At 43.4% G+C, this 60,948-nt stretch overlaps 1 protein-coding gene across 2 annotated transcripts; it reads left to right on the forward strand.

The window, feature by feature from the left end:
* Window positions 1-18,853: 18,853 nt before the first annotated feature.
* On the forward strand, window positions 18,854-60,630 carry GPRIN1 (G protein regulated inducer of neurite outgrowth 1). Of its 2 annotated transcripts, none has more exons than XM_083182143.1 (2): window positions 18,854-19,011; window positions 52,900-60,630. In XM_083182143.1, exons 1-2 carry the CDS (start codon window positions 18,901-18,903, stop codon window positions 55,627-55,629), a joined length of 2,841 nt encoding a protein of 946 aa, XP_083038269.1. In that variant the 5' UTR covers window positions 18,854-18,900; the 3' UTR covers window positions 55,630-60,630. The 2 variants fall into 2 exon arrangements, with proteins under 2 accessions (XP_083038269.1, XP_083038270.1); XM_083182144.1 differs by lacking the exon at window positions 18,854-19,011 and adding an exon at window positions 19,044-19,142.
* Window positions 60,631-60,948: the final 318 nt, after the last annotated feature.

A 60,948-nucleotide genomic window follows, 5' to 3' on the forward strand; every position in this document is an offset into this window, starting at 1 on the left:
AGGGGTGTCACAAGAACAATTGCAAATGGTTGAATAGAGGTGTAAGCGACAACAGATACCTATATACTAGAAGGAGTACTTTTTATAATAAAAAAAGAATTCATTTTACGTATATAAAAAATTGCAAAATAGCACTAATTTGGAGAACAAACAGTAAAATACAGTTTACATAGAAAAAACACAATAGTAAAAAATGCGAGATTTTTTCTAAAATGCCTACAGGTGGTATCGCTAAAAATGGGGAGGGAATTAAAAAACAATCTAAAAAGTGAAGGACTTAACTTAGTGGAGGAGTCAGCAGGCAGTACCCAACGCGTTTCGTCTAGGAGACTTTTTGAAGAAGTCTCCTAGACGAAACGCATTGGGTACTGCCTGCTGACTCCTCCACTAAGTTAAGTCCTTCACTTTTTAGATTGTTTTTTAATTCCCTCCCCATTTTTAGCGATACCACCTGTAGGCATTTTAGAAAAAATCTCGCATTTTTTACTATTGTGTTTTTTCTATGTAAACTGTATTTTACTGTTTGTTCTCCAAATTAGTGCTATTTTGCAATTTTTTATATACGTAAAATAAATTCTTTTTTTATTATAAAAAGTACTCCTTCTAGTATATAGGTATCTGTTGTCGCTTACACCTCTATTCAACCATTTGCAATATATATATATATATATATATATATATATATATATATGTGAGCAACGGACTGGCACTTGGTACAGCAAGGGTTAACTCAGGTGAGGTGCCTTCCAGATATGAATATAGCAGCGTATCTCCAGATACAAGGAAACAGAGTTCCAAACAAAGGAAGACAGGAGGCGGCACTCTCAAACAACGTGATGAACTGTATTCAAATCATAACAAACGTGAAAAACAGAGTCAGCATGTAGGTGTCGACAAGTTTCGAGGCATTGCGCCCCTTCCTCAGGACAACTGACCAGACAAAAAATCAAACGTGCAGTGCAGAACCAGTTCACCTGAGTTAACCCTTGCTGTACCAAGTGCCAGTCCGTTGCTCACATATATATATATATATATATATATATATATATATACAGTCCAGGTGGCCAGGCACTCCCCAATAATCATAGACAACTATGGCCGGTGCCCGCTGAATCCCCATGCAAGGGGATATATATATATATATATATATATATATACAAAACACAATCTCCAAAAATGTGCTATAAAAATTGTGGTTGCTGTCGACACTACTTAGGGGGTTGTTCTGGTTGGTGTGGTTCTGTCCGCTTTCGGACGGAACGCTGTTTTTGTTCTTCTGCGCATATATATATATATATATATATATATATAAAGTAGTTTGGCGGCCTGGCACTCACCCAACGGGGTACAACTGCCTGGGTGCCTTCCGGGTTCAGTGAATAGTCAAAATAACTCACAACAGCGGCACTCAGCAGGAACTTTTCAACAAGTGTATTCAAAACCAAAAAACCAACGTTTCGGGGCCCGTGGTGCCCCTTTGTCAAGGTGTGGGTAACAATAACAAGCATAACAGGTCTTACCTATATAGCAGGTGAAACATAGAGAAACGAGGATCAGCTGCACGATGGCGCCGCGTCCTACGCCGGCGGAAATGGTCATGGACGGAAGTGTAGAAGGCAGGAAGCCGGGGTGGAACGCAACCTTCCGGGTTGCTTGATACGCAAGCTGCCGGGGTTGTCAGGGTGATGCAGTGGCTATGGAGACGCGGCGCGCTCGTGTCGCTGAAACAAACAAAGCAAAAGATGTGGAGACATGTCTGTTAACACAAAAATAAGGAAAAAGCTCTATACATGATCGTGATCAAAATTATAAAGTGATTGTTCTGGTGTGTCGGATGACTGAAATAATCAGAGCAATATGTGAATGGGTGCAAACGTAAAAGTGTCCACATGTGATGTAATGAAAGTGTTTAAAAGATTTTTTAAAAAATTTGAATTTGAGGAGACTATGCTTCACATCAACCAAGAAGATGGACCCATACAGTTCACCTTCCAGTCATCAACTCAGAGTATCAGTTACTTGGATGTCCTGGTGAAGCTGGATGATGGAAAGATCAGCACCCAATTATATACCAAGCCGACTGATAAAAACAACATTCTGAAAGCCAACAGCTTTCATCCCATTTCCCTTAAAAAAGCTCTCCCAAAATCCCAGATGACCCGAGCGGCAAGAATTGTAAGTGAACCCTCAGCCCTCCCTGTGGTCTTGGATGGCATGATGGAAAAATTTCTTCAAAGGGGCTACAAGAGCAACCTACTACTAAAGCAAAAAGAAGAAGTTCTCAAGATCCCTAGAGAAACACTGCTGAAGCCCAAGGACATTCAGGGTGACCCCAAGAAAGCCAACTCACTACCGTTTGTCACCAAATTTAATATTTCCAGTAATGTATTACCCAGGGCATCAAGGGCACTGTGGCCGATTGTGAAATCAGACACGAGCTTACCATGCTTCACAAATAAGACACCGATGATTTGCCACACAAGAGGTCGGAACATAAGAGACCACATCGTCCACAACGACATCACGGGATTCTCTTCTACAGCACGTGAACCTAAGGGGTTCCTAGGGAGACCGAATGGATGCTATAAGTGCATTAAATGCACCACGTGTCAGCATATGATTACTGGTACAACATTCCGACATCCAGGCAACAATGTGGAATTCCCCATTAAGCACGTACTGTCCTGTACAGTGACACACGTCATCTATGTGATACAGTGCCCCTGTAAGCTTTTATATGTAGGCAAAACCATTCGCACATTGAGAGTCAGAATGGCCCTTCATAGATCTGCCATCTCTAAAGCCCTTCAGGGTAAGAACAAGGACAATGACCAACCGGTAGCAAGACACTTCGCCGAGAAAGGTCACACGTTGGCAGGCTTAAAACACATGATCATTGATCACATCCCTGAGAATTTAAGAGGAGGCGACAGAGATGGCCAACTATTGAAACGCGAGGTCGTTTGGATACATCGATTGAACTCCATAAGCCCACATGGACTGAACGAAAAACTTTCTTTGAATTTATTCCTCTAGATTCCACTACGGCTAACAGTGGAATTATACCTGAGACCGCACATTGGTGTATATGCCCTGAAAAGGGACTTGACACCAGTTCCGTCTACAGGTCACCCGATATCCAGATACTTGTGTGCTTTTTCTTCCCTCTGCTTATACTCTCGCTATCCCTTTAAAACTTTTCTAAGAGATAAGATACTTGTGTGCTTTTTCTTCCCTCCGCTGATACTCTCGCTATCCCTTTAAAATTTTCCTAATAGATAAGAACATATATTTAAATATACAGCCTCTAATGTGGCCATATTGTATATTTTCCAGTGTAAAGATCATGCAGCATCACTGAGGCATTGAATGGTGTATATGCCCCTATTATAGGGACTTGACACTTCGCCCAGCGATACTGGGGACTACAGTCCTCTGAATGTGTGCTTTTTCTTCCCTCTGCTTAAACTCTCGCTATCCCTTTATATTTTTCTCGTGCTTTAACTGTTGATATTATATATGACGGTTATACAGGTGCCTGCATCCAGGCAGTTGCCAGTGACACGCACATTGTATACCAGTGCATACCAGCTGTTAGTGCCATATAAATTTTATACCTAACCTTGTGGTTATCCCCCTCCCCGACATAACCTTGCACGATGTGCACCATTAATAGAGTTATTTTACCGATAACAAGGTGCCTTCCATGCCCCCTATTATGTCTGCTGCAGGTTTCCAATCGGGACTATTGCGGTGATACATCCAATACTTCTCTGATGGATGCAGATCTATCAGGCACCCATCCGATGTACCCTTCATCACTGGACCATACACGGAGGGTCTAGGCCAATTTTTTTAAAAAATCTTTTAAACACTTTCATTACATCACATGTGGACACTTTTACGTTTGCACCCATTCACATATTGCTCTGATTATTTCAGTCATCCGACACACCAGAACAATCACTTTATAATTTTGATCACGATCATGTATAGAGCTTTTTCCTTATTTTTGTGTTAACAGACATGTCTCCACATCTTTTGCTTTGTTTGTTTCAGCGACACGAGCGCGCCGCGTCTCCATAGCCACTGCATCACCCTGACAACCCCGGCAGCTTGCGTATCAAGCAACCCGGAAGGTTGCGTTCCACCCCGGCTTCCTGCCTTCTACACTTCCGTCCATGACCATTTCCGCCGGCGTAGGACGTGGCGCCATCGTGCAGCTGATCCTCGTTTCTCTATGTTTCACCTGCTATATAGGTAAGACCTGTTATGCTTGTTATTGTTACCCACACCTTGACAAAGGGGCACCACGGGCCCCGAAACGTTGGTTTTTTGGTTTTGAATACACTTGTTGAAAAGTTCCTGCTGAGTGCCGCTGTTGTGAGTTATTTTGACTATATATATATATATATATATATATATATATATAGACCAGTCCAGATCAGCGGCACCCAGCGGACTTTTCTCAGATCAACGACACAGGACACCAGAAGTGCAAGCTTTCGGGTTTATTCACCCTTCGTCAGGCGGCATACAAATACAGGTACAAATAATCAATACAAAGTGCTCACCTTAAATACGCTACCAGTGCAGTGTAGAACAGCGGGGCTGGACCGGCGTCCACGCGCCGCACGTCGGAGGACTTCCGGGGTAAGCCGTCAGTCACATCCGGGTTACGGCGCGGACGGCGGTTGCCATAGCAACCCGATACATTCAATCTAATCACAGTGTTACTACGAAAATACATCACCACACCATCAAAAATGATTAAAAACAATTACATACGAGTCATCAGATAACAAACATGGAAATGGTACAAATGCAGCATATTCTTATGCCTATCCTTAATGTTACACCTGTTCTACAAATATACTTTTTTTATAAGAAACAGTACTAAGTAACATAGATAAGTAGAACTAATTTAAAGCATCATAATCAGGATCAGAGAAATACATTCAGATTAAGCTGGTCGTTTAAACCCCTGGGCTTCACTGTATCTAGCATGAATATCCATTTTGACTCCAGACGAAGAAGCTGTTTATGTCTATCTCCTCGTCTCTTACTTAAAGGGACATGGTCAATAATTATGTGCCTAAAATTGGCCATGTTATGTTTGGCTTCAAAAAAATGCCTCGCTAATGGCTGATCAGAAGGTTTACCTTTGAGTGCATAACGAATTGACGTGCGGTGCAAGGCCATCCGTTCTTTAAAGGCCGTCACCGTCTTGCCAATGTAGCACAAGCCACATGGGCATTTAACCATATAGATCACAAAGGAGCTATCACACCCAAGGGGATACCGAATAGAGAATTTCTTCCCTGTATGTGGGTGAAAAAACCACCTTGAAGCAATCATGTGTCCACATGTGGTGCAGCCCGTGCACTTATGACAACCAGGGCTTCGAAGCTGTACCAAGGGATCAAATTGAATCATAGGGGTAACATCCGTGCGTACTAACCAGTCACGCAGGTTTTTGCCCCTTCTATAACTAGACATGATTTTGGTATTTTTTAATTTGGGCAGATCTTTATCACTAGTAACTATAGGCCAAAGTTGTTTAGTTTGTTTGCGTACAGTACCACTAGCCACATTAAATTCCTGTACCCAATGGATGGTATTTTCAGGGGTTTTACTTGCTGATCTTACAAGTGTCTGTTTACGGTCAATTAGAGCCAATTTACTTTTTGCAGCTTCTAGTGTAGTGGTTGAATACCCTCTTGCCAGAAATTTATTAGACATGTCAGACAGAACTACGTCTAGAGTTACCGGATTACTAACAATTCTTTTTGCTCGAAGGAACTGTGAAAAAGGCAAACTATTAAGTGTACTGACTGGGTGAAAGCTTTCTGCTCGCAGCAAGGTATTGCGGTCAGTTGGCTTCACATATAAGGTGGTTTCAATTTTGTTATCAGTAATTATAATCAGTACATCAAGAAAAGCAATCTCTTCCAAACTTTTGCTAAAAGTGAATTTGATGGGGCAGTCCCGTAAATTAACCTCAGCTATGCGAGTAGACAGATCTAGGGGGTCCCCCTTCCATATAATCAATATGTCATCTATGTACTGTTTATAACATAAAATCCTGTCTCTTAATTCTCTGCAGAAAAATATATCACTCTCCAGCTGGAACATGTAAGTGTTGGCATAGGCCGGTGCCACGGGAGATCCCATGGCACAGCCACTCACTTGCCTGTAATAGGCATTGTTGTAGTAAAAGTAATTTTGTTTGAGGATAATACTTAGCAAGGCAGAGAATAATGAGACAGATGGGCCCTTATATAAAGGGTTATCACGTATCAAATTTTCCACTGCACGTATCCCACCAGCATGGGGGATGCTCGTGTACAAGCTTACAATATCAAGCGTGAATAACCAGGTATTATTAGGGACATAGCCAAATTCATCAAGCAAAATCAACAATTCAGTGGTGTCTTTCAAATAAGTAGGCCGATCCTGTACACACGGTTGAAGATAATAATCCAAAAATTCTGCAATGTTGGTAAAAAGAGAGCCACGGGCTGAGATTATTGGTCGCCCAGGGGGCGTCAACAAGTTCTTATGAATCTTCGGAAGTGTGTACAGGATCGGCACCACAGGATAATCAGTGATCAAAAAGTCACAAAGGTCCTTTGTAATATTACCCTTAGTCACAGCATCAATGAGCAAAGAATCCAAAAAATTTTTATATTCATCAGTGGGATCACCCAATAATTTATGGTAAACTGAATGGTCAGACAATTGCCTATCAATTTCAGAACAGTACTGTTTCACACCTTGAACCACCACACCACCCCCCTTATCCGCTGGTCGGATAATTATATCCTTATAAGTGCTCAGGTCTTTTAACGCCTCATTTTTAGGTAAGTTGTTACGCTAAGAAGGATGTATATTTTGTGCATTGGCTACCTGTACATCCAATGCCCTAATAAAACCAAGGATAGAGGGGTTATGGGTGACTGGTTCAAACTGTGATTTTTTATGGAAGCGTCTCTGTTCAATTGAGCGCTCCATGTTAGTAGAATCTTGTACAGAAAAAAAATCTTTCAATTTAAGCTGTCGGTTTAAATATTTTATTTTATATGTTTATCACATTTCCACTTCAGATGGTTGAAGGAATTAGTAGGGACATAACTAAGCCCTTTACTAAGGACAGTAATTTCATCCCCCGTTAATATACGATCTGACAAATTATAGACCAGATTTAGGGCCTCCGCCCCTTCCCCCCTCTGGCAGTCTTTGGCTTTGTGGCGGGATCGCCCGCCCCTTCTAATGCGTTTTTGGCGCGGCCTGTACCCCTCCTGGTAGTAACCCCTAAAGGGGGTTTCCTTGACTTGGATTGATCTGAAAATTCTTCAGAAGAGGATTGTGCATCACTAAATGTAGAATGTGGTTTTTGCGATCTTTTATTAAACGGCCTGTACTGTTGTCCTCTAGCTGATCTGTCATTGCTACCTGACAGCCATCTATACACCTGGAGTTCTTGGTAATCACGATTGACAGTCTCAAATTTCTTTTTCTTGAAAGCTATAAGTTCTTTTTTATAGTTAGAAATCTGTCCATTGAGTTTATCAATCCAATTGGACGATACATCCTTTACCAGGGTGTCAAGGTGGCTAGTCTCAAATGCCTTAATTTTTTGTCGCGTCACCTCAAGTTCCCGACCCACTTCTTCAATCACTAAAGTGATAAGATCAAACGAGCACTTATTACAGACTGCGATCCATCTGCGACAAAAGTCTTTATTAAATCTGCCAATAGTCGGGGAATTTTTGACTCTAAATCCCCTCGGTATTTTTTTTATTGCGCACATACTCAGAAAGAGTAACACCATGAAGGAGGTAATCTGTCTCTTTTTTTCTCATTCGCAATAAGCTATTAAATAATTCATCAGCAGAAGAGGTTCCCGCAGCATCCAAAAATCTCTCTTTAAACAGGACTGCCTCTGTCTCACTTTCTGAGAGGCTCAGTATTTCACCGGTGGGTATATCCACCCAATTAAAGCCTGTAGCTTCTTCCATACTTTGATAAACGTTCACCACACTGACGAGGTCACAATATACTGAAGGATCTCCAGCACACAATAAAGCCTTTCACGGGTAGCTTAACCCACAGCCAATCCAAATGCTTGCACTCTGAGCGTTCATTGCATGTTCATTCCATGTCAATTAGGCACCAAACCGCACTGGTAGCGTATTTAAGGTGAGCACTTTGTATTGATTATTTGTACCTGTATTTGTATGCCGCCTGACGAAGGGTGAATAAACCCGAAAGCTTGCACTTCTGGTGTCCTGTGTCGTTGATCTGAGAAAAGTCCGCTGGGTGCCGCTGATCTGGACTGGTCTGTACATTTATTTATTCAGCTGTGCACCACGGCATTTGTTTCAATTCTGGAGGGTGCCGGCTTAATGGACTGTGCTATATATATATATATATATATATATATATATATATATATATATATATATATATATATATATATATATACCTCTGATTGTGATATTTCGGTAAATTGTTATGATGATGTACTAAATTTATTATATCATTAATGTAGATCAATGATAAGCTAATTATTATCATGGTATAAGTATTTCTAAATGAATGTGGCTTTGTGGTTTCAATTTTATTGAAAAAAAACTTTTTTAAATGTATGTATGTTTTTAACAAAGCAGACTGGTGTCAGCCAAGACTCCCTGAGAGCAGTTATTGCGAACAGGTGAGGGGGGTGGACCTCCAGACTGCTTGGACACTGATTGGTGGAGGTGGAGCTAGTGGTGTAATAAAACACGTTTGTTTGTCCACTTGTGTTATCCCTGATGACGGGAGGTTATATATATATATATTAGTTCAAATTAAAAAAAAAAAACATAAGTACTGTACATTACAGTCTTTCTGTAAGGAAGGAACTTACTTTGTTGCTGGTAGAAAGGCTGTCTGTCGCACTCACCCAGACACAGGTACATGGTACAGGAGCCGGAGGAGACACCACCAGTCAGAGAGCACACACAGCCGTTACAATTACAGGGATATTCTGATAATGTTAGAATTCAAATAGATTTGATTTTGTTTTAATTTCAAAGTATTTTAAAAATGTTAATCATAAATGCCAGCATTGTAAAACAATGTATTAACCCTTACATATTGAATTAGTCAATATTTTTACCTTTAATGTCACCAAGGTTCTACATGAACTTTTCAAAAAGGTGCAATTAACACAACAAAAGTAAGACATTTTAATAGAAAATATGGTACTTGTTTCCTAGAACGGCCACAATCGCGGGCATCGTGTACCTTAAAGTTAAGGTACACGATGCCCGCGATGGACCCGATTTCCTTTGAAATCAGGTCCATTTTGCCGGCAAAGGCAAAATCGGGGGCATCGCATCGGTCGCGGCCATTAACATGGCCCCCGACGTGACCCGACGTGACCGATGCCCGCGATTTTGCCATAGGCTTCAATGTTAAAATATTTTTTAACATTGAAATCGGGAGCATCGCGTCGGTCTTGTGTCATTATAATGGCACAAGATGAGATGGACTTGATTAAGTCCATCTCACATAGGAAACAATGTGAAATGGGCCAATATGACCCATTTCACATTGTATATGGCCCCGGTGTGCGTCCTCCAACCTTTTCATACCCCTACTATCCACGTCGGCGTGGAGTTGAGAATATATCGAGCCCGAAAGCGTGGCGAGGGGACGCGTATACCTGTGAAGTTATACGCGGCTCCTTGTGGGGCTCGCTGCGCTCGCCACGCTTCGGGCTCGGTGGCTCGCTGCGCTCGCCACACTTTATATTCTCAACTCCACGCCGACGTGGATAGTAGGGGTATGAAAAGGTCGGAGGATGCGCACCGCCGCCCCTCGCGGGCTCGCTGCGCTCGCCACGCTTTGGTTTGGCGTCAATCGTGGGGTGGCGGCGTTGAGGGGGTAAAATTGGGGGTCTGGGGAATATTTTACATTGAATCCAATGTAAAATAGGGTCCCAGGGACCCTATTCACATTTGATTCAATGTAAAAATAGGGTCGATCGCGTCGGTCGCATCTCATGCGATTTGGTCGCATGCGATGCGACCGACGCGATTTTTCCGACACGACCACCCAGTTGCAAATCGGGGTGGCCGTGCTAGGAAACAAGTACCGAAAATATTTATTGATACCCAGTGATAAAAAGACTGAAAAACTCAAAAGACACCAGGGTCTACCATAAAAAGATCCTCTTATAGGAAAAGAGATTCCAGATTCACCTAATTAAATTTTTAGAAGGACTCCCAAGTTAAAGAATAAAGTACAAAGGGGTTATTCTGGTTTACTCGCAAAGGCACAATCACTCTCTAATGGACAAAACCATGTGCACTGCAGGTGGTACTGATGTAACTTGTGCAGAGAGAGTTAGATTTGGGTGGGGTTTTTACTTCAAACTGATATCTATATTGCAGTGTAAAAAAGCAGCCAGTATTTACCCGGCAGTGAACATGGTTTTGCCCATTAGGGAGTGATTGTGCCTTTGTGAGTGAATGAGAATAACCACCAAAGTCTGTGCCTTATTTCCCCCAAAACATCCACCTCTTATTCAGTGGATTTTTATAGATGTGGCATCTGTGTAGGATGTAAAAACATCCCAAATAATTTTGGCATGAAAATCACAGAACAATTAAGGGCAAAATATATAAAAGAAAAGATTTTGTGACTTGAGTGATTCATCCAGTGTCATATATGCAATGAAGTGCACTTTTTTTATTGGCAGAACGAACAGGCCATTTAAAATAAGAGTAGGAGAGCACATGAGGAATATCCAAAAGGGTTTGGAGACCCATCCACTCTCGCTACATTTTAAAACTTTTCATCAGTGTAATTCTCATGCATAAAAACTTTAACATTTTACAAAAAGTGGTTCCACGCCAGGGGTTAAAGTGGGCCGGAATGTTCAAATCTGAGGCGGAATGGTTCCGCGTCCATCCGCCCACTGCCAACCCACCAACAACAACACAGCTCCTCCATGTCCGGAGCCGTAGCAGCCGCAACCCCCTCCAATAACAAATGATGAGCTGTCATCAGGAGTCGAATTTCTCGGCTCCTGATTGGCCACTAGGCGGCCAATAGAATCATTCTGAGGAGAGGTGCTGAACATGAACCTTCAGCGTCTCTCCTATAAGTTTGTGAGAGGGCACCAGGACACTTGCGCTTTTTTGTTTTCTGAAGACCCGAACTACTTCATTAAAGAAGTGGACCAGATCTTCGCCAGAGGAGACTTGTAAGTATAATTTGCTTCCACATGCCCCCTATGGATTTCTTCGGTCACCGGACCCGGACCAGGACGCCGACACCGGACCAGGATGCCGACAATGGACCAGGACCAGGACACAGGACCTGTACCGAGGGCTACCTACGGGCTCAAGATAGGTAAGTATCAGTATGTATGGGCTATGTATGTATTAAAGTTTCTTTTTCTTATGTGTCAGTGTGATTTTATTTAACTATTGGTTTTGCTGTGGAACTAAAAGTCCCAGCAAGCCCATTAATGGGCCGCATGCTGGGACTTGAGGTTCTCCAAGTCCCAATATGCGATCCAGGCTTGCTGGGACTCATAATTCCTCATCAAAACACAACGGTTTATTCTATTTTTTTACACGGTAATCAGCCCGGTACCCACAGCCCAGGGGTACCGGGGTCAACACCAGGCTTCAGCCACTCCCCCTAGAACCCTGCCCAGGCTGACTGGTCAGTAGGGTTAATGTTTTGGCCGCGGGACCTTATAGAATAAGTGTCCCCCGGCTGTGTTACCCTGCTGGCTGGTTGGGCCTTTTGGTCATTTTGTCCCCGTATTTTGGGAACCAGCCCCGGCCCTGGAGCCTGGGGATGGTTTAAAAAATTCAGCGAAGCCCCTATTTGGCCGGTTTCCTGATTTTTTATTACCAGCCCCGGCTCTATCAGCCTGGTGCTGGTTACGGCCGTGGGGGGGACCTCACGTAGTTTTTTAAAACTGTTTATTTTCTTTTCTATTTTTTTAACACTGAAGCCTGCACGGATCTGACTGATCCATGCAGGCTAAAGCCAAATACGACAGGAAAATGAAGTGTATTTTTAAATTAGTAATCACCATTCTTTTGAATGGTGATTCGTATTCGTATTTTCCGATGGTGTATACATTCGTATTTGTAAATACAAATTCGAATGTGCCATAAATATGAATACGAATATTTGTATTTTTAGCATAGTAAATGCCAAAAAGACGAATACGACCCCCCCCCCCCCCCCCCCGTATGGAAAGAAAAACTTTTTGAGAAGAAAAACAGTCTATTAGATGAAGGGCCCAGGGGACCTTCTGATATCTGTTGTGGTATTGTATGTTTATATGTTTTGGATGTGTCCCCCCAGGCAGCTATAAGTGCACGTTCCTTTGGTCTGCAATCTGATTTTTTTTAATTAACACAACAGTCTACTAACATAATTTTAATAAGCCTCACTCAAATCAGTGCAATGGGGCTAATTAAAGCCTGATCGCACGGCACAAACTTGCACGGCTGCCTATTATAGAGAGACTGCACATGTGTATGGCCTGTAGTATGCATGAGCGAGGCCGTCCTGTGATGAAAGGCTGCAACATTTTTTGATGGGACAGGAAGTAGGTGTCTGGGGATGGTGCCAGATGGTAAGCGTCTTATTTTTCTCAACACATACTGTAGGCGTCAAGAAAAACTTTAGGCTTGCCGGAGAAAGCGATGGGAGTGTCAGGGAAAATGCAGACATGCCCAAGCATTTTAGGGGAGGGTGTGTGCAACAGACCTGATATACAGTACCTCTTTTCGTCTCAGCCGTTGAGTAAGTCTCTGGCTACTCCGAGCTGGCGATGACTGGTTTTGAACATATTCGCACTGCTGCGATTAGATTTGCAGCCGTACACATCTTTTCAGACAGCAATCACATTAATTTGCAAGGTTGGATTTCACTCTAGCGGGGCGACATCTACCTGAACGCTGGCAGCTGCAAATTCTCGGCCATGCAATCAGGTCTGAATTCGCCCAAATGTGCTGTTGTTAAAATACTAATGATACCAGATGTCAAAAGTAGACAAAATGTTAAGTATGGGGAAGAAACTGTTTTTCATGTCTCTACCCCAACATTTCCTTTACATAGACAGCTGATCTCACCTCACTGGTATCTCTAGATCCCTAATAACTACAGTATGTGATCTTAAGACCCATACACACTAGACAAGAATGGTATATATGTTGCTTAGCAGGGCTCTTCTTAGCAATCTTTTAAAAAAGTGTAGTGTGTATCCTCAGTATCGTTAAAGATGTATGCCCTGCGCATCATTAAAGACCCCCCCCCCCCCATCTGCTGAACATGTAGGTCGACTTTGGCTATATAGCCAACAACAACAACATGTTCAGTGGGTCCCGGTCACATCACTGAATGATACTGCTTACCAAAATCGTTCACTGAATATTGTTTGCCTGGGAATTCAGAGGGAAACACTGACGATATTGCTCATAGAGCATATCGGTTAGTGCAGTCATGGCCAAACAGTGGTCCTCCAACTGTTGTGAAACTACACATCCCAAGCATGCCTAGCCATGGTTTTAACATTCCCCAATAGCAAAATTGTGGCAAGGCATGATGGGACTTGTAGTTTCACAACAGCTGGAGGGCCATAGTTCGGACATGCCTGGGTTAGTGTGTGTTGGGTATTGCATCTCTCTTCTTTTCACTTAATAACAGAGGGAGAAGAAAATAAATGAATATACATGTACGAAGGACATACATTTGTATATTAGTGGTGTCATACTCCATATTTTTTTATTACATAGAGAAAACAATAAAGAGGGTCAATTAAAATGGGGCGTCAGCTTGACATGCTACCCGCATCTCATTAACCTGGGAGCATTCTCCTCCATTCCATCCCAAATACACCTTACCTATATGGAGGTTTCTGTGTAAGGAAGAAATTGATCCACCCTTCACAATTTATGTAGGATCTCACATGGTTCTGGAGATGCCAGTTTGCGCTAATTGATCCTGACCGCTAATTGATCCTGACTGCAAAGTCATGTAGGGTCAACCACAAACTTGCGGTCAGGATCAATTAGCATCTCCCTCCATAGGCTGCAATGTTAAAAATTAAACATTGGCACCTACGGTGGGAACTACTCAGAAACCCATATTATTCTTATAACATGGATGTCTATGGAGCTATGCACAGCCAATCATTGGCTGATTGGCTGAGGGGGCAGGATCCCCTGATTTTTGGGGAGGAGCATCAAGTATAAACACCCTTGGTGCTCCTTGGTCCAATTGGTGTTTTTTTCTCATGTGGACCATACTTGGAACAAAGAGGACCAATCCACACCCAAGGAGTTGGTAAATATAATTTCCTTCCACAGGTACCCCATGGATTTTGTACTGGACAAGGGGACTGTACCTTCAGGTCAAAGTAAGTGGGTATCAGTATGATTGGGCTATATATGTAATAAAGTTTTATTTTGCAGGTGTTTGTGTGTACAGAACTCACAGATGATATGTTTGAAGAAATCGGGGCCCATATGAGGAAATATATTTACCAGATAAAAAGACTTTTATTCACATTAAAAACAGTTTTTAAAAATACTGCACATAAAGTGCCAGTGCAGAGCAGCAAAAACAGTTCAAGAGGTACAAAGGAATGCACAATATAAAGTGCACATGCAGACAGTAAACAATTCAAGCATAACATGCACAGGAACATGTATTTAAAAAACGGGGTTGTTCTCATATTGAGCGCATTAGGGGTTATAGTATCTAATGTAAAAATCCATCTCATTTCACTTCGGGATAATCGTTTTTCTATATTCCGATCCTTCCAATTACCCTTTATTAGTTGTATTCCAAGAAATCTTTTTATATATTTTATTTGCTCTCGTGTTTAGTTTTGAAGTGTTCTGATACCGAATGGCTGGTTAATTCCTAATATTTTATATATATGCTCGGAGAGCCTAACCATTAGACTCCTTGATGTTTTTCCTACATATATGTAACTGCAAGAACATTCCAAAAAAATACAGTAAATCACGTTTCTGGAGTTGCAGGTAATGAAATCTTTTACTTTGTAGGTTTTTCCTTTAATCATAAATTTAGTAATTTTTCTTTCAATATTAGGTTTAGTGGTGGTTTTGCACATTAAACATTCTCTGCATCTATGGAATCCTAAATTTCTGGTGCTTGATGTTTTTTCAGTAAGTGCACTTTTCACTATTCTGTTTTTTAAAGAGTTGGCTCTTCTATAGATGAAGATAGTTTTTTCTGGAAGTGTTTCACCTATTATCGGATCATCCCTTAAGATTTTCCAATTTTTATGTATAATGTGCTCCAGTTTTTTATGGTGATTTCCATATTGGCTTATGAAGGACCATTCTTTTTTTTGTTCTTTGTATTATTCAGGGTCTTATCTTTTTCAATTAGAAGGGAACTTCTCTCTACTTTTTCCAATTCTTTTATACTATCAATCTCACTTTCTAAAATAACTGGGTCAGCACAATTTCTTTATAACCTTTTAAATTGCCCCAGAGGTATATTTTCCAAACATCTTCTATGATGTTCGCTCTGCATATCAATCTAAGAGTTGGTATTGGTGGGCTTTTTATAGGTTTTAGTGCAAATTGCATTTTATTTTATATAGATACTGTAGTGAGATCCAATAAATTGATTTCTACTTGGCTAATGGTAAAAGTGGGATTTATATTAAAATCATTGCTGTTAAGACCCCCACAAAAAAGTTTCCAAATTTGTGTTGTCACCTCCCCAGATAAAAAAGATATCCTCTATAAAACGCCACCAGCACACCCTGTTTGCCCCACATGACCTAAGTCCATCAATGTTGCCTATCTCCCAATAAACCATAAAAAAGGTGGCATACCTTGTGGCGAACCTGGTGCCCATGGTGGTTCCCCTTACTTGAGGATAAAATGCCCCATTAAATTAGAAGTAGTTGTTGGTTATGATAAAAATTCTTTAAGTTCCTCAGAGTACCCACTTTTATCTAAAAACCTTGAGACTGCCTCAAGGCCTTTTTCACTTTCAATTATGGTTTAAAGTGTACTTACATCAGCTGTAGCTAAACAAAGTGAAGATTCCCATGTACAGGTCTCAAGTTTTCTAAGACTGTCACCCGTATCTTTCAAATGGGACAGGGTATTATTAACCAATGGCTGGAGATGATGGTCTATCATGCTGATACATTGGAAGTTAAACTATTACTTCCAGTTATTATGGGCCTTCCAGGGGGATTAGTAAGGTGCTTGTGCATTTTTGGGAGTATATAAATGGTGGGTGTAGACAGATTTTCTGCATGTATATATTCCATTTCTGTTTTGGTAATACTTTCCTTCTCCATTGCTTTTTTTTAAAGTTCATATAAAGCTTTGGTCATATTAGAGGTAGGGTCACTCCCTAATTTTTTTATATGTGTTTTGGTCTTCCAGTTGTCTATTAACCTCTGAAAGATATTTGTCTTTACTTTGCCCGTTAGGCTTCTCCTGCGATGATTACACCTTCTGATACCGCAAGATGTCACTTCCACCCATCGGCGAATGCGGAAGTGTCCCCACATGCAGGGGATTTCACCCAAATTGAAAGGGTTTAAAAACCCCAAACCTTCAGTGTTGGCATCCACATCTGAAGAAGGATTCACTTCCGAAACATGTTATGTGGAAGCCATCACACTGACGGGAAGACTATTTCACCATCTTATTCCACGTTTATTTCAGCCTGTGCGGTGGTGCATTTCTACTGCTACCCGGGACTTTCCATCTACAACCACCTAGCTCACCGCACCTCGCATAAATGGTGAGATAAACGTGAGAACACCCCCGTTTTTTTAAATACATGTTCCTGTGCATGTTATGCTTGAATTGTTTACTGTCTGCATGTGCACTTTATATTGTGCATTCCTTTGTACCTCTTGAACTGTTTTTACTGCTCTGCACTGGAACCTTATGTGCAGTGTTTTTAAAAACTGTTTTTAAAGTGAATAAAATTCATTTTATCTGGTAAATATATTCCCTCATATGGGTTCAGATTTCTTCAAACATATCATCTGCGAGTTCTGTGCGCCACTCTGCTGTCCACCCTTGTGCCTTTAGAGAATCTAAGGAGAGGGTGTTGCTCTTCCTTCTGGCCAGCAGAGAGCTGCTTGTGAACTCACAGTCTATAGTGTGCACCTATACCACCTAACCCCTACTATAAGAATAGGTGTTTGTGTGTGTTTATGGGCTATTCTGCTAAGAGTCCCAGCATGCCCATTAATTCCCTGCATGCTGGGACTTGTGGTTCTCCATATTCCAGTATCCTGGGGAGGTATGCTGAGACTCCACAGCAGTTCCCAACACTTAATAATTATTATTTTTACACTGGAATCAGAGCTGGGCACCAGGGACAGCCCCAGGCTTCAGGCTGGGCAGGGTTAATTCATTGGTGGATCACCACTCCCCCAGGGTCCCTGCCTGGCCTCAGTGACAGGGTGAATACTTTGGCCTGGGGACCCCCCCCCCCCCCCCCCTGTGCTCCATAAAGGTATTAATTTTGTGCACACTCTGAGCAGTGTCCTGCATAGCCTGTACCAATGCAGCAGCGGCGTAGCTACGTTTTGGGTGCCCCCCCCAATCCCCCGCAGCCTTACCTTTCGCGCTGGTCCCGGAGGCTCCGTTCTTCTGATGAGTACCACCACAAAATGGCCGCCCCCATACAGCAGACAGTTTCAGAGAACTGTGTGCTATATGGGGGTGGCCATTTTGTGGTGGTCCTCAGCAGAAGAACTGAGCCGCCGGGACCAGCAAAATAGGTAAGCCTGCGGGGGATTGGGGGGAGGTGTAACTATAGCACCGCAGCCCCCGGCGCCCCCATATGCACAGCGCCCCCCCCCCCCCGCTCGGTGGCGGGGGCTGCGGTGCTATAGTTACGCCACTGCAATGCAGGGTCCCCCTGAGAAAGGGGGATAGAGCCAACAAAAGGTTGTGGGGATGAAAATGGCCTAGGGGATCTAACCAATTCATCCCTCTGTCTATATAGTGCTTCAGCATAGCACCCACTCCGTTGCGCACCTAAAACTAACTGAGGAATTCTGGGATGCAGAAGGGAGGAGCCTGCCTATCTCAAAGCTTTAGCATAGGTGTATGGCTGCTGCGGACCCTCCTACATCCCATGGTTGAGCTGTGTCACCAGGATGGATGAAAGAGAAATCACAATTTGTCGATTTCCGCACTTTTGAACATGCGCTCGCGCCAAAGTGCAGATACTCATGCCCTGAAACTACGATCACATTGATCTCAGTTTCAGAACCGGTGAGGGCCATGAGGGGGTAGGGATAAAGCATTTGAGGGGTGGCGATGCAGCATTTCTTGGCAGCACCCATGACATTGTAGGGGAGGGCCGAGGCAGCTGCGTGATGGCCAGCCAAAATTTTGTATATGGGTGAAATGTAATAGGATGAGAGAATCAGAAAGTGAGAGATGTGGTAAGAGATCTCCAGGTTTTTTAAAGCGGCAATTAGTACACTGCAGAAGAAAACTGGTTGTAAAAGATTGCTGCTTTAAAAAAAGCTGGAGATTTCTTACCAAATCTCTCACTTTCGAAATCTCTCATTCTATTAAATTTCACCCATTGGGATTAAATCAGGTCCCTGGCCATTAGTTGACACTGACCACTGTCTCCCTCAGACCATGTTTGAATGTTATTTGTACTTAAAGCACATCCTGTTCTTCCTTCTACACGTTCTCTCGCCTCTCTGTGACTGTACTCCCCGGCTGCTGCTGTTGATGATGATGATGGTGGTGGTGATGATGATGAGCGGTAATTTGATGGGAGAAAAACATTCACTTATGTTTCTCTCTCTCTCTCTCTCTCTCTCCTCCTCCCACACGCATGCTCCCACTGGCAGAGCCTGACTGCAACAAGCAGCAGCTACGGGTAGCACCAGTGCGAGCAGGAGAAAGCTTCTCAGGCAGAAGAGGGCGATCTGTGGGACTCAGCCAGGTAATTGCATTATTATTGCCATCACTCCGGAGCTTTGTGTTACCTGTTTCCCCAGCTCCTCCTGTCTCATGTCCCTCTTCGCTCCACACAGTGACTCTGAGCACCCAGTCGGCGCTGGCAGCCCTTTAAAGGTATTCTCCCTGTATTGGCTTTGTGTGTGCAGTCACTGTGACTGTTCTTCAACGTGGTGGACTTGTCTCCAACGCAGGTTGTTGCAGGTGGTGAGAGGGTGAGTCCTGCCACCTGTGAGGGCAATTGCTGGTGGTGAGAGGGTCACCCCTGTCATCTGTGAGGGGCAATTGGTCGTGGTGGTGAGAGAGTGACTCCTGTCACCTGTGAGGGCAGCACGTGTTTGATAGTAAGCTTTGAATGTGGCAGGTTTATAATATGACGCAATGTTACCATAGTCTCTGGTCTCTGTATGTTCGCAAATGTTTTTTTTTCCATCTTTACTTAAAGCAGTCCGCCCTAACTTTTACACCAAAAAACAGTAAAAACCAAAACAAAACCCTCATACATGAACCCCTTAAAGCCCAGTACCATGTTGCATGCTACTATAAACGCGCACATGTACACTGATGGTCACAACACCAGGATCAATCCCCTCTGCATAGTGACCGTTCTTTGTTATATGAATACAATGCATAGCAATTGTATTACAGCATTTAAGTTGTTAATCAGATGTTTCATGATAAGTGGATAAATCAGGTCCTCAATCTGTGCTGAAGGGAACAGCTAAACTCAGGCTCTGATCTGGCACCTGAACATTATTGTAGTAAGCTCTGGACTAGGAGTGACAGCTCCTTTTCATTTGTCACTTACAGTACATCGTCTACTCATGTCAGTTGTCATTTTTAGGTAAGTCATTGTATGAGGTCAGGTAATTAAGGCAAGCTATTTCATTCATATTCTCTTTCATGTGGAAGAGTGTTGTAGTCAATGCAACCCAGTATGGCTACATCTGTGGTTTCAGCATTTGTGTGCTGCTGTAGCATTATAACAGAGGGGATTCCATTTCTAAGTATTGCATGCAGCTAGATGTGTGCGTTTCCTAGGATACGACTGGCCTGCCACCCTGCTTCCTCTCTCTCTCTCTCTCTCTCTCTCTCTCTCTCTCTCTCTCTCTCTCTCACTCACTCTCGCTCTCTCTCTCTCTATCCTGTATTTAGTCTTTGTGTTTTTATACCATGTGTTACTTTCATCTCTTTAAAAAAGAAAAATCAGAATTCACAATCTATTTTCTATTTTCCCAGAGTTTCTAATCTCAGAACAAATCATGGTTCCATAATAAATGCATTTATTTATTTCATATACAGTAAATGCGACAGTCACTGAGGGCTGTTTATTTGTTAAGGTATATTTGTTAAGGTATAGGCACTCGTGGGATTCTGTCTGCCATACATCTTCAGGTTGTAAAACAGGTGAAAGGATGCACAATATTTAAAAGACAAGTGTGATCCTGAGAAAAAGATTACAGTTAAAAACTATTACAGTTTAAAATGGTTTCCTCTTGAAATAAAAAATAATTTGTTGAAATATGGATTTAAAGGGATATTCGTCAAAGCAGAGGCAGTAATAAAATTGTGAGAGATAAAGTACTAGCCAAGCATCCTCTATCTTACATTTCACAGGCTGTGGGTGAGAGGCACTAAGCCTTGAAAAGTGATAAAATGGAGAGTGATAAACCACCAACCAATCAGCTCCTACCTGTCATTTTTCAAACACGGCCCATGACATGGCAGTTGGGAGCATAGTGGTTAGTTGTTTATCACTCTCCATTTTATCACTTTTCAAGCTTAGTACATCTAGCCCTCCATTTGAAAAATGACAGGAGCTGATGGTTGGTACTTTACCTCTCACAGGTTCTTCTCTCTTTAAGCTTGATAAATAAATAACCCCCTCAATCTTGTAAATGAGATAATGTGAAATGAAAAGGCATTTTATAAATAATTTTAGCCACAAGCCAGCACCGATCTTATCTCCTGTGCACTGGAAACTAAAATAAGAAGATTGGTACAGAGACATTTAGATATTGTAATACCATGGTGATGTTAGAATTACATTGCAGTCATATATATGTCTTTATTATATGGCAATCTTTTAAATTTACCCTTTACAAATGTTCTAGAAATCTTCCATCTGCAAACAGTAAATTCTTGGTTGCTGTGTTGTCACACCTCTCCCTATCACCAATATAGCGTATTTTTCCTTTGACATTGACATTTCCTTTGACATTTGGTATTTTCTATACCGAGCCTGAATGTTTTATGTGATGCTAGTGTTTATAGCACTTTATTGGCAAGCTCATTATGTCATTCTATTTGTAGTGTTTTTAATGTTAAACACAGGTGCAATGTGACATCGTATTAGGAGGATATGCAGTGTGACATTATAAGAGGGCATCGCACTTTGCATACTCAGGTGGTAGATGTAATTGCAGACATTGGGGGTTATTCAGATGTGTTAGTAAAGTTGCTTTTTTAGCAAATGGACAAAACCATGTGCACTGCAGGTGGGGCAAATGTATCATGTGCAGAGAGAGTAAAGCCCCGTACACAAGGGTTGATTTCAGCCAAAATCGCCAGAGATATGGTTGCTGAGCGACCATATCTCCGAGTGTATAGGGTGACGGTCACCGGGAGCACACTCCCGCTACCAGTCCTGCAGTGCATGCTCCTGCGACCAGCGGCTTCTCCCGGCAGAGTGTCTCATTTTCATCAGCTGAGTGATTTATCGCTGAGCGACCAATCACTGTGTTTGTACGGAGCTTTCAATTTAGGCGAGTTATTTTGATTGTGTGCGGGGTAAATACTGTCCGCTTTATTTTTATGGGGCCTACACATGTAGTGATTTTGTGTCATTTTCTAAATGATCTGACTTAAATTGACTAGATGGCACATGTCGCTATTTGTGTAGGCCCCCTGTAATTTAGATTTCAGTTGCACACACCCCACTCAAATCTTATGGTGTGTACACACGGTATATAGTCAAAAAAACATCGGGATCGCGTGCAGATTGCACAGGTTTTTTACCTTGCGATCCCGATGCGCGCTCCCGTGGCAGCACATATCGAAACCCAGATAGACAGGGCTGCAATGACTATATAGTGCAGATCTGCACTACAGTATATCGTCCAAATCGCATGGATGTAGGGTGGCTTGCTGTGCGATTCGATCCCGATGCGATCTGATCGTGATCGAATAGCAAGACTGATCGACTCTCTCTGCAATGTTACATTTGTTGTCCATTTGATAAAGATTTAGCTTTTGCAATCAATTCCTAATATGCCACAAAAGATACTTTGCGATCAGGTCTGAATAACCCCCAATGTGTAGCCGGAAGTATGCAACATGAAATCTATCTTTCAGCACAAGAGGTAAATGAGTTGCTTTCGCAAAGTGCCAATTCAGAGCCTAATCATGTAATACGTTGTGTGGTGCAAAGGATCCTTTGCAATATTTTAATAACAGCCATCTTACTAACACAAAGCAGATAAAATGTCAGCACCTCTGCTATTCAGAGCTAACCCCCCTCAGTATATTTTTCACCAGACTATTGTGGTTGATGCTAATTCTTTCATGTTTCATGTGGATGCCTGCATGATGTGTCAGTGAGATTCCCTGCTGAAAGTGAGATATCTCACCATAGGATATGTACAGTAGCTACACATTTATACCTCCTTTCAAACCAAAATCCTGGCTTTGTCTGGGGATTAGGAACAATGCCTATCACTAAAGTGCACAAATGGGCCAATTCAAGGAAAAAAAAAATTCACTGCCTTCTGTGGTGGCAAGTAGAAATATGCAAAAAGACTGTGGTTTAGGCACCGAAACTAATCAGGACTTTTGATGGGAATAACAACTATTTAATGCTTAAATTCATGTATTTTGGGTGCCCACAAAGTAATAGGCACCTATTTAAAGCAACTATTGGATTGCTCTGATGGGTGCCTATTACTTTGAATGCTCAAAATTTTGTAACATTTTTCCCTATAAGTCCTTGTTTCTATATGGATGTTATTTAGAACATTCATAGGCCCTTATTCAGATCTGACCGCAGTACAAATTTGTTTGAAAATGGGCAAAACCATGTGCACTGCAGGTGGGGCAGATGTAACGTGAAGAGAGAGTAAAATTTGGGTGGGGTGTGTTGAAACTGAAATCTTAATTGCAGTGTAAAAATAATGCAGCCAGTATTTACCCTGCACAAAAACAAAGTAAGTCACACAAATCTAAAGGCCCATACACACTGGGCGACTTTGAGCTGAAAGCCGCTGAAAACAGCAGGTTTGAGCGGTGAGCAACATCGCCGGGAAAGCCGCTCATCTGCTGGTTATACCTTTCAGGACGGCTTTGCATAGCGCTCCGCTATGCAACGCCGTCCTCCCCCCCTTCATCGGCGCCGGGCAGGGGGAAAGCCTCTCAGTGTGTATGCACTGAGCGGCTTTCCCCGCAGCGATGACAGTGGTCATTGCTGTCCATACACGCTGGGCATAGTCGCCCAGTGTGTATGGACCTTAACTCTCTCTATAGATGTTACATCTGCCCCACCTGCAGTGCACATGGATTTGCCCATTTTCCAAACAAATTTGTACTGCGATCAGATCTGAATAAGGGCCATAGTGCACAAGTCCTTATTGTTGTTGTATAGCAAAGATATATTAGGTCTGATTGATATACAAGCATGCAATACCATTAGCCATTGGGATAGGGGTTGTATGCCTATATAAGCTTTCAGTGGTCCTATTGTGACATTTACTGTACACTTAGGGGGTAGACATACTAATACCCTTTTCCATCACAATGCTGGACCAGACACGTGATTTTGACTCTGAGTCCGACCCTGGTCGCCCATTATACAGAGGATGACCCGGTTTAACCCTTATAACCCGGGCCAAATTGCTGAGTTGGTCGACCTGGGTTATAAGCCTTGGTGCTTTCATACCTCACCTCAACCCCACAATTACCCGAGACTGAGGTCTATCATCTTCTATAATTGTCTATCATTTTCTATAATGCAATAGAAAAATTATACTGTAGCAAGAGTCTAGCTGGTTATTGGTTTAGGTGGCGCACAATAAGTGTATCTCTCATGTTCATTGCAGGCAGTTCTGAGAGCAGACTGTCCAGTTCAGCATATGGGTCTTGCATCTCTGACTAATTACCTGAAGTTACAGAACAAAAAGTTAATTAGTACTCTAGAACCATGAGATGTCCATGAAGGAGTGCAAGTCACCACAGTGTTCCACCAGATGCTCCCAAATACATGAACAAGCCCCAAACCCAGCATCATGAAGAATGTATCCTGAAATCATTAGCAACATTTGATTCCGTAAAGGACCTTTCTGAAGATGAAGGCTCGATAAATGGTCTTTTATGGATGGAAATGTCACTGACATATGTATTATAGTGAATAAAATTGATCTACTGTTTGTTTATCATCTGAAAGAAACAAAGCAAAGGTTTGGAGAATGAACATGTTGAGTGATTTGTATATATCGGTCCTAAATATATCCGTCTTTGTTTACTCATGCGGCAACAATGATCCATGTCGTCTTGTGTTAAGTTTAATTTTCATGGCATGATAAGTGGGTCTTAATGCGATTATCATTCCTATACCTCTCTAATTAAGTTTATCCAGCCTGGGTTTGAGGCTACAACCTTGACGATTTCTGACACGTCTATAATCAACAGCCTTACATGTTACCCATAGAAACCAGTGAGATATTTGGGTATGTATTTACCAATTTAGTCTGGCAGTTCCTCTCGTTTGGTTTATTGATACCTTTTATTACTCATGTAATCTGCCTTCTGTACGGAGCTCCTCCTCTGCTCCTCCTCTGTGCGGCTGACGTTCACACATGCACATAGTTATTTAATCTGACGGGAATCCTGCATATGTTATATAAATAACTGGTTACTGGTATATAACATGTGTCTCATGTTAACCCTTTGTTACATTGAATGTAGCAGTAAATAAGCCATCTTGATAAATAGAGCCCTTGCTTTCATAATGCAGCTTACACATGCTGTAATATCTGCCACCATATCGAGCAGTTGGCTCCTCATTATCACAGTGAGGGGGAGATGTTCTAAGTCTTGTAGAGAGAGAGAGAGAGAGAGAGTGGAGAATTTGAACATAGAAACCAATCAGCTTGTAACTGCCATTTATCTAGCACAGAAGCTGATTGGTTGCAACTTCTCCACTTTATCGCTCTCCAAGCACAAAGGGGGTTTAAAATATAATATACTGTACTCCAGTGGTTTAAATTAAATATACATAATTGATGCCCCACAACATGACCCATCCAGGCGGGACAAGATGCCCTCTACCTGTACTTACGTCTTTATTTATGATTACAAAATCACCTATTTTGACATTCCCAGTTGAAAGTCCAAGTGGAGAGCATTTGTTCCTCCAGGAATGCGCCATGTTTTGAGGTATGTGTATGCACAATCTAATATACACCCTCTTCCCTCCAGTATCCGGATGACGGATCAATGTGGTCTTGCTCAGGCAATACCATGGTGGATCACTAGAGGTCGATGACGTCATAGATAGACGCCTATACTTGGATGTCCATGTTTAGATAGACAGTGATGGGAGATCGACAGAAAGAACCTGGTTGACAGCAAGGTCGACATGGTTTTTTTTTCTTGGTTCCTACTCTACTATCCAAGTGGACATAGAGCAAGAATGCAATAGTGTGCCCGAAGCATGACGAGCGTAGAGAGCCATGCAAGGGGACACTGTGCACATATACAGTGTCCACGGGCACCCCTCTGACATTTGGCACCAAAAAAATAGATACATTTTTTTTTTGACCTTGCTACTGTTGACCAGATTCCCATCGATACTTACCTTCTGTCAATTTCTATATGAATGCAGAGGAACAAGTACAGGCATATAGTACTAGACGCCTTCGACCGATAAGTGGTCGACCTTGGTGTTGTCGACCTAAACAACGATTCTTAAGTAAACCTCCCCCTTTCCCCTCAGCTTTTTCAGTCATCCCTTTTGATAGATCTCTCCTGAATGTGGTTCCAAAGTATGAAGATCTGATGGTTGGAGACTTGCTTAAGGTGCCCATACACTGCTGCGACGTCTCGCAGCAGTGTTCGGACACCCGATACCCTGCAACCCGCCGGGACCTTCCCGGCGGCAGGGACACATGCTATCCATTGTGATGGATCGCATATGTCCTTGCTTCCCGCCGCCTTGCCGCCTGTAGGGAGGTCCCAGAATGGGTGGTCGGACGGCCAGCCGGTCCGACCACCTGGTCGGGTCCAATGCGCATAGGACCGCGCATTGGACTCGACTGCATGCCGGAGAGAGGTGATTTGGTCCGATTTAGCGGGCCAATTGGTTGCAATCGGCCGAAATCAGACCAAATCGCCTCAGTGTATGGCACCTTTAGACTCTCTCTGACACCAGAAGAAATCTGTCTGCTTGACCAAACTGACAAACAGATGAATCTTATCCAGTTTGGCCAGGGATTCTTTGGCAGAACTTTACTGTCTGTGTACACAAGTGGATAAGTCAGTCAATTGCTGATTTGAGTAACTGCGCTGTAAGTTTGTAAGAACCCGCCCCAATTATGAATAAATAGGATTTGGTATAGGGTGTAAAAATAAAGGGCGTATTGTATTAAAAATTGAATCTCTGTAATAAGCATGACTTTATTTTTCTTACGGTTAACGGTCATTTACTTGACATCTGATTGATGTCCTGGATACATTAAGTGAACCACACAGACTTGGCGAATTGTATTGCTGGCATTATGCCGCATTGAGTTACATGGCCTTCTGAAATAGATACACATTAAAATCCTATAAGCATTGACTTCAGGAGCTCTTAATAGGTAATTAATTAATGTATAGTATTTACAAAGCATGCACATCCACTGTGTGCATTTTCCATTTTATGAATGCAGTAAACAACTGTGTTTCGTCTTTATAATGTATAATATGGGTGGACGATCTATCAATATAATCAGGGGGATTTAGGTGAAAGCCCCTGTTCTTTTTTTTTTTATTATAAATTCTTTATTTTGAAAAGGTGGCAGCCTCCACGTGTAGCGATAGTTAACAATCATCGATTCCATTGTGCATTCAAGGCATTTCAAAGGTAGACATGCAAAACGGACATACAAATGCAATCAGGATGAAAATCATATCTGGAATCTTATGGTGTGTACACACGGTGAGATTCCCTTGCCATTCGACTTAAGATTCGACTGCTATACAATCTTTGTTAATGCTGTGTACACAAGGTACAATCCAGCATGAGATTTTAACTATATAGTCAAAATTGCCTGCAGATCATATGCAGATCGCACAAGTTTTTTTACCTTGCAATCCTGATGCGCGCTCCCGTGACAGCACAAATCGAAACCCAGAAAGACAGGGAAGCAATGACTATATAGTGCAAATCTAATGTAGATAGCATGAACTGTATGTAAAAAGTACAGAGGTGTGCACACACTTGTACAATTTAGACTATATAGTGCAGATCTGCACTATATAGTCTATGCAGCCAAGACTTTCTGGCTGCTATACGGGAACGCGCATTGGGATCGCATCAGGATCTCAAGGGTTTAAAACCTGTGCGATCTACATGCAATCGAGATGAGATTTTGACTATATAGTCAAAATCTCATGAACATTGCACATCTCCCAACACGACCCTCTCCAGGAGGGACACATTGCTCTGTTTCTGGGCTTTTCCTTAATTTATGATTGCCATTACCTGTGTTGAAGCACCTTTCTTATCAATTAACCTGTGTGAACAGGTGATGGCAATCATACATTAAGAGGAAAGTGCAGGAGCAGAGCATTGTGTCCCTCCTGGAGAGGGTCATGTTGGGAGGCATGCATTGTACAAGTGTGTACACACCATTAAGTCGAATAGCAAGGGAATCTCACCGTGTGTATACACCATACCTCTACTTTTTACATACAATTCTTGCTATCTACATTCGATTTGAACTATATAGTCATTGCTGCACTGTCTATCTGGGTTTCGATTTGTGCTGTCTCGGGAGCGCGCATCGAGATCGCAAGGTAAAAAACCTGTGCGATCTGCATACGATCTGCTTGCGATCTGCATGCGATTTTATCTATATAGTCAAAGTTTCATGCTGGATTGTACCGTGTGTACACAGCACTACTGTTGTGTGAGAAAAGAGCTATTGGTAGTGAAGCCCCTGTTCTTTTGACCTGACATCTATTGTTCCTTTAGAGGGATAATCCTAAACATTTGTGATCTGCCTCACGCCAGAGCTGTGTCTAGTCTCTTCTGCTAAGCTTGTCACTGACCACCAAGATCTGAAAGCTTTTTTTAGTTTAATCCCATAACTTTCAAATCCAATTTTAGCTGTAGACATGCTCCGCCCATGCAGTCACTGATAATATTGTCAGGTTGAGCTGCATGTACAGGTGTCAGGGGGGAGTCGTTAACGATGTGTGCTCCCGCTCTTCATTAGCGATATTGAACGTACACACTGGCAGATGTTTGCGATGTATCATTAACGGTATCAGTATTATGCATATTGTTAATGATATATCACCCAGTGTGTACTCAGCTTTCTTCTGGCATGGGAAATTCAGCCCACGGATAGTGGAGGTCATGGCTCCATGCCGATTCCCATCCAGCCCTAGCACAGGAAAGCAGTTGGTTCAAAGGATTGACATTGTATATGTCGACAGTCGATATGTTTGATGTGCACAAGGTTGACATTCACAGTCAGTGAATGTCCTGTTACTACTTTTTATGATGCAGGCCCCTAACAAATATAAGAAATATAAAATACAATATGTAGAAGTTAAAAGGGCATGTCCGCTATCTATCTTCATTTGGGGCTGACGCAACAAGATTTTTTTTTTTTCATGTGCAGAACCCAACTCAAAATGTGTGGTCGTTCAGGGGGAGAGAGGAGCACTCATGCCATGCCATGCACTAAAGGAAATACTGGGCTGCATGCAACCTCTCCCTGTGCTATGGAAAGATACCATGGACAAACGCATGTCATTTATTCACCTGGCAGTGAGAGTTATTAGCAGTAGCAATGTGGGAGGCAGGGTAGCCACAGGATTGCAGAGGTTAGCATGCCATAGATGTGTCCATATACATCTATCCTTCATGTGATACAAGACATAAATAGCGAGTGAGCACCATATGACTCTGTAACACTGTCTTTGCATACTACATTTTCAGTTGAAATGTGTCTTATTTGCAAAACAGAAGCTTCTGTTGATTTAAATGATATGCAGCATGTCTATGTGACTGCGGCTGTATCTGCTTAGGAAATGGAACTTTGCATTTCGTGCAAAGTCGCAAAAAGATTAAAGGTACGACTAGAAGAGGAATGCAAAGTTCCAAACAGTTCTATCTCCATATATAACCAATGTCTCAGGGTTCAAGATTCTGACATGTAATCTCTAGCTCTACCAGATATAAATTCATTTATAAAAATGGATATTTAATGGAAATCAAGGTAGATATATAACATGGACGTCTACGGTAAGAACCACCCATAGACGCCAATGTCAAACTCATAACATGGGCGTCTATGGAGCCACGCAAAGCCAATCAGGTGCGGAGCTCTCCCAGAGCCCACTCCTGATTGGCTGAGGGAGGAGCCAGTGAATGGCATTACCGGTGATTCCCTCATTCTCGGGGAGGAGCTGAAAGTGTCAACACACTTGCAGCTCCTAAGGTTCGCTTGGAATCAGGTCAGCGGTTTGATATTTTTTACAGACGTGGATGCCTACTATGGAACGAAGAGGATGCGATCTGCGCCAGAGGAGTATATATTTTTTCACATGTACCCTATGGAATCAACTGGAGAAGAGGACCAGCCTATGGTGGACCCTATAGGTAAGTATGGATGTGTGGGGTGTGTATTAAAGTTTTATTTTTCTTGGTGTCAGTGTTATTTCTTGGCCTATTGGTTCTGTTGTAGAACTACAAGACCCAATAATGCCCTGCTTGATGGGACTTGTAGTTCTACAGCAGAAAACAATAGTTTATTCTATTTTTTACACTTTTACTGGCATCAGCCCACCGCCCAGAGGCTGCCTCCCCTTTTTTTGCAGGGTCCCCACTCCCCCAGGCTGACCAGCCACAATGATCATGCCTTGGCCGGGGAGCTTGAGTCAAAAGTGTCCCCCAGCTGTGGCAAGACACCGCTGGCTGTTTGAGCCTGGTGTTGGTTGCTGAAATATGGGGGACCCCTGCTCCTTTTGTCCTCCATTTTATGGGAACCAGGACTGGGCCAAGAGCCTGATGCTGGTTATAGAAATACAGGAGGACTCCACTTGATTTTTCCTCTGTATTTCTGCAACCAGGGTCCGAGGCTGGTTATAGCCGGACGGGGGGACCACACGCTGTTTTTTTAAATGATTTAATGTTCATATTTTTACACTGAGAAGCATCGCATGAATCTGACTGATCTGTGCAGGCTTCAGCCAAGTCCGCCAGGAAAATTATTTTTATATTCCATTCACATTTACGGCTGAATTCATAGCCGAATCCAGCAGTACGAATGATTGTAAATTTGTCGAACACATACAACTTTATGGCCATATACGGCCAAGTTCTATCATTGTGTAATCATTCATAAACGCAGAACCAATCTACTCCCAACTGTCATTTTTTAAATACACCCTGTAACATGGCAGTTGGCAGTTGATTAGCTGGTACTTTATTTCTCTCCACTTTCTCACTCTTCAATGCTAAGTGCATCTCCCTATTTTACAGTACCCCATATGGTTAAATACATCAGTTCTCTGTTACACTAAGGGTCAGATTTAGACCCATTCGTCTCCATCCACGATTTTCGTGGATTGTGCATACGCTCCTATGCACATGTGAAAACTATGGGAGCAAGCGGCTTTGGCGAGTTTGTAAAAGTGAAAATGTAAAAAGAAAATGGTGTGGGGTCCCCCCTCCTGAGCCAAACCAACCCAGGACTCATTGAGCCTATCCTGGTTCTAAATATGGGGGATAAAAAGCATAGGAATCTCCGTATTTCTGAAACCAGCCCCATGCTCTTGGACCGGTCCTGGTCCTATTAGGGACAATAAAACTGGGGGTCCTCCGTATTTTGGAACTAGCACCGGGCTCCAACAGCCAGCGATGTCATGCCACAGCCGAGGAACACTTTTATAGAAGTCCCCCAGCAGTACCATGAGCACCATAGATGGTCAGCCCTGGACGGTGTCTGGGAGGGAGTGAACCCTCTATTAAAGGGGGGTCCCCCATCCAGGGCAGAAGGCCGGTGCTGTCCCAGGGCGGTGGACGCTGGGCTGATGTCTGTAAAAAAGAAAACATTAATATGACCGCTGGTAGTTCACCCTCAAAATAATTTGTAAATAACGACACACAGAAATGTAACTTTAATAGACACCCCCTTTTACACTTAAAATTCAATCACACATACTCACCTGGTACAGCGTTGTCATCTCTGCCACTGCTCACTCGACACTGATAGGCGGTGGCTGCTGTAGCGGAGAACAACTTTGACTTGGCTGTCACAGAACATACACCTATTTGTGGTCCGACAACAAAACTACCAATAGCATTGCTGTGGTCTTGTGTTTGGGATCATGGGGGGGTAATTCAGACCTGATCACATGGACGCAAAATTTGCACGGTGGTGGATTATCCATAGACTGTGCATGCGTACACCCCTTAGTACACATGAGCGAGGCTGTCTTGCGGTGAAAGCCTGCTACTTTTTTGATTGGTGGCCGTACGCAAGGTGATTGGCAGGAAAGGTATCTGAAAGTGTAACCGGCCATTTCATGGGAGTGCTACGAAATCTGTTAGGCGTGACAGAAAAACCTCCAGGAGTGACAGGGAAAACACAGACGTGCCCAAGTGTTTTAGGTGAGGGTGTGTGACGTCAGCTATCTGCTTTTTTTAATCACAGCTGCCCAGTAAGTCTCTACTCTGAGCATGTGATGACAGGTACCCAATGGAAAAATCATTTGATGGGGAGCAGCTTACTGGCGAAGCCAGGCGCATGCTGGCCATTTTCTGAGTCGCAACCATTTTGGCCCTCCCCCTGAGCGGACGGCTGTCCGGACCACTTCTCCAATCACCAGTCTGCCCTCGCTTCACCACCCCTCTCCAGCACTGAAACGGCAATCTTCTGTGATCATAGTTTCAGGACTCATGCATGTGCGGAAATCACAGAAAAGGGAATTCCGCACTTCTGTGGCCCACTCTAAAAGGTTGCCACTTGTCCATCACTAGCAAAGGAATTCTAAATGTGTCCGCAAAATGCATTTTAAATCAGAACACCTGGAACGCATACACAGACCACAATAATCTGTCAAATGTGTGAACATGGAAATACCATTCAAGTATGAATTGGGCCCTATGTGCTGTGATTTAGGCACTTCTGGTGGAGCTCAACTTTACTGTAACATGCCAATGCACCCCAGATTCTGAATCTCCCCCATTTTCTGGTACTTTTCTGCAGTAGCTTTTAGCCTTTTGGACAGCTTCTGTTGCTTTTTTTGTTTGTATTTTTGTATTTAAGTTCTCCATAAGCTTCTATTTGCTGTATTATTCAAGTCCGTACTGTGGTTCCATGGTGTGCACAGCACATAGCCCATATGACAATGTACCCTCTCCCCATCCTGTATTGCTGTAAAATAACCTTGCACAAACAATTAAAGCACTTTGTTTAGGAGGGGACTGTTAACGTTAGGCACTTGGTGGAGGATTGGCCTGTGGAAGGGAATGATTAGGGTAAGGCACTTTGAGGAGGGTTAAGTTTAGGCTGCCGGAGGGGAGAGTTAGAAGGTTAGAGTTATGGCGGAGGTTAGGGCTAGGTACATGGGGTGGTTTGGATTTGGCTGCAGGAAGGGATCGTCAGTGTTTGGCACTTAGTGGAGGGTTGGACTGCGGAATGGGATGGTTAGGATAAGGCACCATTTTTAGGGAATTGCTTCATTAGAACCATTTTTAAGAAAGAGAAGCAGGACCCAGGAAGGTGGTCTTCTTTCCCTGGAGTTTTGGAATATTTCCCAAAGTTTATGAGACTCCTAGCAAATATGCAAGGGGAGCATGACCATGTGCAGGGCTGAACTAGAGTTGCATTCATTCATTGCAGAGGAAAATAGGACCAACTATGGATGATGGATGAGTTACTGTATACACATCTCAGGCTAGAGGCTGAATAGATGGAACTGAGAAGTGATAGGCACATGTACTGTAGCTAGGCTGTGATCTGAAGGCATGACGTGTGGATATAGGCGGACTTGTAGGCTATGTGGAGATCTGACTAATTTTGGAAGGCACACTGATAGTGATGTCAGCTACTTTCACAAGTAGATGGATGTGGGTACTGCAGCCACATAGATTATTGAGTTTAATATATAGTTTTAGGTTCTCTAAGATATATTTGAATGTGGTTACTGTTATTTATATCTGAATATGTTTAAAATACAAATGCTAGATGGGTGCGTCACAATTAGTTCACATGCATGTTGCATGCCTGGGGCTCTTAAATGTCCCAGTTTTCCCAAGAGTCTAGTTTTTCTCATCTGATATCTGTGCATATCTGTGCATTAGTGCGCTAAGGTGCTTAGACACATGTCAAGTAGACAGATCCAATAACAGCACACATGATTGGATTCAGTCAACATCTACATGGATACACGGTCTGCATTTATTGATTATCTCAAATAAGTTTATGGCCCGTATTCAATGCGGCCGGCGAGGGGGTTAAATGGCGGGGATTGAAGAAAACCAGTGATCCTCGCTGTTTAACCCCTTCGCCAGCCGCTCACCCTATTCTATGTTCCGGGGAAATCCTCGCTGTCACAGGACAGTGAGGATTCCCCCAAATAGCAAGGTCCACGGCTAATGCAGGGAGCCTGCTGCATTTAGCCACGAGTCTCGCTGCTTCTGTGGCCGAATATACTGATTCCCCCTCGCTCCAAAAATGGAGCGAGGGGGAATCAACGTATGCGTGCGGGGGGGGGGGGGGGGGGTGTCAGTTGAATACTGACAGGGCAAGCTGTGATAGCGAACAGGCAGCCTGCTCACGGTCACAGCTCGCCCCGGCATTGAATATACCCTGATGTATATAAAAATCATGGTGCTTTTGTTGGCGACATTATTTTTCTAGAGTTCACACCTCTGATTCACACAGAATAAGTACTGTATACAAAGTTTACAATGCTTTCATTGGTTTACAGCATTAGGAACTCAAAAGGAAGCATATGTGTAGCCTCTGACAGACAGAATTATTTAACCCTTTAAGATCCAATGGGATTTTGTCAAAATAGGTGTGAGAATTGCTAAGTAAAGGTTTTTTAGTAACCCTTTGCGTGCCAATGTTGCCATTAAAAATGCTAGTGCTGCTCACAGCGATGGGGATTTACCGGATTTACCGGATTTACCACATTTTGTTTGACACATCCTGGCCTGTAAATTAACCCTGTTCGGTCTCATTTAAGGCTAGGGGCATGTCAGTATTTGTGGTATATTATATGCATTCCCATGCTTTTCATGCACACAGCAGTGCCTCCCTAGAGTTGTATCTGACTTGGGACTCATCATTATGCCTGGATACGCAGAATTAGTTATCTCAATATACTGTGTATATAAAAAGTCCTAATTGGCCTTTTTGAGGTGAAGTACCGCCAGTGACCACTCAACATACCAAATTACTCCTTAACAGAAAGTGAAACCAAAATGATCTGTTTTGTTTAAAACCTGCTGGATATGGACAGAGGGAGGTGTGAAGACAGAGAATGGAGGTAGGAGCAGAAAGGAACTAAGGGCCAGATGCACTAAGCTTCAAAAGTGATAAAATGGAGAGTGATAAACAGCCAGTCAATCAGCTCCTGCATGACATTTTTCAAACACAGTCTGTGACGAGGCAGGTCGGAGCTGATTGGCTGGCTGTTTATCACTCTCCATTTTATCACTTTTTGAAGCTTAGTGCATCTGGCTCTAAGCCATCATTTTGACGGGCTTCTAACCCCTTGAGTGGTGGGATTTGCTGGGGCAAGACAAACCTACCAGGCCAGGTTTGTCCTGCCCCAGCAATCCTCACCACTCAATCGCAGCAGCCAGTCCTGACCGCCCTCTTGTCGCTCCCCCCCCCCCCCCCCGCCCCCTGTTCCTGACCTCCACCATTCTGTAATCTTACTCCGGAGCTCCCCGACGCCATTTGCACTGCATCAGTGACTAGGTAGCAGGCCACGCTCGGGATGTTCAGGGCACCTCGGGGGGACCCCGGTACCAAAACTACTGAGCACTCCCGAGTTCCCCAGAGCCGCCCCCGAACTTCCCCAGGAGGGGCCGCTCACCTGGTCACTGATGCAGCGCTAGTGGTGGCGGCAGCAGCAGGGGAGCTCTGGCATCTGATTGCCAGAGCACGGAGGTCAGGGAGAGATCGACATGAGGGGGGATCAACGGGAGGGTACCGCTAGAGGTGGTGTTCCAGTGGTGCACAGCTGGAGGCACTGGTGCACACACACCTGCTGGTGGTATGCCCGGAAATTTTCCGGGACAGCCCGCTGAAGTGGTTAAATTCTGTAGTACAGTATAAGTATGTCCCCGTAATTGTAGCATGCCCCTTGGAGATACACCATAATGACCAGATATGGTCTTCTTGGAATATATATTTTGCAGCTACAGCAGGCCAGTGTACATACATATACAGGGGTGGGGTCCTGGGGTGCACACCAATTGAGAGGTGCGACCCTGTGGAGACCTTTCAGTAGAACTGCATACAAAGTCAAAGGTGCAGGTGCACAAATTAAACTCCCAATTTAAAAATTTTTGCAATAAAATTTTGCATTTTTAGCGAGGTTCTTCGCTTAGTTATGGCCATAAGTAACGGCTTGCCCACCGTGACCAGGTGACCTCATTAGTCGGGCAAGTCCCTAACATTTTGGGGGGTACAAATCTAGGGCACAGGGCACCCCAAAATGGTGCAGCTGAGTGACCCCAGGGCAACACAAGACTGAAAGAAATATATAGTGAAACAAAGTGAGGATAGGTTAGTGAGAGAGGCTGCTAAAAGATAGCAGGGGTAAGTAAGTGAGAGGTAAAAAAAATGAGAGATAAAGTAGTGAGAGGTGAAGTAGTGAGAGGTAAAGGTTAGAAATGAATTACATTGAAATAAAACACACAATAGGGATGAAAGTGAAAATAAAAATAAGTGTTAATTTGTGTTGCTCCTGAGGCCAAACAGTCACACCAGTCCAGGGGGGCCCACAACCCAGAAATGCACCCCCCCATCTGATAATCCATTAAACATTTGTGCAGGTCTCACCTTGCTCTGCATGCAGTCTAAGAAATGTCAGGAACCTAATTAAAACCAATATATAGGACAGGTGGGCGTGGGTGCTACCACCAGGCGCAGAAGGGGTCTCTGGCCTTCTAATGTGTATGGAAATACACGGCATTAGATATACAGGGGTGGGGTCCTGGGGTGCACACCAATTGAGAGGTGCGACCCTGCGGAGACCTTTCAGTAGAACTGCATACAAAGTCAAAGGTGCAGGTGCACAAATTAAACTCCCAATTTAAAAAATTTTGCAATAAAATTTTGCATTTTTAGCGAGGTTCTTCGCTTAGTTATGGCCATAAGTAACGGCTTGCCCACCGCGACCAGGTGACCTCATTAGTCGGGCAAGTCCCTAACATTTTGGGGGGTACAAATCTAGGGCACAGGGCACCCCAAAATGGTGCAGCTGAGTGACCCCAGGGCAACACAAGACTGAAAGAAGTATATAGTGAAACAAAGTGAGGATAGGTTAGTGAGAGAGGCTGCTAAAAGATAGCAGGGGTAAGTAAGTGAGAGGTAAAAAAATGAGAGATAAAGTAGTGAGAGGTGAAGTAGTGAGAGGTAAAGGTTAGAAATGAATTACATTGAAATTAAACACACAATAGGGTTGAAAGTGAAAATGAAAATAAGTGTTAATTTGTGTTGCTCCTGAGGCCAAACAGTCACACCAGTCCAGGGGGGCCCACAACCCAGAAATGCACCCCCCCATCTGATAATCCATTAAACATTTGTGCAGGTCTCACCTTGCTCTGCATGCAGTCTAAAGGTGCGTACACACGGGGGGAGATATATTGCTAGCAATATATTGCTTGCAATATATTGCTGAGCAATATATTGCTCAGTGTCTCCTTTTCAACAAGCGACCAGAGATGGTCGCTGTTGAAAAGGAACCTCTGCTGGGGGTGCCGCATAGGTAATTAGCTGGTCGCAGGAGCAAGCTCCTGCGACCAGCGATTACAATGGGGCAGAAAACGGGAGCGCGCACCCGGCGATTTATCGCCGGGGCACACTCCCAATCACTGGCAATATGGTCGCCTGCGACCATATTCCCAGCGATTACAGCCCCCATCGCCCCCGTGTGTACACAGCATTAGAAATGTCAGGAACCTAATTATCTCTGGCCTTCTAATGTGTATGGAAATACACGGCATTAGATATACAGGGGTGGGGTCCTGGGGTGCACACCAATTGAGAGGTGCGACCCTGCGGAGACCTTTCAGTAGAACTGCATACAAAGTCAAAGGTGCAGGTGCACAAATTAAACTCCCAATTTAAAAAATTTTGCAATAAAATTTTGCATTTTTAGCGAGGTTCTTCGCTTAGTTATGGCCATAAGTAACGGCTTGCCCACCGCGACCAGGTGACCTCATTAGTCGGGCAAGTCCCAAAATGGTAGGGACTTGCCCGACTAATGAGGTCACCTGGTCGCGGTGGGCAAGCCGTTACTTATGGCCATAACTAAGCGAAGAACCTCGCTAAAAATGCAAAATTTTATTGCAAAAATTTTTAAATTGGGAGTTTAATCAGTGTACATACATGATGATGTTGATGTGAGCAACAATATTTAACTAATTTTGGTTTAATGACCCTTCTTTAGTATTGTAGGTAAATTATAACGTCAGATAAGTAACCTGCTCAGGCCTGTAACAACCATTTGAAAGAATGTAGTATACGCCGATTGCTGATATATTTCTTTCGCACGTGCACATTATGCTGAGTACCGCAGTATCCACCTGCTTTCCCACTAGCATCTGACTCCAAGTCAGGCAATGTAGGCCTGAAATGGGAATATTGTCAGCTTTGTATAGTACATTCTAGCAGTGGATGCATAATAACTACGGGCCTTATTTTGGTTCATTCTTTCTGACAAAATCCTTCTTAGATGGACAAAACCATGTGCACTGCAGGTGGGGCAGGTGTTACTTGTGCTGAGAGAATTAGATTTGGGTGGGGTTTTACTTCAAAGTGAGATCTATATTGCAGTGTAAAAATAAAGCAGTCAGTATTTTCCCTGCACAGAAACAAAATTACTCACCTAAATCTAATTCTCTCTGCACATGTTACATCTGCCCCCCCTGCAGTGCACATGGTTTTGTCCATCTAAGAAGGATTTTGTCAGAAAGAATGAACCAAAATAAGGCCCTACGAGACAGGCTATTCCTTTTCATGCTTGCCACCAGGAAAGGATCTCCTTTGTGTGGGAACCACCTGAGATGAATCTGTTTTATATTCTAGTTTATGCTTTGTTGTTAATCCTGGCTTCCAGAAGAAGCTGGATACGGTCACTAGGTCTACAAAAATTAGGTAGACTTGCATGAAGGTCGACATGGGTTAGATGGACAGGGTCATTAGGCCGACATGGGGAAGGTCGACGGTCAAAAGGTTGACGTGTTTTTTTCCCCCTTTTCTTTTGTGCCGACAGGCGGTGTTCCATGCCCTACCATCCACTAGGGCATGGCTGGACAATAAAACAGTGTGCCCGAGGCATGGCAAGCCATGCGATGAGAAGCGGTGCACTTTTTTAGTGTCCATGTCGACTGTGTCGACATTCGTGACAAAAAAGTTAAAAACCCCATGTCGACATTCCCCGTGTCAGCCTAATCGCCCTGTCGACCCAACCCTATGTCGACCTTCAGTCATGTCAACCTTCATGCATGTCGACCTAGTGGTGTCAACCTAGTTGCTGTCTATCCAATGATCCATACTCAAAGAAGCAAGGAATTGATCATCTGAATTGGCTTTATTCCTATTTATTGACATAGCACCATCATATATTTCATAATTCTGCACCAATGGAGCTTACAGTCTAAACTCTCTTCCACACATATACACCCACAGCAGCTAATTATCCTACAAGCATTCATTTTAGCTTTATATTGTATAATGGTCATCATTTTGTAATTAGTGAGTAATTAAGTTTAATTTGCTAAACACCGTTGAGTGAAACATAATCGCCAAGTCCTGAGGCCTTAAAGGCCTTAATGACCTGATTTGTGCTGAAATCACTTACTGTGGTCCCAGCCCTTGCCTTACATTGCTGGTTATGGCTGAGGTGTATACCAAGTGCCGGGTCACAGTGACCCAGGACCGCTTTCACAGTTTATGCATTAGCTATAAGTGTTCCTTCATGACAGTGGCGTAGCTATAGCTCCGCAGCCCCCGCGGTGGCAGGGAGGCGCAGACAACCTGTGGGCGCTGGGGGTCTGTGGGGCTATAGTTACCACTTACCCGCTGCTGTCTGGTGCCCTGCCGTCAAGTTCCCGTATCCTTCGGCGCCGACTCCTGCTGCTATAATGAAAACGGACTCTTAGAACAGTTTTCTGTCTGCAGTATGGGGGCAACCATTTTCTAAAAGTCCGTTTTCATTATAGCAGCAGAAGCCGGCGCCGGGAGAGACGGGACCGTGACAGGCAGATGCGGCCGGGCAGGTACGTCGAGGGGAAGGAGGGGGCCGAGGGGAGGGGGGCGCCGAAAAATATGGCAACAATTAGGTAGTTAAGCCAATGCTTCATGATATTATGGGGGTGATTCTGATTGACTCGCTAAGCGAAAATTTGCTACTTAGCGAGCCATGTAACAAATGCCACCACCACCCTTTCCCCTCGCAACCATGTGATGTGTAATGAAGGCACATCCCCTGGCATGCCGCTGCTGCTGCAGGAGAAATCATTTGATGGTTGTCGACCATGACAATGATTTCTCCGCCTTCGCAAATAAAAGTCTCAACTGACTTTTATTTCCGGGACAAAGACAGGGCGGACGCCTAACGTCATGTGACGTCAGCCGCCCACCCCTGGCAGCCATGAGCCCACCTGCGTACCCATGGGAATGCCCAGTGTTTTCATGGGGATGCCAATAAATCACCCGGTGTTCCTGTGGCCCAGCGTCGCCCCCCATCTGCCCCCGTCCCTCCCTCCCTGACGACTGAGTAACTCTGCGGCCGTTTGCAGTCAGGGTTTGCACATGTGAGGAAATGTGCATGCGCAAAACTCCGACCATCTTGGCAGGGGCCGAATTCGGATCACTATGTGTGATCCAGAATCGGCCCCTATATTTGGATATTTCTATGTTAAGACATATTGATAACCCTTTGAGTGCCAAAATCTCTGTGAGATTTCAGTCTAAACACAACCTACACAAATCTAACTCTCTGCACGTTACATTTGCCCAAATTGCAGTACACATGGGTTTTGCCCATTTTGAGAACAAATTTGCCCAAGTCTGCATTAGGCCCCATTCTGTATGCTGCCAACATACCTCCCAACTGTCCCAATTTTCATGAGACAATCTATTTTTAGGGGAGTGTACAGCATCTCACCCGGGGCTAGCAGTGTCCCGTGTGTGGGGGGGTTTGCAGTTGGGAGTCCCCCTATCAGTGCTGCTCGGCCTAGTAGAGCAGCAGGGACTAGACACTGTACACATGCGCAGAGCATCTCACGGAGGTAGAGGGGCTGGGGGCATGGCCAGCAGTTCAGAGTGATGAAACCAGGGGTCTTTTCGGGAGAGCGACACCCGCAATGCGATTTTACAAAAGTTGAAGGTACGTGCATTGGCTTACCACCTCTTCAAAGCGGGACACATGAATTACACAGGTTCCGTGGCTGATTAAAACCAAGGCAAATGTTGGTTTGAATTAGGCCAGCCTGTGTAATTCATCTGTGTCTCCGTTTAAATCAGGCATGTCCAACCTGTGGCCCTCCAGATGTTGTGAAACTATACATCCCAGCATGCCTTGCCATAGTATTGCTATTAGGGAATGCTAAAACTATTTCAAGGCATGCTGGGATGTGTAGTTTCACAACAGCTGGAGGGCCGCAGGTTGGACATGCCTGGTTTAAATGGATAGTATTTTAAGCCTGTTTATGCAAGTCCTATTCATTTTAAGGATTGATAATGCGCATTTACCTGTGTCTTAGATGTAACCAACCACTGGACATACTAAAACATTAAAGCACCTGGGTGCATTAACCCTTTAAACACCATGCATTGAAGACTACACAATGCAACATAGTGGCCCTCTCTGTGAGCCAACTCGGGAAGGCAGGGGGCAGGGCTGGCAACCATGAAGCAATAGGGGGTGGAATGGGGCTAACAGAATGGAAACCATGGCCATAGTGATCGAGTCATCGTGGCCACGCCCCACACTGCACAATACCAATATTACAGACATTGGAATTGTATAAAGTTCACATTATGCAAGATATACACATAACTGTCTTCTGAGTAGTCTCCATATTTATACTGACATGTTTCTTTTATTAACTGCATTTGTAGCAGCCTTGGAAACATGCGAGTCCTAGAAAGTACTACATGACATTTCAGATACTTGTTTTTAATGGGCTTGCATGCTTACAGATACCATCTGTACCAGTTATTTGTTGATTGGCACTATGACCACTGTACATTTTGTGCATCATGCTGTACAATCCAGAACTAGCCATAAAAGAGTCCTGAATCGCAGCTGGCAATTGAATAATGTAGCAGGTTTTTGGCTTATATCTCCACTTGCTATATTGTCAGCTCAGATGGATCTCTCACACAGGGATTAAGCTTTTTTCATAAAATTATGCAGAAACTGAAGTTTCTGAAAAATGTTACCACTATGTTAGTGACTGTGGGGGGATTTTATCGTAAGGCTGTGAATTCGCACAGTGGCCGATTACCTATACACTGCACATGGGCATGTGCCGCAACGCGTGTGCGTGATGCCATGCTGCGATGAAAGCCTATTTTTTCGCAAGGTGATTGGCAGGAAGTAGGTATCTGTGGGTTCTAACCGGAAGGTTAGCGGGAGTGTTAAGGAAAATGCTAGGCGTGACGGAAAAAAATGCTGATAGTGTCAGGGAAAATGCAGGCGTGCCAAAGCCTGTTAGGGGAGGGTGTGTGACATCAGCTGATTTATTCACAGCCGCCAAGTATGTCTCTGGCTACTCTGAGCCCCCAATGAATGGTGACCAGTGACAAAATCATTAGAGGGCAAGTGTCTTACGAAGAGATATAGACATTTTCGCACAGCTGTGAAGTCTTCGCTAGCCATGCACATCCATTGGCACTGTGTACCTGTTCATTGCCAAGGCGGGATTTAACTATAGTGGGGTGGCGTCTACCTGATCCCTGGCCACTGCACATTCCCGGCCGTGCGATGAGGTCTGATCCAGCCCGTATGTACTAATAGCATAAAAAGGATGTTTCACAGAAACACTATGCAGAATGCTAATTAGCGCTAAAGAGTGCAGGTGTGGTATGATGTGACATGCACAAGATCGACATAGACCAGCTGTTCTCAAACTGTGGGTCCTGACCCCAAAGCGGGTCCTAACTTTCTCAGCATGGGGTTGTGACTCCATGTTGCTGACCATCAGGCTGATGACTTTTCTAATCTCAGTCAGTGATTCAAGGAGACTGAAATATCTGTTGAATTGTCTGTTATCTTAGACTCCTCCCATCAAGTTGGGTTTGTTGTGGGATAGACAACGTTAATCAAGCACTAGAAAGGGTAGGGTTTTGAATAATAGCAGAAAATAGGTTTAGGATAAAAATAGTAAATATCAATGAAGATAAGAGTGGAAGTGATGCAAAAAATAAAAAAATAAAAATATATAAATAAAACTCAAAGTAAAAATAAATGATAAAAATAAATATAAAATAAAAATAATAATAAAAATAAATAAATGTAAGCTTAAAATTAAATAAAATTGACCAATATAATGTTTACACTCCTTGTGGAGTTTTTTCTAGGAAGTCCAGAATGAGTGGGAGGCTCTGCTAGCTTACCTAGCTGTGCTACGTGGAAGCTGTACCGCTAATCGTGGCTTTGTAAGTTTCCAGCAGGACTCCGGAGATTGCGGTGACGTCACCTGCCGGCTTTTCAGTTTGTGTAGTAGCGCTGCTGGCTGGGCTTGCTTCTCCTCTTCGTCAGGGGACTTCTAGAGTTCAACCAACGCGTTTCACACGCAAGGTGCTTTTTCAAAAAGCAATCATGTCTGAATAATTCCTATAGTTCACGTGGATGGTAAAGTATGTAAACTCATGTCAACCTTTTCATGTGACCATATGGTGTCGCCTTATCATCTATCATCCTTGTGACTGTCAACCTATCATAAGGATACCAAAGGTCCAAATCTCCATTATTATCAATGGGGACTACTATCTGACCCCTACTGTATGTACTAAGGGCCTTATTGAGACTTGATCGAAAGCATCTTTTTTTTCAAATGGGCAAAACCATGCACTGCAGCTGGGGCAGTGGAGGAACTTGTGAGTGGTTGGCCAAGGTGCAAAAGTACAATTTGGGCCTCCTCCACTCCAACCCTAGTTCACAATATGCCACACAGGAGTGGATTCACTCTGAATCAGACCCATAGTGGAGATATTGTTTATTAAAAATGAAAATATTTGCTGCAAAATGGAGTGTTAATAATCATGGCAGTTACAAGATTATCAATACCCCAGAATATAAAACAGCATACAAAAGCGATCACGGTGGTTAGGGTGCCAGCAGTCAAAAGACCAGCCCTGGAATCCTGGCTCTGCAAGGAATCTAAACCTCTCCCCCTACTCCCCCACAGCTTAACCCTAATGCCTAGTGCCCAAAGTACTCACCATTCCGGAATAGGTATTCCAGCTTTGGCATCCTTATCCTTTCACATTTTAGAAGCTAGGTAACCTGTGGTACTCCAAGTGCTGTGTACACATCCCAACATATCTTGTCACGTCTTTGCTGTTTGGGTAGACTAAAATATGGCATGGCATTCTGGGCTAGTTAGTTCCACAGCAACAGATGTGCTACAGGTTGCCTACCCCTGCATCAGAAGATCAACCATTCCACAGTTGGAATGCCTAACTTCCAAGAAAGGCATTTGGACATACAGTACCTGCTTGCAGTAGTGATATTGACAGTAGATTTGGGAGGAGAAAAGGCTGGGATAGTGCAGTAGGGCATGGCAGTAGGGTTACCACCCGTCCGGGATTACTCCGGACAGTCCGGTAATTAGGTCCGGTGTCCGGAGTCCGGACGGGTGGCGTTCCCGGACTATAAAATGTCCGGGAACCGGGTGGGCACACAGAAGAGTGTGGCTGACTGGCTGCCGTTTGTCCCTGTCCGTCCGTCCGTCCGCCCTGGTTTCCGGCGCAGCTGCGGTGGGAGAACAGGACTTCAAACAAAAAAACGCCCATACAAATGAATGGGAAGCCATTCATTGGCTGAGACCTCTCTCAGCCAATCAGCGATTGGCTGAGAGAGGTCTCAGCCAATGAATGGATTGCCAGTCATTTGTATGGGCGTGTTTTTGTTTGAAGTCCTGTTCTCCCACCGCAGCTGCGCCGCTGTATATCAGGCCCAGGTAGGGATGGGACATTGAAAGAAAACATCGGTCAAATGATGTTTTTCAACATTGGTTGCAAAACATCATTTAGACTTAAACATTGGTACTGTGAACCCGATGTTAACCGATGTTAACCGATGTTTCAATATTTTTTAAAATAAACTGGTTACCAAAGCATATAATACACTAATAAGCTTCTGAAATGATAAATAATCCCTCTATTAAGTTTATCTTGTTGGAGGCTTACAGTTTATACACACACACAATGGATATATGATTCATGTTTTGTGGTAAATCAAATTTGTTACGGAAGGAAAAAAACATGAAGTATTAACTATTAAAACTTTATTGCAACAACTCACAATCTGCTATTTTTACCTAGATTTTTAACTGTAGCAGCAGGCTAATAACTTATGTTGATCATAGAAAATAGCAAAAAAAACTGTACACACAGTGCAACATATAACATACTACATTGTTGCTTAGAATAACCATCAGAACAAAGACGCTGGAGCCAGTGCAACTGCAAATTAAGGTTTGAAACACGTCTGCATTTGACAAACCAGCCCCCATCCCCTCTCTCAAATAGAAACTACTGTACCTGTCACTCTGTATCTGCATCCGCTGTTACTAATAAATCACTGCACATGTGCAGTGTGACTGACATTGCATGTCAAAGAAATAAACTGTGCAAATGTCTGCATCCACAACTGAATCAGGCCCTTTGTAAGGTGCTGTGATATGCTTTCTGCATAATAATAAATCAATTGATAGATTGTAAGCTTGCGAGCAAGGCCCTCATACCTTTGACTGACAGTAGATACCCAGTTTGTTGTATCACTGTCTCCTATTGTAAAGCGCAAGTGAATATTCTGCGCTATATAAGAAACTATTAATAAATAAATAAATATGAAGGGAGTTCACCACAATGTCACTACTAGTGACTATCGTATTATACTGTTCATTCTATCACCCACTATCTTTGAAAACCCATGCAGTTCCTCTTCCCTGCCTGGAGTGTCACTGTCTGCTGTAGTGCTTCTAGCACAGTGTGGTCTGTATATCAGCACTGATATGCCTGTGCTAGAAACACCACAGCAGACAGCGACAGTGACTCACTAACAGCACCAGTTGCATTGTGGCAGTCCTGTGTGCTGCTGAATGGCTGGCCAGACTGTCTTTCACTGTCAGCTACCACCCACAGCAGCAGCACACAGCCACACACACATATGAAAGCCCAGCCAGCAGTGATACTGTCAGTTTTGTTAATGTTTTTTTTTTTTATCAGTCTCTTAAGTTTTTAATGAATATAAATCAAGGAGAGAGTGAGCTGGCTGCAAAGTATTAAAAACAGCACACATTGACACACAAAAGAAAAAACATTGGAAGATTCAGAAAAACATCGGGGGAGAAATCTAGCGATGTTGATGAAACATTGGATCCTCAACATTGCAGGGTTGAACATCGAACATTGGAACCATAAATCCGATGTTACCGATGAAACATCATATGATTACCCATCCCTAGGCCCAGGAACCAGGGCGAATCGCCGGGGGGAAGAGTCAGACGAATGATGATACGGATAGTTTGCTATGCGCTGCAGCGCTAGCGGGAGAACTGAACAGGACTTTAAAAAAAAGCCCATTCAGTTCTCCCGCTGGCGCTGCACCGCATCGCACCCGGCAGCGTCATCCCTCTTCTTCTGCCCTGAGTCTGACTTCCCTGTGCCGCCCCCCCACCCCCCCCCTCCCCGCCGCGCTGATGGTTGTGGCTCCCTCCCCAGCCCGGCACCCTGCGGAAGTATAATACAGAGGTGTGTGGGTGGATGGGGGGCTGGGATGGAGAGGTGTAGGGGGGATGGATAGAATGATGGGGGCACAGAGAGGTGCAGGCGTGGGGACAGAAAATTCACCCTGTCTCTAGCAGACCTGTCCCTAACCCTGTCTCCTACCACACCTGTCCCCTCACACTCACCTGTCCCTAACCCTGTCTCCTACCACCCCTGTCCCCTAAAACACCTGTCCCTAACCCTGTCTCCTACCATACCTGTCCACGCACACTCACCTGTCCCTGACCCGGTCTCCTACCACCTCTGTCCCCTAACACACCTGTCCCTAACCCTGTCTCCTACCACACCTGTCCACGCACACTCACCATGTCCCTAACCCTGTTTCATACCAGACATGCCCCCGCACACTCACCCTGTCCCTAACCCAGCCCCCTAGCAGACCTGTCCCCGCACACTCACCATGTCACCCGCTAGAACTGTACCCCATGCTCCACACGCAATGAAAATAAATGTGACACGCATTCCCTGTAAGACCACTCCCCTTGTTTTGTGGCCACACCCAAAGGCACGCACAATATTACCCTTCACGCCACCCAGTTATTGTGGTGCCCCTCCTGTCATATTTTTCTGGATTCGCCCCTAGACCTGATTAATGTTCTCTGCCTGCCACTGTCACCCTCACCTTCCTCATGGTAACAAGCATCTCACTTCCCTTGACAATGAGCAAGTAACCCTTGCATTGAGCATGAGGCAACCCCTGGCATAGAGCATACAATGCAACCCCTGGCAAAGAGCATTCAACCCATAGCAACGAGCATGTAGGTAAGCGGCACTTATGAGGCATAATATGTAAATGACAGCGTGTGGTATTATATGTAATGGATATTACAGTGTGTGGCATAATGTATAATGGGCATTACGGTGTTTGGTATAATGTGTAATGGGCATTATGGTGTTTGGTATAACATGTAATGGGCATTACGGTGTGTGGCAAACCATGTAATGGGCATTATGGCATGTGGTATACTATGTAATGGGTGTGTGACGTGTAATCGCCATTATGGTGAAATATTTTGACAAGTGCCTTTTGGCGGGCACTGCCCATGTTATCCCTACTTTGGGAAAAAATTGCGTCCTGGCATAACAACTAATGGGCATAATGTGTAATGGGCTTCAAAGTGTGTGGTATACATGTAATGGGCATTATGGCATTTGGTATACTATGTAATGGGTGTGACGTGTAATCAGCATTATGTTGAAAATTTTTGGCGCGCGCCTTCGGCGCACACTGCCCATGTTTTCCCTCCTTTTCAAAAATCTTCTTCAGTCCTGGCATAACATGTAATGGGCATTGCAGTGTATGGCGTAACATGTAATAGGCATTACTATGTGTGATGTACCATGTAACTGGCATTATGGTGTGCAAAATCAAGAATGAAATTGAAGCAAAGGTTAAAAAACCAACAACATAAGACGGGTCAAGGGGCGGGACTGGGGGCGGGTCAGTGGGTGGGCTGTGGGTGTGTCAAGGGGCGGGCCACTGTCCGGGAATCTCTCAACACAAAGGTGGTAACCCTACATGGCAGTAATGTATGATCACAGACCTCTCAGCACAGCAGTTTAGTGAACATCAGAGCTCAACTCAGCTCGGTGAAATTGTTCCTATAGAAACAGCCTTGAGACTGGAATTAGTCTTGTGGAGGAGGATTTTTTTCTCATGCTAATTTCCATTCTGTTTTATTTCCGCTTGGCCACTGAACAACAAGTTAGAATTGTTAGAATGAAAAGTCAGAATGATTCCCTTTGCAAATAGTGGAATTCACTCCCGTTGTCTCCAATAATATGTCTCTGGTATTCATTATCATTGGTACAGCGTTATACAGTTCTGCTATTAGAAGGCTGGTTTATATCATTGTAAGAAACATAGCCTAAGAATGATGTATTCATTACAGCAGCATCATCAGATGGTAAAAAACTGGAATTATACACAGAGAATATGATCTTTTACCTACCAAACACCACCATTTTCTAGTTTCTGTATGTTTATAGATTACATGGTAGAGCAATGGGATATAGGGCCTAATTCTGAGTTGTGAATAAGAAAGAGGAAGTAACTGTGCCACCATCAGGTGGGGACTGCCGTAAGGGAGTCCATATGGCAGCTGTGTGGATTGGAGCACTTCCAGTCTGCCATAGAAGGCCAGCGCCAGGGCATTTAGAATTTGGAGATGTAACTCACAGGGACTGTGGTAGTGATAACGACAGAGGATTCTTTCCAATTATTTAAAGACGTACTGGGAATCTGACACTCCGCATGTTCATAGTTACAGTTTCCAGATGCTGCAGGAAAGGATGGCTAAACCAACAGTCCCAAACTGATAAACATTGCGCTACTATTACATAGCAGTTATATATTAAATAATTTGATGAAAAATGGCAAAATATGCTTCTGATTTCTTCCCTTAAACATGCGGAAACAGCAGTGGGATAATACAAGCCCGTGATCACTTGGTGCATACAGCGAAACGCATCTGGTCACAGCTCCTGTAACTGTTATCTGTTTCCTGACAAATTGATTATTGTTATTTCACACATAATTGTATAGAACACTTACCTCTGTTCTCTTGTTTGCATTCCCTTATCTCGTTCTCTGATCTTCTTGTCCCCTGCAAACAGGAAGTAGCGAGTAATGCTGGATCTGCTGTATACATCAGTTTCTGTGATATACAGTGCACTGGGAGCTCCCAATCTCAAAGCTCTGCTGCATTTCTATAAATGCCAGACAAAATTAGTGGGCCTAGTTGTGTTTTTATAAATTGCTGCAGGACAGAATGAGTGGACCTAGTTGTGTTTTTATAAATACTGTATCTGCAGGACAGAATGAGTGGGCTCTGTTTTGATTTTATAAATACTAGTAGGCTAGAGGGCGGGATTATCTAATATCCGCCCACCCCCGTCCGCCGCACATCGCTGGCTACCGCTGACATAATTATTGCATATGCAGTAGCATAATTATGGTAAAGGACAGCTCTTGCGTTAAGAGCTGTCCTTTGCGGTGAGCCAGCGATGCACAATGGGTCCCGGCGGCCCTTCCCTTCCTGCCTTACCCGGGTTACACTGTGCTGCTGCAGGCGGGCTCTCGTCCTCCTCCCTGCCCTCCGTCGCAGTAACTCGGCGGGGGGGACTTTAGAGCATCCCACAATGTGGTAAAAACCCTGATAACGGGGTTTTTACCGCATTTTTAGTTTAGAGAATCCCGCCCATAGTGAGTGGGCCTAGGTGTGTTTCTATATATTCCTGAAGGGGTATACGGTCATTGGGTCACCAGCAAGTTGTTAGACAGTTATTAGGTCGACAACATTACGTCGACATGCATTTAGGTCGACATGAGTGTAGGTCGACATGAGTGTAGGTCGACATGGGTTATGTCGACAGGGTCATTAGGTCAGCAGGGTCATTAGGTCGACATGGGTTAGGTCGATAGTCAAAAGGTCGACATGGGGTTTTTCACTGTTTTTTGAGCTGACATGTGCCGACAGGTGGTATTTCATGCCTTACCATTCACTATGGCGTGGTGGGAGAATAAAATAGTGTGCCAAGTGTAGTGAGGCACCGAGCCCGAAGCATGGCGAGCCATGCGAGGGGACATGGTGCACTTTAACCTGTGTCCATGTCCACTGTGTCGACATTCAAGTAAAAAAACTGTGGAAAACCCCATGTCGACGTTTTGACTGTCGACTTAACCAATGTCGACCCAATGACCCTGTCGACCTAACCCATGTCGACCTAGACTTATGTATGTCGACCTAGACTCATGTATGTCGACCTAATGACTATCTCCAACTGATCCACACCCCCTGAAGGATAGAGTGAGTGTTTCTATGAATACCTGCAGGCTGAGTGAGTGAGCCTAGTTGTGTTTCTATAAATACCTTTGTGACACATCCCTACGCATGGTTGCATAGGGAAACAGTTGCGGGGGGGGGGGGGGTCAACCAGAATTACCACCAAAGTCTGTTGTTAGCATATATTGCTCACAGGGATTTATGTTTATATATCATTTATTAATTGGTCCAGTCTGACTTCTATGCAAGGGCTTTGGCAGAATTAGGAGCTAGTAAAGCATGACAAAGTTTTTTGGCGTAAAATATGAAAGTTACGTAGAATTTTTTAAGTGTTTTAGAAACAATTAATAGGCACAGAACACACAAGGTTTTCAGCATATTAACAAAATAACGCCCACCACCCTTAAATCTGTACATTTACAGTACAGATTTAATTATGAAAGTGATTTTTAATTACAACATCTTCTTTAAAGGTCTCTTTAATGGTGTCAGGACAAAGAGTTTCAAACAAATTATTTAGGTTAATTCTGCTTTTTTTTGAAGGAAAAAAAACCCACTCCATTTATCTGTAAAAAATTAACTAATTAATTGATTTAGGGTGGGATGTATTAAGCTGAAAATGCATTAAAACCCCTGTTTAACCGCATTTTCATATGTACTAAAACCCCGCCGCCACGTTACCGCAGGGCAGGGTATCACCAGCCTGCTTAGGTGTCCCCGGCGTGAGGGGAGAAGGAGACGCCAAGGAAGTAACGGAGACCCCCCCTGCACACCACATAACAGGTATCACGGGGGGCCTCCGTCACCATACCGCGATGCCAGCCGCATATGTTAATACATATGCTCTGGCATCGTGGCGGCCGGGCAGCGATGTATATTAATACATCCCGCCCTTAGTGCCCCATCACTAAATTAAGCTACCAGGTAAATTAATAGAACCATGTATGTGCCATGTCCATGGTTCTAGAGGTACAGTACTTGCTGAAGCCTCAGCTTCTATATTTTTTCAGTTTACAACTAGTAATGGTTCTCTGCATAATGTCACTGCTTATATGGCAAATCTGTGATTTACTGTGTGGAAGAGGGATTGAGGAATGGCTGAATTTTAGGGGACTTTATGGACTTGTCAAATTAAGGGGTCTATTTACTAAGCATTGGAGAGGAATAAAGTACCAGTTAGCTGTTATTTTATCTCTCGTCAACGCTTAGAAAATAGACGCCTTTGGGGTCTATGTACTAAGCCTTGTAGAGAAATAAAGTGGACATAGATAAAGTACCATCCAACAAGATTCTGTCATTTTTTAACACTGTGGGGGTATATGCAATGCTTTTTGCAAGCCGTGACAGCGAGCAGTGCTGACTGCTTGCTGTCACAGCTCACATGGTCAATATTCAACTGGCCCCCTGCACATGCCATTTCCACCCGGGTTTTTACAGTGACGTGGAAATGGCGTGTGTGGCTACTAAAACAGCGAGGCTTGCAGAACATTGAATATGGTGAGAGGCCAGCACGGGGGTTAAACGGCGAGGGGCACTTGATTTCAATGATCCACACCGTTTAACCTTATCGCCACCTGCATTGCCCACTATGTAACATGGCATTTAGGAGCTAATTGGCTGGTACTTTATCTCCATTCACTTTGACTTTCTCCAAAGTTTAGTGCATAGATAATCACATATGTTTATGTTATAACAGAGCCAGGCCTATCTAATTTGATACCCTAGCAGAGATTTTGGTTGGTGCCCGTAGCTCTGTCACTAGTTCTGCCCCAGACCCATTGTTTCTGTTTTACATTCCACCACATTGTATTGCTTTTTATTTACACTACACCACACTGTATTGCTCCTTATTCACACTGCACCACACAATAGAGTCCTTTATACACGTTATGCCACACAGTACGGCAGCTGATATATATGATGCTACACAGTAATAGTGACCCTTATACACATAAAGCCACAGAGTAAAGCCACTTAAACATATGCAACAAATTATTACAATACAATCACGCCCTGCACAGCACCCAACAAGGCTGGACTCTGCAGATATTTAAGACTGGGCTGACTGCAGAGTGTTAGTCAGTGCAAGTTCATTCTGATGGACTCTGCAAAAGCCCTGCTGTGGCTGGACATGCACAGCAGCCCTCCTTCAGGGAAGGTGGCCATTTTTGTTACCGACAACCACTGCCTCTATTGTTTATGCTCCGCATACTGACACTCTAGCTAGCTCAGTTGTATGGGCTGCATGACCTTAGACATTCTACTTGGGTACTTATGTATTATCTGGGCTCCCATGTTAAATGCACCCCATTTTTTCATATCCCTACTATCCAACTACGCATAGAGTTGATTTCCTATAGTGTGGCGAGCGCAGCGAGCCACCGTGCCCGAAGCATGGCGAGCGCAGCGAGCCCCGTGAGGGGACGCGGTCTCATAAGAAAAACGGGAGCCCAGATATTACATAAGTACCTCTACTTGCCCTAGGCATGTCACTAGTTTGCCTATGCCTATTCTGTGTTACAATGTGTGCATTGTGTTGTCTCTTGCACACACTACACCTACTCACAGTCATGATTCTGAGACACTAATTCTTATTTTGTTTCCATTTAGAACATTCTCAGGAAGGATTTTGAAATATTATGGAAAAGATCTTGTTCCGAGATGGGCAGCCCTAAACAGCCTCAGCGATTGCAGCTGTCAACACCAGATGAAACTAGTGAGACCGTTTCCCTGCGCTCACCTATATCGTCTAGAATATGGCAGGCTGAAGATCCTACAAGCAATTCAGGATTTGATGGAGAGGATCTTTGCATGAGGCACTTCTGTGTCAGTGTACATGGTGACAATGATCCTATGGAAGGAAGTTTCAGCTTTGACACAGGTGGGGACGGCACCTTAGAAGTACAGAAGGACTTTTCTATGGATAGTGATGGGACCTATACTTTTCCAGAAGGCAGTGAAGATAAGACTTCATCAAAACAAGGGGACTGCAATGTTAAATCTGTCAGTGAATCAGAGATACTCTGTGAACGACCCCTTGAAGAAAGCTCAAAAATTACCTCTGTGTCAGATGCAAAAGGAGCATCACAAAAAGACTTACTGAACTCCAAAAATGTTGTGCATTGTAAAGAGCAAACATTAAATGCACCCAGTCTAACAGAAGCAATTCCTTCAATATCAGTGGACACAGATACAGATTTTGGCATACAATCAGCAGAAGAGAAATCTTTACTAGACAAGGAGAAGGAAGCTATTCAAGGACAATCAGACCTGACACAAACTGCCAGTAGTCTTGGCAAAGATTTAACCAGAGGAAACATGGCAGTAGGTTTCCCAGGATGCAAGGAGGTTTCGAATGGAGAACAGAGTACAAAAACATACACATCTGAGTTGGTGGCTTCAAATAAAGGCAACGATGCACAGGAAAAGCAGTATAGATCTGTTGCCATAAGCCCTATTATTCCACCAGATGGAAGCTCATCATTCACTTTTCAAACTGGTATAAGGGCTCAGCAAACATCATCTGTTCTTTCTCATGAAGTGAGGACTGAAGGGAAAGAGACAAGCAGGAAAGGGGATCAACCAGTAACACACTCATTTCCGTCCACTCCTCCTAATCATAATGGTGGATCTGAGACAAAAGTGCAGTACAGATCTATAGCTGTCAGTCCCATTATTCCACCAGGTGACACCTCAACATTCACATTTCAAACAGAACATGGTTCAACAGTTCAAGAAGCGCTAAAGGTTTGTGGTGCAAACCAAAGTACCTATGCCAGAAGAACAGATCATTTCCCAAAGACCTGTTCACCTGAGTTTATCCCTTCAAATCATAATGATGGAACAAAGACCAGTGTGGAGTATAAATCTGTAGCAGTTAGCCCAATAATTCCACCAGAAGGATCTTCGTTTACATTTCATACATTAAGAACTGGTTCCAGTAATACTACGGGAGGACAACCAACTCATAGTGCAGACTTACTCCCAAAGACATATTCCTTTGAATTGACTCCTCCTAATCTGGATGTGGGTACTCAGGCAGACAGAGCAGAGTGTGTGTCAGTCGCAGTAAGCCCAATTATCCCACCAGATGGATCTTCCTCATTTATTTTCCAACCAGAACAACTGCTCAATAGATTTAGTGGAGGCAAAGAAACAGAAAACAAATCTTATTGTGTACAGTCATCACAAGCACAGAATGAAGATGCAGGCACACAGGCGGGTACTAGAGTGCAGTGCGTATCAGTGGCTATCAGTCCCATTGTGCTTCCAGGTGGCTCTTCATCATTCTCATTTATATCAGAGAAGGCGGCTCTTTCACCTGCAGCAGAGCACAGCAAGGATAACAATATTAAAAACACAGATAATCTACCAAAAACATACTCATTCGAGCTGACTCCTCCAGATGAAGAAGCCGGCACTGTGACAAGGGTAGAATATAGGTCAGTGGCAGTGAGTCCTATAATCCCACCTGATGAAGTTTCATTTACTTTCCGAGATGAAAGAAAAAAGGATTTAGGCTGTGTCGAAGTGCTATCTAAAAAATATTCCTTTGAACTGACTCCCCCTGATGAAGATATTGAGACACCAACTGACAACAAAGTGGAGTTTGTATCAGTGGCTGTCAGTCCTATAGTTTTTCCACAAGAATCTTCGTCTTTTCCCTTCCAAACAGATCAAGTGATCCCACACCAGGACCAACCACAAAAGCAGGGTGCCTGCAGCATAAGTGCACTTCCCAAACCGTCACTAGCACTGACACCACAGTATCACGATGTAGGCACCCAAGTTGATACTACAGTACAGTGTTCATCAATAGCTGTCAGTCCAATCATACCACTGCAAGGGTCGTGCTCCTTTGTGTTCCACTCTGAGGGTTTAAATCAATCTACAGTATGCTCACATTTGCAAGACAAACCTCTTATGATAGATGCAGAGATGCAAGTATCTTTTCCCGTTGAAACGAGATCTATTGCAACTGACCCGATGACACCCAGAGTGAAATCACCAAAGGCGTCTTATCCTGATGTCCGTGTGAAAGAGGTGAAAACTGTTCATCCAGAGCCTGTGCGGGAGGTCAGCTGGGATGAGAAAGGGATGACTTGGGAAGTGTACGGAGCATCAATGGAAGTTGAGGTTCTGGGAATGGCTATACAAAAGCACCTAGAGAAACAGATTGAGGAGCATGGGAGGCAGAAAGTGATGACCCCTCAAAGTACACGAGGTAGTTCTATTCGAGCTGCCGCTGGGAAGACTGAGAGCAAACGTCAACCTGGTGCTTTCCGCACCTTTTTCCGGCGACCCCGTTGCTGCTCTCGTGCTGGACCGGTTGCAGAGTGATATACCAAGAGATAAGCCATTTTTAATCCTTTCAGGAAACCTACAAATAAAGTTTAATTTCAGAATTGGTGCCCACATGTCGGCTTAACAGTTGGTACTGAGAGAAACAGCCGACGCGGAGCCTGATACAGAACTGCCCTATCTGAAATGACAGTTTTTGTGGAACCAGTAATGTACGCTAAAATGACTAAAAATGTTGTTAATGAAAAGGTCATTGTGCAGTTCCTTTCTGATCCATAAAAGGTAAAGTGCTATTTGTAATAGTCTGCAAGAAATAGGACAAGTGCGATGTATATTTTGTTATACGAACAGATGTTCCATCTTTCTGCACTTTTGTTAGTTTCTTAAGAACATGCCTGTTTGCTACAAATCCTAAAAACAAAACAGCTCCCGGCTTGTGTGTCTGTGTGACTACCAGGTTTCTGGGAACCTATTTGTGAGTGGAAACACATCACATGTGTCTTATCAAGGGCGTAACTACCATAGGTGCAAGGGGTGCAGCTGTTATGGGGCCCAGAGCTGAAGGGGCCCCATCTTTACTATCTAAGTAATTTGTTTTACATACATTTATCACCATCAGTTGCTAAATAGGGGGCCCTTACAAACTATTACTATGGGGCCTATGAATGTCTAGTTACGCCCCTGTGTCTTATCCCCCTTTTCCTCCATAAACACTGAAACTGAAGTCATGTTAAGCCATAATGATTTTATTTCTTTGTACATAGTGACAGAGATCACTAAGTGATTATGCTAATTCCCATAATCCACTTCTTCTACCATTTGCAGATAAACCTCTACATAGGGATGTATGCTCTTACCTTGTGTTATGATTCCTTGTGTTAGCCTGTCTCCATCACAAATACGGGTGAGAATCCCCATTCTAATCTTAGATGCCAGAGGCGTTTCTAATTATTATTCATCTAACTGCCTATTCATAAATAGCTGCCTGGAGGGATTTTGTGTATGACAAATTATTATTATTATTATTATTATTATTATTATTATTGTCATCATATATTTCTATATAAATTACACCTTTGTTGACATCTGTGCTAATATTGAGAAATTAATTAGCATTTTTATATTGTCCAGTAAACAATTTAAAAACAGATAATATGAATATACATGTTGCATTGCAATTAAGACACACTGGGGAAAATGTATTAAGATTGGCGTTCTAGTTCACATGGGATGTTGCTTTGGGCAACCAATCAGAATCTACTTTTTTATTTATTTAGCATCTTCTAGAAGATAATCGATAGTATCCGATTGGTTGCCCATAGCAACATCCTATGTGAAATAGAATTCCCATCTTAGTAAATTTCCCCACTGTAGTGTACTTTTAGCTATCATTGTGCACTATACATTATATATAGTGCATGGACGTGCGGTGAGGTAAATGGCTCAAGAGTCCCTGGGAAGTACCAGAGCCAGATATGCACACAATATATGAGCAATGGGGTACATGCCGGCATTATACACATGTGCAGCAGTATACACTTCTGGAGATTCACTGAGTTTTGATAAGAGATGTGCAGAAAAGGTAGCCAGGTGAGGCACTGCCTCACCTGCCATAGACTTTTTACTCCATCGTTTTGACTATAAAAATGATTAGAATAATAAAAATAAGATTTTTTAAATAAATTATTTGTATTTTTGACATACTTTATCAATTCAAAGTGCTGGCATATGCGCTAGTATGACAGAAAAGGCTGTGCCTCACCCCACCGCACGCCACTGATATAGTGCATCTACAGCAGTAGTATGTGCATTACCTATGTGTTGGTATCTAGTTTTCCAGGTCATCGTGTGAATGAAATGTGCACCATATCAGCATAGTACAGAAGGCAAACGATGACTATTTTGTTTGGTTGCTAAAGTAACAGCCTTATACAAGTAACCATAATCGTGTAGCTACATTTAAGTGCAGAATGTGGACTTTAGAAATCAGAGAATATAAAACATACTTAAAAAAGAAACATGATATATATTTAAATGACAAACAAACCTAATATACAAATTGACTAATGAATAAAAGCTGCTAATAGGATTCACAGTTCTTGAAGCTTGGAGGAGGTTATAATGTTCAAATATTTGCATTTTCTAAGCTACATTATTACAAAAGATGGTTCTCTGTGATCAGAGGAATACAATTACCTGCAGTGTAACCCTACAAAGTCTGCTCTAGGGCACCCCACAGTCATAACTTATCACATATATAGTAATTCTGGTGTGTTGTTGACATTTTTCATGTACATTTCTCAAAGATAATGTCATAGTACTTTCATGTAAGCTAACTTGTATTTTATGGTCCTTTAGCTAACTTGTATTTTATGCAAACATTATTCTACTTTTCCTTTTGTTGACTGTCATTGATTTTATATACAAGTAACATAACGTTGCTGAAAAAATTGTCACTACCACCATATGGTTATATAACCCTATTATTCTAACATACTGCCCCAAAACCCTGTACCTGAGCAGGGCCACAACTAGGGGGAGCTAGGGGGAGCATGTCATGGGTGGTGGATGTGATACCCATATGTGCATGCAAGAGGAGGTGGAGACGGAGCAGAGCCAGATTACTGCCTTCAAAATCCTAGTTTCAGTCCTGACCAATCCCTTAGGTTTATTCTTATTGTACAGCTATACAATTCTCACAATGACTGTGCTGAAGCTATGTCTAGTGACTACTGTTGTTTTCCATGCAAGCATAACTTCTGATCAGCTCAACTGTTTGATAAGGTCCGTAACTGGGTGGCCCTGTGCTTTGATAGGTATTAGTGTACCAATGTTTGCTTTCTTCAAAAAATACATGTATTTCTTTAGAAAACAAATGTAAATTGTAATGCACTTTTCAGAACACTGTATTTTTTGTTATTTTAAGAGGCCTGTTAACCATACTGTGAGAAACTGCTGGGTTGATGCTTTGTCATTGTAGAGTTATATTCCTGTGTCCCAAGCTATGTGCTGCATTGCAAAACCGATAGATAACTAAAGACAAGATTGTGACACTTCTGTGTCACAATGGCAGTATTAAAACTAATTATTGCAGAAGAGCAAAATCAACAATCGCAAAAATAGACTTTTAAAAGATGAAATTATGAGCTTACTGCTAGAACTCCGTACTATGAATCTGTGTATATGCAGCGATTGGGCAGCAGGGATCTGTCCGCCCAGTCCTGGTCACAGAGGTGAAAGCTCTAAAGTTGCACCAGCTGCCTGTTCATAAACAGTCATTCTCACTTCCTCTGCGGCATCCAGCGCCGGTTCCCCCAATGCATTTTGGCAATTGTGTTCTGCACAATCTACTAATGTTGGGGTTCAGGCTCAGGATAACTGGATACTGAGAGGATCTTGCACAAAGATTACATCAGTGATTCATATAGATAATGTATTAAGGATTTTTCCTTTATTAAGTAAAGTATGTACAGCATTGTCCCATTTGTGGGCTGCACAGCAGTTTGGGCATGCGCCCATCATGACTAAAAACAGAGACCTGATGCATGTCCATGCCCACTTGCTGAGAGGTGAAATACCTTTTTTGTGCACACTGGAGGCAACCCACCTACCAAATGTTGGAAAGTATGCTAGACCTGTCTCTAATGCTTACATTGTGTGTTCAGGTAACCTTACTGACCAATTACCGAGTGGAAAAACTGGAAAAAAATTAAATAATGACTGTGGGGGAGATGGTTCAAGTCTTGGGAAATTAGAGTTGTTGCACAAAGCAGCTGATCAGCCTCTCACTGTCATTTCTGACTGCAAGGTAAATGACAGTTAGAACCATTAGGCAACTTCTCCACCAAATCACTTTCAGAGACTTTCAGCATCTCCTCCTGTATCTGTAAGCTGGAAATAAATGGCCATTTTCACCCTCTTGGACCTACAGTACAAGAAAATGGCCACTAATCTTAAGCATACAAATGTAATAATTCTTATTCTTCTCCCAAGTGTTTCCTGTTGTGGTGGGAGGACAGTTATGACATAATTACCAAATGCTCATTTAACAACGGAACCTAACCTATTAGGTCTAATGATTAATGATGATGTCATCATTTAGCAGGATCGATCAAGATAATTTACATTTCTAATAATATACCAAGGACCTTATTCTAGTCCACACGCAACACTGGGAATTCCGCAGAGTTGCATGTAGATTTAACGCTGCTTGCACCCCCTCGCTTGGCGAGTTCCCTGCCAGGATCTGAATGGATGGTTTGCATAAACATCCATTCACAGCCTTGGGTGCGGGGACCAACTCATTTGATGGTCGCCAACAATTGAATGATTTGGAAGGAGCATGCAAAACTAAGACATTCTCTGGTGTCTTAGCTTTACATGCTCCCAGTACGGGAAGAGGGCGGTGACATCAGTACATCCGCTGTCAGCTGCCCGCCCCCGGCGGCCGCGTCACTGCCAAATTTCCATCGGAACATCCAGCATTTTCATAGGAATGCCCATGAAATGCTGGCTGTTTCTATGGGAGCAGCCTGATGCAGCATTTTCCACAAGTTTTTTTGTAGCCTCTCCAGCAGGATTAATGTTTGGCTATGCTGGTAAAAAGGAGAAATCCTGCAGACTGGTGGAAAGGTCCAACCCACATCCTGCCGGCACCATAGGAGACTATCTAATAGAGAATTGCTCCCAAACCTTATATGAACAGGCTGTCTTGGTCCAGGCATAAGCTGATAAGTTTATAGTAGATGTTGTTTCCTCATGGATATTATATACTTTGTTGTTAATACATTAAACTTTTCTCTGAGATTCTTTAACTTATACTTTATGTAAATGATTACTGAAAGAACTATGAGGAACAATTAATTTCACTTGTGGTCATTTGATAGACCTGAGGTTATTAGCACTATATGCTGTTGGCCTGCCCTGTTCTCCTTCGGAACACTGTGTGTGGTTTCAGAGCTCTTTAGAATAAACCTTTTTCAGTTTCTGAATTCAGTGTGTTCTATTAACCCCTTGAGTGGTGGGTTTTGCTGGGGCAGGACAAACCTACCAGGGCAGCTTTGTCCTACCCCAGCAAAACCCATCACAGGACGTTGGAAGCCCCCCCCCCTCATCTGTCCCCCCGTCTCCCCCCTCACCTCCGCTCTGGCGTTTGTATGCTGGAGCTTCCCTGCCCCCGCTGCCTTAGCCGTCTGTCACATTCAGCAGTGACGTCGGCTTCAGGCTGAGGGATGTTCGCGGCGGCTCGGGAGGACTCGGGTGCCTGAGCGCTCCCGAGTCCCCAGAGCCGCGCCGAACATTCCCGATCCAAGGGGTTAAAGCAATGTCATGTTTTAAGATATATATATATATATATAT

This window comes from Crinia signifera, chromosome 4 (genome assembly GCF_055691185.1).
Source record: "Crinia signifera chromosome 4, ASM5569118v1, whole genome shotgun sequence".
Taxonomy (NCBI): Eukaryota; Metazoa; Chordata; class Amphibia; order Anura; family Myobatrachidae; genus Crinia; species Crinia signifera.

Excerpts from the sequence above, each read along its gene's own strand:
- GPRIN1 (XM_083182143.1), top strand. The coding sequence starts at position 18,901 with ATGCTCCCACTGGCAGAGCCTGACTGCAACAAGCAGCAGCTACGGGTA. Across the intron at positions 19,012-52,899 it reads GATCTGTGGGACTCAGCCAG|AACATTCTCAGGAAGGATTT; the intron begins GTAATTGCATTA and ends GTTTCCATTTAG.